Source organism: Chiloscyllium punctatum, chromosome 3 (assembly GCF_047496795.1).
Source record: "Chiloscyllium punctatum isolate Juve2018m chromosome 3, sChiPun1.3, whole genome shotgun sequence".
Lineage (NCBI taxonomy): Eukaryota > Metazoa > Chordata > Chondrichthyes > Orectolobiformes > Hemiscylliidae > Chiloscyllium > Chiloscyllium punctatum.
Genome location: NC_092741.1, coordinates 1079961 through 1151405, shown reverse-complemented (window position 1 = coordinate 1151405; position 71445 = coordinate 1079961).

The window sequence follows — 71445 nt, the reverse complement described above, 5'->3', positions numbered from 1 at the left end:
TAAGGGTCACTCACAGTGTAACCATGCAGAGTCAGTGTTTAGTCTGCAGGGTAAGGGTCACTCACTGTGAATCCCTGCAGAATCAGTGTTTATTCAGCAGGGTAAGGGTCACTCACTGTGTAACTGTGCAGAGTCAGTGTTTATTCAGCAGGGTAAGGGTCTCTCACTGTGTAACTGTACAGAGTCAGTGTTTATTCAGTAGGGTAAAGTTCACTCGCTGTGTAAGTGTACAGAGTCAGTGTGTATTCAGCAGGGTAAGGGTCACTCACTGTGTAACTGCACAGAGTCAATGTGTATTCAGCAGGGTAAGGGTCACTCACGGTGTATCCGTACAGAGTCAGTGTTTATTCAGCAGGGTAAGGGTCACTCACTGTGAAACCCTACTGTGTTAGTGTTTATTTAGCAGTGTAAGGGTCACTCACTGTGTAACCGTACAGAGTTAGCGTTTATACAGCAGGGTAAGGGTCACTCACTGTGTAACCGTACAGAGTTAGTGTTTATTCAGCAGGGTAAGGGTCACTCACCGTGTAACCGTACAGAGTCAGTGTTTATTCAGCAGGGTAAGGGTCACTTCCTGTGTAACCGTACAGAGTCAGTTTTTATTTAGCAGGTTAAGAATCACTCACTGTGTAACCGTACAGAGTCAGTGTTTAGTCTGCAGGGTAAGGGTCACTCAATGTGAATTCCAACAGAGTCAGTGTTTAGTCTGCAGGGTAAGGGTCACTCACTGTGTAACCGTACAGAGTCAGTGTTTATTCAGCAGGGTAAGGGTCACTTCCTGTGTAACCGTACAGAGTCAGTTTTTATTTAGCAGGGTAAGGGTCACTCGCTGTGTAACCGTACAGATTCAGTGTTTAATCAGCAGTGTAAAGGTCACTCGCTGTGTAACCGTACAGAGTCAGTGTTTATTCAGCAGGGTAAGGGTCACTCACTGTGTAACTGTACAGAGTCAGTGTTTATTCAGCAGGGTAAGGGTCACTCACTGTGTAACCGTACAGAGTCAGTGTTTATTCAGCAGGGTAAGGGTCACTCACTGTGTAACTGTACAGAGTCAGTGTTTATTCAGCAGGGTAAGGGTCACTCAATGTGAAACCGTACAGAGTCAGTGTTTATTCAGCAGGGTAAGGGTCACTCACTGTGTAACCGTACAGAATCAGTGTTTATTCAGCAGGGTAAGGGTCACTCACTGTGTAACTGTGCAGAGTCAGGGTTTATTGAGCAGGGTAACGGTCACTCACTGTGTAACCGTACAGAGTCAGGGTTTATTCAGCAGGGTAAGGGTCACTCACTGTGTAACTGTACAGAGTCAGGGTTTATTCAGCAGGGTAAGGGTCACTCACTGTGAAACCGTATAGAGTCAGTGTTTACTCAGCAGGGTAAGGGTCACTCGCTGTGTAACCGTACAGAGTCAGTGTTTATTCAGCAGGGTAAGGGTCACTCACTGTGAAACCGTACAGAGTCAGTGTTTATTCAGCAGGGTAAGGGTCAGTCTCTGTGTAACTGCACAGAGTCAGTGTTTATTCAGCAGGGTAAGCGTCTCTCAATGTGCAACCGTACAGAGTCAGTGTTTATTCAACAGGGTAAGGGTCACGCACTGTGCAACCGTACAGAGTCAGGGTTTATTCAGCAGGGTAAGGGTCACTCACTGTGTAACCGTACAGAGTCAGTGTTTATTCAGTAGGGTAAATTTCACTTGCTGTGTAAGTGTACAGAGTCAGTGTGTATTCAGCAGGGTAAGGGTCACTCACTGTGTAACTGCACAGAGTCAGTGTTTATTCAGCAGGGTAAGGGTCACTCACGTTGTATCCGTACAGAGTCAGTGTTTATTCAGCAGGGTAAGGGTCACTCACTGTGTAACCGTACAGAGTCAGGGTTTATTCAGCAGGGTAAGGGTCACTCACTGTGTAACTGTACAGAGTCAGTGTTTATTCAGCAGGGTAAGGGTCACTCGCTGTGTTACTGTACAAAGTCAGTGTTTATTCAGCAGGGTAAGGGTCACTCTCTGTGTCACTGTACAGAGTCAGTGTTTATTCAGCAGCGTAAGCGTCTCTCAATGTGCAACCGTACAGAGTCAGTGTTTATTCGACAGGGTAAGGGTCACTCACTGTGTTACTGTACAGAGTCAGTGTATATTCAGCAGGGTAAGGGTCACTAACTCTGTAACCGTACCAAGTCAGGCTTTACTCAGCAGGGTAAGGGTCACTCGCTGTGTAACCGTACAGAGTCAGTGTTTATTCAGCAGGGTAAGGGTCACTCACTGTGAAACCGTACAGAGTCAGTGTTTATTCAGCAGGGTAAGGGTCAGTCTCTGTGTAACTGCACAGAGTCAGTGTTTATTCAGCAGGGTAAGCGTCTCTCAATGTGCAACCGTACAGAGTCAGTGTTTATTCAACAGGGTAAGGGTCACGCACTGTGCAACCGTACAGAGTCAGTGTTTATTCAGCAGGGTAAGGGTCACTCACTGTGTAACCGTACAGAGTCAGTGTTTATTCAGTAGGTTAAGGGTCACTCGCTGTGTAACCGTACAGAGTCAGTGTTTATTCAGCAGGGTAAGGGTCACTCACTGTGTAACCGTACAGAGTCAGGGTTTATTCAGCAGGGTAAGGGTCACTCACTGTGTAACTGTACAGCGTCAGGGTTTATTCAGCAGGGTAAGGGTCACTCGCTGTGTAACCGTACAGAGTCAGTGTTTATTCAGCAGGGTAAGGGTCACTCACTGTGTAACTGTACAGAGTCAGTGTTTATTCAGCAGGGTAAGGGTCACTCGCTGTGAAACCGTACAGAGTCAGTGTTTATTCAGCAGGGTAAGGGTCACTCCCTGCGTAACCGTACAGAGTCAGTGTTTATTCAGCAGGGTAAGGGTCACTCGCTGTGTAACCGTACAGAGTCAGTGTTTATTCAGCAGGGTAAGGGTCACTCACTGTGAAACCGTACAGAGTAGGTGTTTATTCAGTAGGGTAAGGGTCACTCACTGTGTAACCGTACAGAGTCAGTGTTTATTCAGCAGGGTAAGGGTCAGTCGCTGTTTAACCGTACAGAGTCAGGGTTTATTCAGCAGGGTAAGGGTTACTCACTGTGAAACGGTATAGAGTCAGTGTTTATTCAGCAGGGTATGGGTCACTCTCTGTGTAACTGTACAGAGTCAGTGTTTATTCAGCAGGGTAACCGTCTCTCAATGTGCAACCGTATACAGTCAGTGTTTAGTCTGCAGGGTAAGGGTCACTAACTGTGAATCCCTGCAGAATCAGTGTTTATTCAGCAGGGTAAGGGTCACTCACTGTGTAACTGTGCAGAGTCAGTGTTTATTCAGCAGGGTAAGGGTCTCTCACTGTGTAACTGTACAGAGTCAGTGTTTATTCAGTAGGGTAAGGGTCACTCACTGTGTAACTGCATAGAGTCAGTGTTTATTCAGCAGGGTAAGGGTCACTCACTGTGAAACCCTACTGAGTTAGTGTTTATTTAGCAGTGTAAGGGTCACTCACTGTGTAACCGGACAGTGTTAGCGTTTATTCAGCAGGGTAAGGGTCACTCACTGTGTAACCGTACAGAGTTAGCGTTTATTCAGCAGGGTAAGGGTCACTTCCTGTGTAACCGTACAGAGTCAGTTTTTATTTCGCAGGTTAAGAGTCACTCACTGTGTAACCGTACAGATTCAGTGTTTAGTCTGCAGGGTAAGGGTCACTCAATGTGAATTCCAATAGAGTCAGTGGTTAGTCTGCAGGGTAAGGGTCACTCACTGTGTAACCGTACAGAGTCAGTGTTTATTCAGCAGGGTAAGGGTCACTCACTGTGTAACCGTACAGAGTCAGTTTTTATTTAGCAGGGTAAGGGTCACTCGCTGTGTAACCGTTCAGATTCAGTGTTTAATCAGCAGTGTAAAGGTCACTCGCTGTGTAACCGTACAGAGTCAGTGTTTATTCAGCAGGGTAAGGGTCACTCACTGTGTAACTGCACAGAGTCAGTGTTTATTCAGCAGGGTAAGGGTCACTCACGTTGTATCCGTACAGAGTCAGTATTTATTCAGCAGGGTAAGGGTCACTCACTGTGAAACCCTACAGAGTTAGTGTTTATTCAGCAGGGTAAGGGTCACTCGCTGTGTAACCGTACAGAGTCAGTGTTTAGTCTGCAGGGTAAGGGTCACTCACTGTGTAAATGTACAGACTCAGTGTTTATTCAGCAGGGTAAGGGTCACTGACTGTGTAACCGTACAGAGTCAGGGTTTATTCAGCAGGGTAAGGGTCACTCACTGTGCAAGTGTAAAGAGTTAGTGTTTATTCAGAAGGGTAAGGGCCACTCACTATGCAACCGTACAGAGTCAGTGTTTATTCAGCAGGGTAAGGGTCACTGACTGTGTAACCGTACAGAGTCAGGGTGTATTCAGGAGAGTAAGGGTCACTCACTGTGTAACTGTTCAGAGTCAGTGTTTATTCAGCAGGGTAAGGGTCACTCACAGTGTAACTCTGCAGAGTCAGGGTTTATTCAGCAGGGTCAGGGTCACTCACTGTGTAAACGTACAGAGTCAGTGTTTATTCAGCAAGGTAAGGGTCACTCACTGTGTAACCGTACAGAGTCAGTGTTTATTCAGCAGGGTAAGGGTCACTCACTGTGTAACCGTACAAAGTCAGTGTTTAATCAGCAGGGTAAGGGTCAATCACTGTGTAACCGTACAGAGTCAGTGTTTATTCAGCAGGCTAAGGGTCACTCACTGTGTAAACGTACAGAGTCAGTGTTTATTCAGCAGGGTAAGGGTCACTCACTGTGTAACCGTACAGAGTCAGTGTTTATTCCGCAGGGTAAGGGTCACTCACTGTGTAACCGTACAGAGTCAGTGTTTATTCAGCAGGGTAAGGGTCACTCACTGTGTAACCGTACAGAGTCAGTGTTTATTCAGCAGGGTAAGGGTCACTCACTCTGTAACCGTACAGAGTCAGTGTTTATTCAGCAGGCTAAGGGTCACTCACTGTTTAACTGTACAGAGTCAGTTTTTATTCAGCAGGGCAAGGGTCACTCGCTGTTTAACTGTATCGAGTCAGTGTTTATTCAGCAGGGTAAGGGTCACTCACAGTGTAAACGTACAGAGTCAGTGTTTATTCAGCAGGGTAAGGGTCACTCACTGTGTAACCGTACAGAGTCAGTGTTTATTCAGCAGGGTAAGGGTCACTCACTGTGTAACCGTACAGAGTCAGTGTTTATTCAGCAGGGTAAGGGTCACTCACTGTGTAACTGTACAGAGTCAGTGTTTATTAAGCAGGGTAAGGGTCACTCACTGTGTAACTGTACAAAGTCAGTGTGTATTCAGCAGGGTAAGGGTCACACACTGTGTAACCGTACAGAGTCAGGGTTTATTAAGCAGGGTCAGGGTCACCCGCTGTGTAACCGTACAAAGTCAGTGTTTATTCAGCAGGGTAAGGGTCACACACTGTGTAACCGTACAGAGTCAGTGTTTATTCAGCAGGGTAAGGGTCACTCACTGTGTAACCGTACAGAGTCAGTGTTTATTCAGCAGGGTAAGGGTCACTTACGGTGTAACTGTACAGAGTCAGTGTTTATTCAGCAGGGTAAGGGTCACTCACTGTGTAATCGTACAGAGTTAGTGTTTATTCAGCAGGGTAAGGGTCACTCACTGTGAAACCGTACAGAGTCAGGGTTTATTCAGCAGGGTAAGGGTCACTCACTGTGTAACCGTACAGAGTCAGGGTTTATTCAGTAGGGTAAGGGTCACTCACTGTGTAACCGTACAGAGTCAGTGTTTATTCAGCAGGGTAAGGGTCACTCACTGTGTAACCGTACAGAGTCAGTGTTTATTCAGCAGGGTAAGGGTCACTCACTGTGTAACCGTACAGAGTCAGTGTTTATTCAGTAGGGTAAAGGTCACTCGCTGTGTAACCGTACAGAGTCAGGGTTTATTCAGCAGGGTAAGGGCCACTCACTGTGCAACTGTACAGAGTCAGTGTTTATCCAGCAGGGAAAGGGTCACAGTGTAACTGTACAGAGTCAGTGTTTATTCAGCAGGGTAAGGGTCACTCACTGTGTAACTGTACAGAGTCAGTGTTTATTCAGTAGGATAAGGGTCACTCACTGTGCATCTGTACAGATTCAGTGTGTATTCAGCAGGGTAAGGGTCACTCACTGTGTAACTGTACAGAGTCAGTGTTTATTCAGCAGGGTAAGGGTCACTCACTCGGTAACTGTACAGAGTCAGTGTCTATTCAGCAGGGTAAGGGTCACTCACATTGTATCCGTACAGAGTCAGTGTTTATTCGGCAGTGTAAGGGTCACTCACTGTGTAACCGTACAGAGTCAGTGTTTATTCAGCAGGGTAAGGGTCACTCACTGTGTAACCGTACAGAGTCAGTGTTTATTCAGCAGGGTAAGGGTCACTCACTGTGTAACCGTACAGAGTCAGTGTTTATTCAGCAGGGTAAGGGTCACTCACTGTGTAACCGTACAGAGTCAGTGTTTATTCAGCAGTGTAAGGGTCACTCACCGTGTAACCGTACAGAGTCAGTGTTTATTCAGCAGGGTAAGGGTCACTCACTGTGTAACCGTACAGAGTCAGTGTTTATTCAGCAGGGTAAGGGTCACTCACTGTGTAACCGTACAGAGTCAGTGTTTATTCAGCAGGGTAAGGGTCACTCACTGTGTAACCGTACAGAGTCATTGTTTATTCAGCAGGGTAAGGGTCACTCACTGTGTAACTGTGCAGAGTCAGGGTTTATTCAGCAGGGTAAGGGGCACTCACTGTGTAACCGTGCAGAGTCAGTGTTTATTCAGCAGGGTAAAGGTCACTCACTGTGTAACCGTACAGAGTCAGTGTTTATTCAGCAGGTTAAGGGTCACTCGCTGTGTAACCGTACAGAGTCAGTGTTTATTCAGCAGGGTAACGGTCACTCAATGTATAACCGTACAGAGTCAGTGTTTATTCAGCAGGGTAAGGGTCACTCACTGTGTAACCGTACAGAGTCAGGGTTTATTCAGCAGGGTAAGGGTCACTCGCTGTGTAACCGTACAGAGTCAGTGTTTATTCAGCAGGGTAAGGGTCACTCACTGTGTAACCGTACAGAGTCAGTGTTTATTCAGCAGGGTTAGGGTCACTCACTGTGAAACGGTACAGAGTCAGTGTTTATTCAGCAGGGTAAGGGTCACTCACTGTGAAACCGTACAGAGTCAGTGTTTATTCAGCAGGGTAAGGGTCACTCACTGTGAAACCGTACAGAGTCAGTGTTTATTCAGCAGGGTAAGGGTCACTCACTGTGTAACTGTACAGTTAGTGTTTATTCAGCAGGGTAAGGGTCACTCACTGTGTAACTGTACATAGTCAGTGTTTATTCAGCAGGGTAAGGGTCACTTACGTTGTATCCGTACAGAGTCAGTGTTTATTCAGCAGGGTAAGGGTCACTCACTGTGAAACCCTACAGAGTTAGTGTTTATTTAGCAGTGTAAGGGTCACTCACTGTGTAACCGTACAGAGTTAGCGTTTATTCAGCAGGGTAAGGGTCACTCACTGTGTAACCGTACAGAGTCAGTGTTTATTCAGCAGGTTAAGAGTCACTCACTGTGTAACCGTACAGAGTCAGTGTTTAGTCTGCAGGGTAAGGGTCACTCAATGTGAATTCCAACAGATTCAGTGTTTAGTCTGCAGGGTAAAGGTCACTCACTGTGTAACCGTACAGAGTCAGTGTTTATTCAGCAGGGTAAGGGTCACTTCCTGTGTAACCGTACAGAGTCAGTTTTTATTTAGCAGGGTAAGGGTCACTCGCTGTGTAACCGTACAGAGTCAGTGTTTATTCAGCAGTGTAAAGGTCACTCGCTGTGTAACCGTACAGAGTCAGTGTTTATTCAGCAGGGTAAGGGTCACTCGCTGTGTAACCGTACAGAGTCAGTGTTTATTCAACAGGGTAAGGGTCACTCACTGTGAAACCCTACAGAGTTAGTGTTTATTCAGCAGGGTAAGGGTCACTCACTGTGAAACCCTACAGAGTTAGTGTTTATTCAGCAGGGTAAGGGTCACTCGCTGTGTAACCGTACAGAGTCAGTGTTTAGTCTGCAGGGTAAGGGTCACTCACTGTGTAAATGTAAAGAGTTAGTGTTTATTCAGAAGGGTAAGGGTCACTCACTGTGTAAACGTACAGAGTCAGTGTTTATTCAGCAGGCTAAGGGTCACTCACTGTGCAACCGTACAGAGTCAGTGTTTTTTCAGCAAGGTAAGGGTCACTAACTGTGTAACCGTACAGAGTCAGGGTTTATTCTGCAGGGTAAGGGTTACTCACTGTGTATCTGTACAGAGTCAGTGTATATTCAGCAGCGTAAGGGTCACTCACAGTGTAAACCTACAGAGTCAGTGTTTATTCAGCAGGGTAAGGGTCACTCACTTTGTAACCGTACAGTTACTGTGTATTCAGCAGGGTAAGGGTCACTCACTGTGTATCTGTACAGAGTCAGTGTTTATTCATCAGGGTAAGGGTCACTCACAGTGTAAAAGTACAGAGTCAGTGTTTATTCAGCAGGGTAAGGGTCACTCACTGTGTAACCGTACAGAGTCAGTGTGTATTCAGCAGGGTAAGGGTCACTCACTGTGTAACTGTACAGAGTCAGTGTTTATTAAGCAGGGTAAGGGTCACTCACTGTGTAACTGTACAAAGTCAGTGTGTATTCAGCAGGGTAAGGGTCACACACTGTGTAACCGTACAGAGTCAGGGTTTATTAAGCAGGGTAAGGGTCACCCGCTGTGTAACCGTACAAAGTCAGTGTTTATTCAGCAGGGTAAGGGTCACACACTGTGTAACCGTACAGAGTTAGTGTTTATTCAGCAGGGTAAGGGTCACTCACTGTGTAGCCGTACAGAGTCAGTGTGTATTCAGCAGGGTAAGGGTCACACACTGTGTAACCGTACAGAGTCAGGGTTTATTAAGCAGGATAAGGGTCACCCGCTGTGTAACCGTACAAAGTCAGTGTTTATTCAGCAGGGTAAGGGTCACACACTGTGTAACCGTACAGAGTTAGTGTTTATTCAGCAGGGTAAAGGTCACTCGCTGTGTAACCGTACAGAGTCAGGGTTTATTCAGCAGGGTAAGGGCCACTCACTGTGCAACCGTACAGAGTCAGTGTTTATTCAGCAGGGTAAGGGTCACTCACTGTGCAACTGTACAGATTCAGTGTTTATTCAGCAGGGTAAGGGTCACTCACTGTGCAACTGTACAGAGTCAGTGTTTATTCAGTAGGGTAAGGGTCACTCATTGTGTAACCGTACAGAGTCAGTGTTTATCCAGCAGGGAAAGGGTCACAGTGTAACTGTACAGAGTCAGTGTTTATTCAGCAGGGTAAGGGTCACTCACTGTGTAACTGTACAGAGTCAGTGTTTACTCAGTAGGATAAGGGTCACTCACTGTGCATCTGTACAGATTCAGTGTGTATTCAGCAGGGTAAGGGTCACTCACTGTGTAACTGTACAGAGTCAGTGTTTATTCAGCAGGGTAAGGGTCACTCACTCGGTAACTGTACAGAGTCAGTGTTTATTCAGCAGGGTAAGGGTCACTCACATTGTATCCGTACAGAGTCAGTGTTTATTCGGCAGTGTAAGGGTCACTCATTGTGTAACCGTACAGAGTCAGTGTTTATTCAGCAGTGTAAGGGTCACTCACCGTGTAACCGTACAGAGTCAGTGTTTATTCAGCAGGGTAAGGGTCACTCACTGTGTAACCGTACAGAGTCAGTGTTTATTCAGCAGGGTAAGGGTCACTCACTGTGTAACCGTACAGAGTCAGTGTTTATTCAGCAGGGTAAGGGTCACTCACTGTGTAACCGTACAGAGTCAGTGTTTATTCAGCAGGGTAAGGGTCACTCACTGTGTAACCGTACAGAGTCAGTGTTTATTCAGCAGGGTAAGGGTCACTCACTGTGTAACTGTGCAGAGTCAGGGTTTATTCAGTAGGGTAAGGGTCACTCACTGTGTAACCGTACAGAGTCAGTGTTTATTCAGCAGGGTAAGGGTCACTCACTGTGTAACCGTACAGAGTCAGTGTTTATTCAGCAGGGTAAGGGTCACTCACTGTGTAACCGTACAGAGTCAGTGTTTATTCAGCAGGGTAAGGGTCACTCACTGTGTAACTGTGCAGAGTCAGGGTTTATTCAGCAGGGTAAGGGGCACTCACTGTGTAACCGTGCAGAGTCAGTGTTTATTCAGCAGGGTAAAGGTCACTCACTGTGTAACCGTACAGAGTCAGTGTTTATTCAGCAGGTTAAGGGTCACTCGCTGTGTAACCGTACAGAGTCAGTGTTTATTCAGCAGGGTAACGGTCACTCACTGTGTAACCGTACAGAGTCAGTGTTTATTCAGCAGGGTAAGGGTCACTCACTGTGTAACCGTACAGAGTCAGGGTTTATTCAGCAGGGTAAGGGTCACTCGCTGTGTAACCGTACAGAGTCAGTGTTTATTCAGCAGGGTAAGGGTCACTCACTGTGTAACCGTACAGAGTCAGTGTTTATTCAGCAGGGTTAGGGTCACTCACTGTGAAACGGTACAGAGTCAGTGTTTATTCAGCAGGGTAAGGGTCACTCACTGTGAAACCGTACAGAGTCAGTGTTTATTCAGCAGGGTAAGGGTCACTCACTGTGAAACCGTACAGAGTCAGTGTTTATTCAGCAGGGTAAGGGTCACTCACTGTGTAACTGTACAGTTAGTGTTTATTCAGCAGGGTAAGGGTCACTCACTGTGTAACTGTACAGTTAGTGTTTATTCAGCAGGGTAAGGGTCACTCACTGTGTAACTGTACAGTTAGTGTTTATTCAGCAGGGTAAGGGTCACTCACTGTGTAACTGTACAGTTAGTGTTTATTCAGCAGGGTAAGGGTCACTCACTGCGTAATTCTATAGAGACAGTGTGAATTCAGCAGGGTAAGGGTCACACACTGTGTAACTGGAGAGATTTAGTGTTTATTCAGCAGGGTAAGGGTCACTCACTGCGTAATTCTGTAGAGACAGTGTGAATTCAGCAGGGTAAGGGTCACACACTGTGTCACCGTACAAAGTTAGGTTTTATTCAGCAGGGTAAGGGTCACTCACAGTGTAACCATACAGAGTCAGTGTTTAGTCTGCAGGGTAAGGGTCACTCACTGTGAATCCCTGCAGAGTCAGTGTTTATTCAGCAGTGTAAGGGTCACTCACTGTGTAACTGTGCAGAGTCAGTGTTTATTCAGCAGGGTAAGGGTCTCTCACTGTGTAACTGTACAGAGTCAGTGTTTATTCAGTAGGGTAAAGTTCACTCGCTGTGTAAGTGTACAGAGTCAGTGTGTATTCAGCAGGGTAAGGGTCACTTACGTTGTATCCGTACAGAGTCAGTGTTTATTCAGCAGGGTAAGGGTCACTCACTGTGAAACCCTACAGAGTTAGTGTTTATTTAGCAGTGTAAGGGTCACTCACTGTGTAACCGTACAGAGTTAGCGTTTATTCAGCAGGGTAAGGGTCACTCACTGCGTAATTCTATAGAGACAGTGTGAATTCAGCAGGGTAAGGGTCACACACTGTGTCACCGTACAAAGTTAGGTTTTATTCAGCAGGGTAAGGGTCACTCACAGTGTAACCATACAGAGTCAGTGTTTAGTCTGCAGGGTAAGGGTCACTCACTGTGAATCCCTGCAGTGTCAGTGTTTATTCAGCAGGGTTAGGGTCACTCGCTGTGTAACCGTACAGAGTCAGTGTTTATTCAGCAGGTTAAGAGTCACTCACTGTGTAACCGTACAGAGTCAGTGTTTAGTCTGCAGTGTAAGGGTCACTCAATGTGAATTCCAACAGATTCCGTGTTTAGTCTGCAGGGTAAGGGTCACTCACTGTGTAACCGTACAGAGTCAGTGTTTATTCAGCAGGGTAAGGGTCACTTCCTGTGTAACCGTACAGAGTCAGTTTTTATTTAGCAGGGTAAGGGTCACTCGCTGTGTAACCGTACAGAGTCAGTGTTTATTCAGCAGGGTAAGGGTCACTCACTGTGTAACCGTACAGAGTCAGTGTTTATTCAGCAGGGTAAGGGTCACTCACTGTGTAACTGCACAGAGTCAGTGTTTATTCAGCAGGGTAAGGGTCACTCACTGTGTAACCGTACAGAGTCAGTGTTTATTCAGCAGGGTAAGGGTCACTCACTGTGTAACTGCACAGAGTCAGTATTTATTCAGCAGGGTAAGGGTCACTCACAGTGGAACTGCACAGAGTCAGTATTTATTCAGCAGTGTAAAGGTCACTCGCTGTGTAACCGTACAGAGTCAGTGTGTATTCAGCAGGGTAGGGGTCACTCACTGTGTAACTGCACAGAGTCAGTGTTTATTCAGCAGGGTAAGGGTCACTCACTGTGTAACCGTACAGAGTCAGTGTTTATTCAGCAGGGTAGGGGTCACTCACTGTGTAACTGCACAGAGTCAGTATTTATTCAGCAGGGTAAGGGTCACTCACGTTGTATCCGTACAGAGTCAGTATTTATTCAGCAGGGTAAGGGTCACTCGCTGTGTAACCGTACAGAGTCAGTGTTTATTCAACAGGGTAAGGGTCACTCACTGTGAAACCCTACAGAGTTAGTGTTTATTCAGCAGGGTAAGGGTCACTCGCTGTGTAACCGTACAGAGTCAGTGTTTAGTCTGCAGGGTAAGGGTCACTCACTGTGTAAATGTAAAGAGTTAGTGTTTATTCAGAAAGGTAAGGGTCACTCACTGTGTAAACGTACAGAGTCAGGGTTTATTCAGCAGGCTAAGGGTCACTCACTGTGCAACCGTACAGAGTCAGTGTTTTTTCAGCAAGGTAAGGGTCACTCACTGTGTAACCGTACAGAGTCAGGGTTTATACAGCAGGGTAAGGGTCACTCGCTGTGTATCTGTACAGAGTCAGTGTTTATACAGCAGGGTAAGGGTCACTAACAGTGTAACTGTACAGAGTCAGGGTTTATTCTGCAGGGTAAGGGTTACTCACTGTGTATCTGTACAGAGTCAGTGTATATTCAGCAGCGTAAGGGTCACTCACAGTGTAAACGTACAGAGTCAGTGTTTATTCAGCAGGGTAAGGGTCACTCACTTTGTAACTGTACAGAGTCAGTGTTTATTAAGCAGGGTAAGGGTCACTCACTGTGTAACTGTACAAAGTCAGTGTGTATTCAGCAGGGTAAGGGTCACACACTGTGTAACCGTACAGAGTCAGGGTTTATTAAGCAGGGTAAGGGTCACCCGCTGTGTAACCGTACAAAGTCAGTGTTTATTCAGCAGGGTAAGGGTCACACACTGTGTAACCGTACAGAGTTCGTGTTTATTCAGCAGGGTAAGGGTCACTCACTGTGTAACCGTACAGAGTCATGGTTTATTCAGCAGGGTAAGGGTCACTTACGGTGTAACTGTACAGAGTCAGTGTTTATTCAGCAGGGTAAGGGTCACTCACTGTGTAACCGTACAGAGTTAGTGTTTATTCAGCAGGGTAAGGGTCACTCACTGTGTAACCGTACAGAGTCAGTGTTTATTCAGTAGGGTAAAGGTCACTCGCTGTGTAACCATACAGAGTCAGGGTTTATTCAGCAGGGTAAGGGCCACTCACTGTGCAACTGTACAGAGTCAGTGTTTATTCAGCAGGGTAAGGGTCACTCACTGTGCAACTGTACAGAGTCAGTGTTTATTCAGCAGGGTAAGGGTCACTCACTGTGCAACTGTACAGAGTCAGTGTTTATTCAGCAGGGTAAGGGTCACTCACTGTGTAACCCTGCAGAGTCAGTGTTTATTCAGCAGGGTAAGGATCACTCACTGTGTAACTGTACAGAGTCAGTGTTTATTCAGCAGGGTAAGGGTCACTCATTGTGTAACCGCACAGAGTCAGTGTTTATCCAGCAGGGAAAGGGTCACAGTGTAACCGTACGGAGTCAGTGTTTATCCAGCAGGGTAAGGGTCACAGTGTAACTGTACAGAGTCAGTGTTTATTCAGCAGGGTAAGGGTCACTCACTGTGTAACTGTACAGAGTCAGTGTTTATTCAGCAGTGTAAGGGTCACTCACCGTGTAACTGTACAGAGTCAGTGTTTATTCAGCAGGGTAAGGGTCACTCACATTGTATCCGTACAGAGTCAGTGTTTATTCGGCAGTGTAAGGGTCACTCACTGTGTAACCGTACAGAGTCAGTGTTTATTCAGCAGGGTAAGGGTCACTCACTGTGTAACCGTACAGAGTCAGTGTTTATTCAGCAGGGTAAGGGTCACTCACTGTGTAACTGTACAGAGTCAGTGTTTATTCAGCAGGGTAAGGGTCACTCACTGTGAAACCCTACAGAGTTAGTGTTTATTTAGCAGTGTAAGGGTCACTCACTGTGTAACCGTACAGAGTTAGCGTTTATTCAGCAGGGTAAGGGTCACTCGCTGTGTAACCGTACAGAGTCAGTGTTTAGTCTGCAGGGTAAGGGTCACTCACTGTGTAACCGTACAGAGTCAGTGTTTATTCAGCAGGTTAAGAGTCACTCTCTGTGTAACCGTACAGAGTCAGTGTTTAGTCTGCAGGGTAAGGGTCACTCAATGTGAATTCCAACAGATTCAGTGTTTAGTCTGCAGGGTAAGGGTCACTCACTGTGTAACCGTACAGAGTCAGTGTTTATTCAGCAGGGTAAGGGTCACTTCCTGTGTAACCGTACAGAGTCAGTTTTTATTTAGCAGGGTAAGGGTCACTCGCTGTGTAACCGTACAGAGTCAGTGTTTATTCAGCAGTGTAAAGGTCACTCGCTGTGTAACCGTACAGAGTCAGTGTTTATTCAGCAGGGTAAGGGTCACTCACTGTGTAACTGCACAGAGTCAGTATTTATTCAGCAGGGTAAGGGTCACTCACGTTGTATCCGTACAGAGTCATTATTTATTCAGCAGGGTAAGGGTCACTCGCTGTGTAACCGTACAGAGTCACTGTTTATTCAACAGGGTAAGGGTCACTCACTGTGAAACCCTACAGAGTTAGTGTTTATTCAGCAGGGTAAGGGTCACTCACTGTGAAACCCTACAGAGTTAGTGTTTATTCAGCAGGGTAAGGGTCACTCGCTGTGTAACCGTACAGAGTCAGTGTTTAGTCTGCAGGGTAAGGGTCACTCACTGTGTAAATGTAAAGAGTTAGTGTTTATTCAGAAGGGTAAGGGTCACTCACTGTGTAAACGTACAGAGTCAGTGTTTATTCAGCAGGCTAAGGGTCACTCACTGTGCAACCGTACAGAGTCAGTGTTTTTTCAGCAAGGTAAGGGTCACTAACTGTGTAACCGTACAGAGTCAGGGTTTATTCTGCAGGGTAAGGGTTACTCACTGTGTATCTGTACAGAGTCAGTGTATATTCAGCAGCGTAAGGGTCACTCACAGTGTAAACGTACAGAGTCAGTGTTTATTCAGCAGGGTAAGGGTCACTCACTTTGTAACCGTACAGTTACTGTGTATTCAGCAGGGTAAGGGTCACTCACTGTGTATCTGTACAGAGTCAGTGTTTATTCATCAGGGTAAGGGTCACTCACAGTGTAAAAGTACAGAGTCAGTGTTTATTCAGCAGGGTAAGGGTCACTCACTGTGTAACCGTACAGAGTCAGTGTGTATTCAGCAGGGTAAGGGTCACTCACTGTGTAACTGTACAGAGTCAGTGTTTATTAAGCAGGGTAAGGGTCACTCACTGTGTAACTGTACAGAGTCAGTGTTTATTCAGTAGGGTAAAGTTCACTCGCTGTGTAAGTGTACAGAGTCAGTGTGTATTCAGCAGGGTAAGGGTCACTTACGTTGTATCCGTACAGAGTCAGTGTTTATTCAGCAGGGTAAGGGTCACTCACTGTGAAACCCTACAGAGTTAGTGTTTATTTAGCAGTGTAAGGGTCACTCACTGTGTAACCGTACAGAGTTAGCGTTTATTCAGCAGGGTAAGGGTCACTCACCGTGTAACTATACACAGTCAATTTTTATTTAGCAGGGTTAGGGTCACTCGCTGTGTAACCGTACAGAGTCAGTGTTTATTCAGCAGGTTAAGAGTCACTCTCTGTGTAACCGTACAGAGTCAGTGTTTAGTCTGCAGGGTAAGGGTCACTCAATGTGAATTCCAACAGATTCAGTGTTTAGTCTGCAGGGTAAGGGTCACTCACTGTGTAACCGTACAGAGTCAGTGTTTATTCAGCAGGGTAAGGGTCACTTCCTGTGTAACCGTACAGAGTCAGTTTTTATTTAGCAGGGTAAGGGTCACTCGCTGTGTAACCGTACAGAGTCAGTGTTTATTCAGCAGTGTAAAGTTCACTCGCTGTGTAACCGTACAGAGTCAGTGTTTATTCAGCAGGGTAAGGGTCACTCACTGTGTAACTGCACAGAGTCAGTATTTATTCAGCAGGGTAAGGGTCACTCACGTTGTATCCGTACAGAGTCATTATTTATTCAGCAGGGTAAGGGTCACTCGCTGTGTAACCGTACAGAGTCACTGTTTATTCAACAGGGTAAGGGTCACTCACTGTGAAACCCTACAGAGTTAGTGTTTATTCAGCAGGGTAAGGGTCACTCACTGTGAAACCCTACAGAGTTAGTGTTTATTCAGCAGGGTAAGGGTCACTCGCTGTGTAACCGTACAGAGTCAGTGTTTAGTCTGCAGGGTAAGGGTCACTCACTGTGTAAATGTAAAGAGTTAGTGTTTATTCAGAAGGGTAAGGGTCACTCACTGTGTAAACGAACAGAGTCAGTGTTTATTCAGCAGGCTAAGGGTCACTCACTGTGCAACCGTACAGAGTCAGTGTTTTTTCAGCAAGGTAAGGGTCACTAACTGTGTAACCGTACAGAGTCAGGGTTTATTCTGCAGGGTAAGGGTTACTCACTGTGTATCTGTACAGAGTCAGTGTATATTCAGCAGCGTAAGGGTCACTCACAGTGTAAACGTACAGAGTCAGTGTTTATTCAGCAGGGTAAGGGTCACTCACTTTGTAACCGTACAGTTACTGTGTATTCAGCAGGGTAAGGGTCACTCACTGTGTATCTGTACAGAGTCAGTGTTTATTCATCAGGGTAAGGGTCACTCACAGTGTAAAAGTACAGAGTCAGTGTTTATTCAGCAGGGTAAGGGTCACTCACTGTGTAACCGTACAGAGTCAGTGTGTATTCAGCAGGGTAAGGGTCACTCACTGTGTAACTGTACAGAGTCAGTGTTTATTAAGCAGGGTAAGGGTCACTCACTGTGTAACTGTACAGAGTCAGTGTTTATTCAGTAGGGTAAAGTTCACTCGCTGTGTAAGTGTACAGAGTCAGTGTGTATTCAGCAGGGTAAGGGTCACTTACGTTGTATCCGTACAGAGTCAGTGTTTATTCAGCAGGGTAAGGGTCACTCACTGTGAAACCCTACAGAGTTAGTGTTTATTTAGCAGTGTAAGGGTCACTCACTGTGTAACCGTACAGAGTTAGCGTTTATTCAGCAGGGTAAGGGTCACTCACCGTGTAACTATACACAGTCAATTTTTATTTAGCAGGGTTAGGGTCACTCGCTGTGTAACCGTACAGAGTCAGTGTTTATTCAGCAGGTTAAGAGTCACTCTCTGTGTAACCGTACAGAGTCAGTGTTTAGTCTGCAGGGTAAGGGTCACTCAATGTGAATTCCAACAGATTCAGTGTTTAGTCTGCAGGGTAAGGGTCACTCACTGTGTAACCGTACAGAGTCAGTGTTTATTCAGCAGGGTAAGGGTCACTTCCTGTGTAACCGTACAGAGTCAGTTTTTATTTAGCAGGGTAAGGGTCACTCGCTGTGTAACCGTACAGAGTCAGTGTTTATTCAGCAGTGTAAAGGTCACTCGCTGTGTAACCGTACAGAGTCAGTGTTTATTCAGCAGGGTAAGGGTCACTCACTGTGTAACTGCACAGAGTCAGTATTTATTCAGCAGGGTAAGGGTCACTCACGTTGTATCCGTACAGAGTCATTATTTATTCAGCAGGGTAAGGGTCACTCGCTGTGTAACCGTACAGAGTCACTGTTTATTCAACAGGGGAAGGGTCACTCACTGTGAAACCCTACAGAGTTAGTGTTTATTCAGCAGGGTAAGGGTCACTCACTGTGAAACCCTACAGAGTTAGTGTTTATTCAGCAGGGTAAGGGTCACTCGCTGTGTAACCGTACAGAGTCAGTGTTTAGTCTGCAGGGTAAGGGTCACTCACTGTGTAAATGTAAAGAGTTAGTGTTTATTCAGAAGGGTAAGGGTCACTCACTGTGTAAACGTACAGAGTCAGTGTTTATTCAGCAGGCTAAGGGTCACTCACTGTGCAACCGTACAGAGTCAGTGTTTTTTCAGCAAGGTAAGGGTCACTAACTGTGTAACCGTACAGAGTCAGGGTTTATTCTGCAGGGTAAGGGTTACTCACTGTGTATCTGTACAGAGTCAGTGTATATTCAGCAGCGTAAGGGTCACTCACAGTGTAAACGTACAGAGTAAGTGTTTATTCAGCAGGGTAAGGGTCACTCACTTTGTAACCGTACAGTTACTGTGTATTCAGCAGGGTAAGGGTCACTCACTGTGTATCTGTACAGAGTCAGTGTTTATTCATCAGGGTAAGGGTCACTCACAGTGTAAAAGTACAGAGTCAGTGTTTATTCAGCAGGGTAAGGGTCACTCACTGTGTAACCGTACAGAGTCAGTGTGTATTCAGCAGGGTAAGGGTCACTCACTGTGTAACTGTACAGAGTCAGTGTTTATTAAGCAGGGTAAGGGTCACTCACTGTGTAACTGTACAAAGTCAGTGTGTATTCAGCAGGGTAAGGGTCACACACTGTGTAACCGTACAGAGTTAGTGTGTATTCAGCAGGGTAAGGGTCACTCACTGTGTAACTGTACAGAGTCAGGGTTTATTAAGCAGGGTAAGGGTCACCCGCTGTGTAACCGTACAAAGTCAGAGTTTATTCAGCAGGGTAAGGGTCACACACTGTGTAACCGTACAGAGTCAGTGTTTATTCAGCAGGGTAAGGGTCACTTACGGTGTAACTGTACAGAGTCAGTGTTTATTCAGCAGGGTAAGGGTCACTCACTGTGTAATCGTACAGAGTTAGTGTTTATTCAGCAGGGTAAGGGTCACTCACTGTGTAACCGTACAGAGTCAGAGTTTATTCAGTAGGGTAAAGGTCACTCGCTGTGTAACCGTACAGAGTCAGGGTTTATTCAGCAGGGTAAGGGCCACTCATTGTGTAACCGTACAGAGTCAGTGTTTATTCAGTAGGGTAAGGGTCACTCATTGTGTAACCGTACAGAGTCAGTGTTTATCCAGCAGGGTAAGGGTCACTCACTCGGTAACTGTACAGAGTCAGTGTTTATTCAGCAGGGTAAGGGTCACTCATTGTGTAACCGTACAGAGTCAGTGTTTATCCAGCAGGGAAAGGGTCACAGTGTAACTGTACAGAGTCAGTGTTTATTCAGCAGGGTAAGGGTCACTCACTGTGTAACTGAACAGAGTCAGTGTTTATTCAGTAGGATAAGGGTCACTCACTGTGCATCTGTACAGATTCAGTGTGTATTCAGCAGGGTAAGGGTCACTCACTGTGTAACTGTACAGAGTCAGTGTTTATTCAGCAGGGTAAGGGTCACTCACTCGGTAACTGTACAGAGTCAGTGTTTATTCAGCAGGGTAAGGGTCACTCACTGTGTAACCGTACAGAGTCAGTGTTTATTCAGCAGGGTAAGGGTCACTCACTGTGTAACCGTACAGAGTCAGGGTTTATTCAGCAGGGTAAGGGTCACTCACTGTGTAAATGTGCAGAGTCAGGGTTTATTCAGCAGGGTAAGGGGCACTCACTGTGTAACCGTGCAGAGTCAGTGTTTATTCAGCAGGGTAAAGGTCACTCACTGTGTAACCGTACAGAGTCAGTGTTTATTCAGCAGGTTAAGGGTCACTCGCTGTGTAACCGTACAGAGTCAGTGTTTATTCAGCAGGGTAACGGTCACTCACTGTGTAACCGTACAGAGTCAGTGTTTATTCAGCAGGGTAAGGGTCACTCGCTGTGTAACCGTACAGAGTCAGGGTTTATTCAGCAGGGTAAGGGTCACTCGCTGTGTAACCGTACAGAGTCAGTGTTTATTCAGCAGGGTAAGGGTCACTCACTGTGTAACCGTACAGAGTCAGTGTTTATTCAGCAGGGTTAGGGTCACTCACTGTGAAACGGTACAGAGTCAGTGTTTATTCAGCAGGGTAAGGGTCACTCACTGTGAAACCGTACAGAGTCAGTGTTTATTCAGCAGGGTAAGGGTCACTCACTGTGTAACTGTACAGTTAGTGTTTATTCAGCAGGGTAAGGGTCACTCACTGCGTAATTCTATAGAGATAGTGTGAATTCAGCAGGGTAAGGGTCACACACTGTGTAACTGTAGAGAGTTAGTGTTTATTCAGCAGGGTAAGGGTCACTCACTGCGTAATTCTATAGAGACAGTGTGAATTCAGCAGGGTAAGGGTCACACACTGTGTCACCGTACAAAGTTAGGTTTTATTCAGCAGGGTAAGGGTCACTCACAGTGTAACCATACAGAGTCAGTGTTTAGTCTGCAGGGTAAGGGTCACTCACTGTGAATCCCTGCAGAGTCAGTGTTTATTCAGCAGGGTAAGGGTCACTCACTGTGTAACTGTGCAGATTCAGTGTGTATTCAGCAGGGTAAGGGTCTCTCACTGTGTAACTGTACAGAGTCAGTGTTTATTCAGTAGGGTAAAGTTCACTCGCTGTGTAAGTGTACAGAGTCAGTGTGTATTCAGCAGGGTAAGGGTCACTTACGTTGTATCCGTACAGAGTCAGTGTTTATTCAGCAGGGTAAGGGTCACTCACTGTGAAACCCTACAGAGTTAATGTTTATTTAGCAGTGTAAGGGTCACTCACTGTGTAACCGTACAGAGTTAGCGTTTATTCAGCAGGGTAAGGGTCACTCACGGCGTAATTCTATAGAGACAGTGTGAATTCAGCAGGGTAAGGGTCACACACTGTGTCACCGTACAAAGTTAGGTTTTATTCAGCAGGGTAAGGGTCACTCACAGTGTAACCATACAGAGTCAGTGTTTAGTCTGCAGGGTAAGGGTCACTCACTGTGAATCCCTGCAGAGTCAGTGTTTATTCAGCAGGGTTAGGGTCACTCGCTGTGTAACCGTACAGAGTCAGTGTTTATTCAGCAGGTTAAGAGTCACTCACTGTGTAACTGTACAGAGTCAGTGTTTAGTCTGCAGTGTAAGGGTCACTTCCTGTGTAACCGTACAGAGTCAGTTTTTATTTAGCAGGGTAAGGGTCACTCGCTGTGTAACCGTACAGAGTCAGTGTTTATTCAGCAGGGTAAGGGTCACTCACTGTGTAACTGCACAGAGTCAGTATTTATTCAGCAGGGTAAGGGTCACTCACAGTGTAACTGCACAGAGTCAGTATTTATTCAGCAGTGTAAAGGTCACTCGCTGTGTAACCGTACAGAGTCAGTGTGTATTCAGCAGGGTAGGGGTCACTCACTGTGTAACTGCACAGAGTCAGTGTTTATTCAGCAGGGTAAGGGTCACTCACTGTGTAACCGTACAGAGTCAGTGTTTATTCAGCAGGGTAGGGGTCACTCACTGTGTAACTGCACAGAGTCAGTATTTATTCAGCAGGGTAAGGGTCACTCGCTGTGTAACCGTACAGAGTCAGTGTTTATTCAACAGGGTAAGGGTCACTCACTGTGAAACCCTACAGAGTTAGTGTTTATTCAGCAGGGTAAGGGTCACTCGCTGTGTAACCGTACAGAGTCAGTGTTTAGTCTGCAGGGTAAGGGTCACTCACTGTGTAAATGTAAAGAGTTAGTGTTTATTCAGAAGGGTAAGGGTCACTCACTGTGTAAACGTACAGAGTCAGGGTTTATTCAGCAGGCTAAGGGTCACTCACTGTGCAACCGTACAGAGTCAGTGTTTTTTTAGCAAGGTAAGGGTCACTCACTGTGTAACCGTACAGAGTCAGGGTTTATACAGCAGGGTAAGGGTCACTCGCTGTGTATCTGTACAGAGTCAGTGTTTATACAGCAGGGTAAGGGTCACTAACAGTGTAACTGTACAGAGTCAGGGTTTATTCTGCAGGGTAAGGGTTACTCACTGTGTATCTGTACAGAGTCAGTGTATATTCAGCAGCGTAAGGGTCACTCACAGTATAAACGTACAGAGTCAGTGTTTATTCAGCAGGGTAAGGGTCACTCACTTTGTAACCGTACAGTTACTGTGTATTCAGCAGGGTAAGGGTCACTCACTTTGTAACCGTACAGTTACTGTGTATTCAGCAGGGTAAGGGTCACTCACTTTGTAACCGTACAGTTACTGTGTATTCAGCAGGGTAAGGGTCACTCACTGTGTAACTGTACAGAGTCAGTGTTTATTAAGCAGGGTAAGGGTCACTCACTGTGTAACTGTACAAAGTCAGTGTGTATTCAGCAGGGTAAGGGTCACACACTGTGTAACCGTACAGAGTCAGGGTTTATTAAGCAGGGTAAGGGTCACCCGCTGTGTAACCGTACAAAGTCAGTGTTTATTCAGCAGGGTAAGGGTCACTCACTGTGTAACTGTACAGAGTTAGTGTTTATTCAGCAGGGTAAGGGTCACTCACTGTGTAACCGTACAGAGTCAGGGTTTATTCAGCAGGGTAAGGGTCACTTACGGTGTAACTGTACAGAGTCAGTGTTTATTCAGCAGGGTAAGGGTCACTCACTGTGTAACCGTACAGAGTCAGTGTTTATTCAGCAGGATAAGGGTCACTCACTGTGTAACCGTACAGAGTCAGTGTTTATTCAGTAGGGTAAAGGTCACTCGCTGTGTAACTGCACAGAGTCAGTATTTATTCAGCAGGGTAAGGATCACTCACGTTGTATCCGTACAGAGTCAGTATTTATTCAGCAGGGTAAGGGTCACTCGCTGTGTAACCGTACAGAGTCAGTGTTTATTCAACAGGGTAAGGGTCACTCACTGTGAAACCCTACAGAGTTAGTGTTTATTCAGCAGGGTAAGGGTCACTCGCTGTGTAACCGTACAGAGTCAGTGTTTAGACTGCAGGGTAAGGGTCACTCACTGTGTAAATGTAAAGAGTTAGTGTTTATTCAGAAGGGTAAGGGTCACTCACTGTGTAAACGTACAGAGTCAGTGTTTATTCAGCAAGGTAAGGGTCACTCACTGTGTAACCGTACAGAGTCAGGGTTTATACAGCAGGGTAAGGGTCACTCGCTGTGTATCTGTACAGAGTCAGTGTTTATTCAGCAGGGTAAGGGTCACTAACAGTGTAACTGTACAGAGTCAGGGTTTATTCTGCAGTGTAAGGGTTACTCACTGTGTATCTGTACAGATTTAGTGTTTATTCAGCAGGGTAAGGGTCACTCACTGTGTAACCGTACAGAGTCAGTGTTTATTTAGCAGGGTAAGAGTCACTCACAGTGTAACCGTACAGAGTCAGTGTTTATTCAGTAGGGTAAGGGTCACTCGCTGTGTAACCGTACAGAGTCAGTGTTTATTCAGCATGGTAAGGGTCACTCACTGTGTAACTGTACAGAGTCAGTGTTTATTCAGTAGGGTTAGAGTCACTCGCTGTGTAACTGTACAGAGTCAGTGTTTATTCAGCAGGGTAAGGGTCACTCACTGTGTAACCGTACAGAGTCAGTGTTTATACAGCAGGGTAAGGGTCACTCACTGTGTAACCGTACAGAGTCAGTGTTTAGTCTGCAGGGTAAGGGTCACTCACTGTGTAACCGTACAGAGTCAGTGTGTATTCAGCAGGGTAAGGGTCACTCACTGTGTAACCGTACAGAGTCAGTGTTTAGTCAGCAGGGTAAGGGTCACTCACTGTGTAACCGTACAGAGTCAGTGTTTATTCAGCAGGGTAAGGGTCACTCACTGTGTAACCGTACAGAGTCAGTGTTTATTCAGCAGGGTAAGGGTCACTCACTGTGTAACTGTACAGAGTCAGTGTTTATTCAGCAGGGTAAGGGTCACTCACATTGTATCCGTACAGAGTCAGTGTTTATTCAGCAGGGTAAGGGTCACTAACTGTGTAACTGTGCAGAGTCAGGGTTTATTCAGCAGGGTAAGGGTCACTCACTGTGTAACCGTGCAGAGTCAGTGTTTATTCAGCAGGGTAAAGGTCACTCACTGTGTAACCGTACAGAGTCAGTGTTTATTCAGCAGGTTAAGGGTCACTCGCTGTGTAACCGTACAGAGTCAGTGTTTATTCAGCAGGGTAACGGTCACTCACTGTGTAACCGTACAGAGTCAGTGTTTATTCAGCGGGGTAAGGGTCACTCACTGTGTAACCGTACAGAGTCAGTGTTTATTCAGCAGGGTAAGGGTCACTCGCTGTGTAACCGTACAGAGTCAGGGTTTATTCAGCAGGGTAAGGGTCACTCACTGTGTAACCGTACAGAGTCAGGGTTTATTCAGCAGGGTAAGGGTCACTCACTGTGTAACCGTACAGAGTCAGGGTTTATTCAGCAGGGTAAGGGTCACTCACTGTGTAACCGTACAGAGTCAGTGTTTATTCAGCAGGGTAAGGGGCACTCGCTGTGTAACCGTACAGAGTCAGTGTTTATTCAGCAGGGTAAGGGTCACTCACTGTGTAACCGTACAGAGTCAGTGTTTATTCAGCAGGGTTAGGGTCACTCACTGTGAAACGGTACAGAGTCAGTGTTTATTCAGCAGGGTAAGGGTCACTCACTGTGAAACTGTACAGAGTCAGTGTTTATTCAGCAGGGTAAGGGCCACTCACTGTCAAACCGTACAGAGTCAGTGTTTATTCAGCAGGGTAAGGGTCACTCACTGCGTAATTCTATAGAGACAGTGTGAATTCAGCAGGGTAAGGGTCACACACTGTGTAAATGTACAGAGTTAGTGTTTATTCAGCAGGGTAAGGGTCACTCACTGCGTAATTCTATAGAGACAGTGTGAATTCAGCAGGGTAAGGGTCACACACTGTGTCACCGTACAAAGTTAGGTTTTATTCAGCAGGGTAAGGGTCACTCACAGTGTAACCATACAGAGTCAGTGTTTAGTCTGCAGGGTAAGGGTCACTCACTGTGAATCCCTGCAGAGTCAGTGTTTATTCAGCAGGGTAAGGGTCACTCACTGTGTAACTGTGCAGAGTCAGTGTTTATTCAGCAGGGTAAGGGTCTCTCACTGTGTAACTGTACAGAGTCAGTGTTTATTCAGTAGGGTAAAGTTCACTCGCTGTGTAAGTGTACAGAGTCAGTGTGTATTCAGCAGGGTAAGGGTCACTTACGTTGTATCCGTACAGAGTCAGTGTTTATTCAGCAGGGTAAGGGTCACTCACTGTGAAACCCTACAGAGTTAGTGTTTATTTAGCAGTGTAAGGGTCACTCACTGTGTAACCGTACAGAGTTAGCATTTATTCAGCAGGGTAAGGGTCACTCACCGTGTAACTATACACAGTCAATTTTTATTTAGCAGGGTTAGGGTCACTCGCTGTGTAACCGTACAGAGTCAGTGTTTATTCAGCAGGTTAAGAGTCACTCACTGTGTAACCGTACAGAGTCAGTGTTTAGTCTGCAGGGTAAGGGTCACTCAATGTGAATTCCAACAGATTCAGTGTTTAGTCTGCAGGGTAAGGGTCACTCACTGTGTAACCGTACAGAGTCAGTGTTTATTCAGCAGGGTAAGGGTCACTTCCTGTGTAACCGTACAGAGTCAGTTTTTATTTAGCAGAGTAAGGGTCACTAGCTGTGTAACCGTACAGAGTCAGTGTTTATTCAGCAGTGTAAAGGTCACTCGCTGTGTAACCGTACAGAGTCAGTGTTTATTCAGCAGGGTAGGGGTCACTCACTGTGTAACTGCAGAGAGTCAGTATTTATTCAGCAGGGTAAGGGTCACTCACGTTGTATCCGTACAGAGTCAGTATTTATTCAGCAGGGTAAGGGTCACTCGCTGTGTAACCGTACAGAGTCAGTGTTTATTCAACAGGGTAAGGGTCACTCACTGTGAAACCCGACAGAGTTAGTGTTTATTCAGCAGGGTAAGGGTCACTCGCTGTGTAACCGTACACAGTCAGGGTTTATTCTGCAGGGTAAGGGTTACTCACTGTGTATCTGTACAGATTTAGTGTTTATTCAGCAGGGTAAGGGTCACTCACTGTGTAACCGTACAGAGTCAGTGTTTATTTAGCAGGGTAAGAGTCACTCACAGTGTAACCGTACAGAGTCAGTGTTTATTCAGTAGGGTAAGGGTCACTCGCTGTGTAACCGTACAGAGTCAGTGTTTATTCAGCATGGTAAGGGTCACTCACTGTGTAACTGTATAGAGTCAGTGTTTATTCAGTAGGGTTAGATTTACTCGCTGTGTAACTGTACAGAGTCAGTGTTTATTTAGCAGGGTAAGGGTCACTCACTGTGTAACCGTACAGAGTCAGTGTTTATACAGCAGGGTAAGGGTCACTCACTGTGTAACCGTACAGAGTCAGTGTTTATACAGCAGGGTAAGGGTCACTCACTGTGTAACCGTACAGAGTCAGTGTGTATTCAGCAGGGTAAGGGTCACTCACTGTGTAACCGTACAGAGTCAGTGTTTATTCAGCAGGGTAAGGGTCACTCACTGTGTAACCGTACAGAGTCAGTGTTTATTCAGCAGGGTAAGGGTCACTCACTGTGTAACCGTACAGAGTCAGTGTTTATTCAGCAGGGTAAGGGTCACTCACTGTGTAACTGTACAGAGTCAGTGTTTATTCAGCAGGGTAAGGGTCACTCACATTGTATCCGTACAGAGTCAGTGTTTATTCAGCAGGGTAAGGGTCACTCACTGTGTAACTGTGCAGAGTCAGGGTTTATTCAGCAGGGTAAGGGTCACTCACTGTGTAACCGTGCAGAGTCAGTGTTTATTCAGCAGGGTAAAGGTCACTCACTGTGTAACCGTACATAGTCAGTGTTTATTCAGCAGGTTAAGGGTCACTCGCTGTGTAACCGTACAGAGTCAGTGTTTATTCAGCAGGGTAACGGTCACTCACTGTGTAACCGTACAGAGTCAGTGTTTATTCAGCGGGGTAAGGGTCACTCACTGTGTAACCGTACAGAGTCAGTGTTTATTCAGCAGGGTAAGGGTCACTCGCTGTGTAACCGTACAGAGTCAGGGTTTATTCAGCAGGGTAAGGGTCACTCACTGTGTAACCGTACAGAGTCAGGGTTTATTCAGCAGGGTAAGGGTCACTCACTGTGTAACCGTACAGAGTCAGGGTTTATTCAGCAGGGTAAGGGTCACTCACTGTGTAACCGTACAGAGTCAGTGTTTATTCAGCAGGGTAAGGGTCACTCGCTGTGTAACCGTACAGAGTCAGTGCTTATTCAGCAGGGTAAGGGTCACTCACTGTGTAACCGTACAGAGTCAGTGTTTATTCAGCAGGGTTAGGGTCACTCACTGTGAAACGGTACAGAGTCAGTGTGTATTCAGCAGGGTAAGGGTCACTCACTGTGAAATCGTACAGAGTCAGTGTTTATTCAGCAGGGTAAGGGCCACTCACTGTGAAACCGTACAGAGTCAGTGTTTATTCAGCAGGGTAAGGGTCACTCACTGTGTAACTGTACAGTTAGTGTTTATTCAGCAGGGTAAGGGTCACTCACTGCGTAATTCTATAGAGACAGTGTGAATTCAGCAGGGTAAGGGTCACACACTGTGTAAATGTACAGAGTTAGTGTTTATTCAGCAGGGTAAGGGTCACTCACTGCGTAATTCTATAGAGACAGTGTGAATTCAGCAGGGTAAGGGTCACACACTGTGTCACCGTACAAAGTAAGGTTTTATTCAGCAGGGTAAAGGTCACTCACTGTGTAACTGTGCAGAGTCAGTGTTTATTCAGCAGGGTAAGGGTCTCTCACTCTGTAACTGTACAGAGTCAGTGTTTATTCAGTAGGGTAAAGTTCACTCGCTGTGTAAGTGTACAGAGTCAGTGTGTATTCAGCAGGGTAAGGGTCACTTACGTTGTATCCGTACAGAGTCAGTGTTTATTCAGCAGGGTAAGGGTCACTCACTGTGAAACCCTACAGAGTTAGTGTTTATTTAGCAGTGTAAGGGTCACTCACTGTGTAACCGTACAGAGTTAGCATTTATTCAGCAGGGTAAGGGTCACTCACCGTGTAACTATACACAGTCAATTTTTATTTAGCAGGGTTAGGGTCACTCGCTGTGTAACCGTACAGAGTCAGTGTTTATTCAGCAGGTTAAGAGTCACTCTCTGTGTAACCGTACAGAGTCAGTGTTTAGTCTGCAGGGTAAGGGTCACTCAATGTGAATTCCAACAGATTCAGTGTTTAGTCTGCAGGGTAAGGGTCACTCACTGTGTAACCGTACAGAGTCAGTGTTTATTCAGCAGGGTAAGGGTCACTTCCTGTGTAACCGTACAGAGTCAGTTTTTATTTAGCAGAGTAAGGGTCACTAGCTGTGTAACCGTACAGAGTCAGTGTTTATTCAGCAGTGTAAAGGTCACTCGCTGTGTAACCGTACAGAGTCAGTGTTTATTCAGCAGGGTAGGGGTCACTCACTGTGTAACTGCACAGAGTCAGTATTTATTCAGCAGGGTAAGGGTCACTCACGTTGTATCCGTACAGAGTCAGTATTTATTCAGCAGGGTAAGGGTCACTCGCTGTGTAACCGTACAGAGTCAGTGTTTATTCAACAGGGTAAGGGTCACTCACTGTGAAACCCGACAGAGTTAGTGTTTATTCAGCAGGGTAAGGGTCACTCGCTGTGTAACCGTACACAGTCAGGGTTTATTCTGCAGTGTAAGGGTTACTCACTGTGTATCTGTACAGATTTAGTGTTTATTCAGCAGGGTAAGGGTCACTCACTGTGTAACCGTACAGAGTCAGTGTTTATTTAGCAGGGTAAGAGTCACTCACAGTGTAACCGTACAGAGTCAGTGTTTATTCAGTAGGGTAAGGGTCACTCGCTGTGTAACCGTACAGAGTCAGTGTTTATTCAGCATGGTAAGGGTCACTCACTGTGTAACTGTACAGAGTCAGTGTTTATTCAGCAGGGTAAGGGTCACTCACTGTGTAACCGTACAGAGTCAGTGTTTATACAGCAGGGTAAGGGTCACTCACTGTGTAACCGTACAGAGTCAGTGTTTATACAGCAGGGTAAGGGTCACTCACTGTGTAACCGTACAGAGTCAGTGTGTATTCAGCAGGGTAAGGGTCACTCACTGTGTAACCGTACAGAGTCAGTGTTTATTCAGTAGGGTAAAGGTCACTCGCTGTGTAACCGTACAGAGTCAGGGTTTATTCAGCAGGGTCAGGGCCACTCACTGTGTAACCGTACAGAGTCAGTGTTTATTCAGCAGGGTAAGGGTCACTCACTGTGCAACTGTACAGAGTCAGTGTTTATTCAGCAGGGTAAGGGTCACTCACTGTGCAACTGTACAGAGTCAGTGTTTATCCAGCAGGGAAAGGGTCACAGTGTAACTGTACAGAGTCAGTGTTTATTCAGCAGGGTAAGGGTCACTCATTGTGTAACCGTACAGAGTCAGTGTTTATCCAGCAGGGTAAGGGTCACTCACCGTGTAACTGTACAGAGTCAGTGTTTATTCAGCAGGGTAAGGGTCACTCACTGTGTAACCGTACAGAGTTAGTATTTATTCAGCAGGGTAAGGGTCACTCACCGTGTAACTGTACAGAGTCAGTGTTTATTCAGCAGGGTAAGGGTCACTCGCTGTGTATCTGTACAGAGTCAGTGTTTATTCAGCAGGGTAAGGGTCACTAACAGTGTAACTGTACAGAGTCAGGGTTTATTCTGCAGGGTAAGGGTTACTCACTGTGTATCTGTACAGAGTCAGTGTATATTCAGCAGCGTAAGGGTCACAGTGTAACTGTACAGAGTCAGTGTTTATTCAGCAGGGTAAGGGTCACTCACTGTGTAACTGTACAGAGTCAGTGTTTATTCAGTAGGGTAAGGGTCACTCACTGTGTAACTGTACAGAGTCAGGGTTTATTCAGCAGGGTAAGGGTCACTCACTGTGTAACTGTACAGAGTCAGGGTTTATTCAGCAGGGTAAGGGTCACTCACTGTGTAACCGTACAGAGTCAGTGTTTATTCAGCAGGGTATGGGTCACTCACTGTGTAACCGTACAGAGTCAGTGTTTATTCAGCAGGGTAAGGGTCACTCACTGTGTAACTGTACAGAGTCAGTGTTTATTCAGTAGGGTAAGGGTCACTCACTGTGTAACTGTACAGAGTCAGGGTTTATTCAGCAGGGTAAGGGTCACTCACTGTGCATCTGTACAGATTCAGTGTGTATTCAGCAGGGTAAGGGTCACTCACTGTGTAACTGTACAGAGTCAGTGTTTATTCAGCAGGGTAAGGGTCACTCACTCGGTAACTGTACAGAGTCAGTGTTTATTCAGCAGGGTAAGGGTCACTCACCTTGTATCCGTACAGAGTCAGTGTTTATTCGGCAGTGTAAGGGTCACTCACTGTGTAACCGTACAGAGTCAGTGTTTATTCAGCAGTGTAAGGGTCACTCACCGTGTAACCGTACAGAGTCAGTGTTTATTCAGCAGGGTAAGGGTCACTCACTGTGTAACTGTACAGAGTCAGTGTTTATTCAGCAGGGTAAGGGTCACTCACTGTGTAACTGTACAGAGTCAGGGTTTATTCAGCAGGGTAAGGGTCACTCACCGTGTAACCGGACAGAATCAGTGTTTATTCAGCAGGGTAAGGGTCTCTCACTGTGTAACTGTACAGAGTCAGTGTTTATTCAGTAGGGTAAAGTTCACTCGCTGTGTAAGTGTACAGAGTCAGTGTGTATTCAGCAGGGTAAGGGTCACTTACGTTGTATCCGTACAGAGTCAGTGTTTATTCAGCAGTGTAAGGGTCACTCACTGTGTAACCGTATAGAGGTAGCATTTATTCAGCAGGGTAAGGGTCACTCACCGTGTAACTATACACAGTCAATTCTTATTTAGCAGGGTTAGGGTCACTCGCTGTGTAACCGTACAGAGTCAGTGTTTATTCAGCAGGTTAAGAGTCACTCACTGTGTAACCGTACAGAGTCAGTGTTTATTCAGCAGGGTAAGGGTCACTCACTGTGTAACCGTACAGAGTCAGTGTTTATTCAGCAGGGTAAGGGTCACTTCCTGTGTAACCGTACAGAGTCAGTTTTTATTTAGCAGAGTAAGGGTCACTCACTGTGCAACTGTACAGAGTCAGTGTTCATTCAGCAGGGTAAGGGTCACTCACTGTGTAACCGTACAGAGTCAGTGTTTATTCAGCAGGGTCAGGGCCACTCACTGTGTAACCGTACAGAGTCAGTGTTTATTCAGCAGGGTAAGGGTCACTCACTGTGCAACTGTACAGAGTCAGTGTTTATTCAGCAGGGTAAGGGTCACTCACTGTGCAACTGTACAGAGTCAGTGTTTATCCAGCAGGGAAAGGGTCACAGTGTAACTGTACAGAGTCAGTGTTTATTCAGCAGGGTAAGGGTCACTCATTGTGTAACCGTACAGAGTCAGTGTTTATCCAGCAGGGTAAGGGTCACTCACCGTGTAACTGTACAGAGTCAGTGTTTATTCAGCAGGGTAAGGGTCACTCACTGTGTAACCGTACAGAGTTAGTATTTATTCAGCAGGGTAAGGGTCACTCACCGTGTAACTGTACAGAGTCAGTGTTTATTCAGCAGGGTAAGGGTCACTCGCTGTGTATCTGTACAGAGTCAGTGTTTATTCAGCAGGGTAAGGGTCACTAACAGTGTAACTGTACAGAGTCAGGGTTTATTCTGCAGGGTAAGGGTTACTCACTGTGTATCTGTACAGAGTCAGTGTATATTCAGCAGCGTAAGGGTCACAGTGTAACTGTACAGAGTCAGTGTTTATTCAGCAGGGTAAGGGTCACTCACTGTGTAACTGTACAGAGTCAGTGTTTATTCAGTAGGGTAAGGGTCACTCACTGTGTAACTGTACAGAGTCAGGGTTTATTCAGCAGGGTAAGGGTCACTCACTGTGTAACTGTACAGAGTCAGGGTTTATTCAGCAGGGTAAGGGTCACTCACTGTGTAACCGTACAGAGTCAGTGTTTATTCAGCAGGGTATGGGTCACTCACTGTGTAACCGTACAGAGTCAGTGTTTATTCAGCAGGGTAAGGGTCACTCACTGTGTAACTGTACAGAGTCAGTGTTTATTCAGTAGGGTAAGGGTCACTCACTGTGTAACTGTACAGAGTCAGGGTTTATTCAGCAGGGTAAGGGTCACTCACTGTGCATCTGTACAGATTCAGTGTGTATTCAGCAGGGTAAGGGTCACTCACTGTGTAACTGTACAGAGTCAGTGTTTATTCAGCAGGGTAAGGGTCACTCACTCGGTAACTGTACAGAGTCAGTGTTTATTCAGCAGGGTAAGGGTCACTCACCTTGTATCCGTACAGAGTCAGTGTTTATTCGGCAGTGTAAGGGTCACTCACTGTGTAACCGTACAGAGTCAGTGTTTATTCAGCAGTGTAAGGGTCACTCACCGTGTAACCGTACAGAGTCAGTGTTTATTCAGCAGGGTAAGGGTCACTCACTGTGTAACTGTACAGAGTCAGTGTTTATTCAGCAGGGTAAGGGTCACTCACTGTGTAACTGTACAGAGTCAGGGTTTATTCAGCAGGGTAAGGGTCACTCACCGTGTAACCGGACAGAATCAGTGTTTATTCAGCAGGGTAAGGGTCTCTCACTGTGTAACTGTACAGAGTCAGTGTTTATTCAGTAGGGTAAAGTTCACTCGCTGTGTAAGTGTACAGAGTCAGTGTGTATTCAGCAGGGTAAGGGTCACTTACGTTGTATCCGTACAGAGTCAGTGTTTATTCAGCAGTGTAAGGGTCACTCACTGTGTAACCGTATAGAGGTAGCATTTATTCAGCAGGGTAAGGGTCACTCACCGTGTAACTATACACAGTCAATTCTTATTTAGCAGGGTTAGGGTCACTCGCTGTGTAACCGTACAGAGTCAGTGTTTATTCAGCAGGTTAAGAGTCACTCACTGTGTAACCGTACAGAGTCAGTGTTTATTCAGCAGGGTAAGGGTCACTCACTGTGTAACCGTACAGAGTCAGTGTTTATTCAGCAGGGTAAGGGTCACTTCCTGTGTAACCGTACAGAGTCAGTTTTTATTTAGCAGAGTAAGGGTCACTAGCTGTGTAACCGTACAGAGTCAGTGTTTATTCAGCAGGGTAAAGGTCACTCGCTGTGTAACCGTACAGAGTCAGTGTTTATTCAGCAGGGTAGGGGTCACTCACTGTGTAACTGCACAGAGTCAGTATTTATTCAGCAGGGTAAGGGTCACTCACTGTGTAACCGTACAGAGTCAGTGTTTATTCAGCAGGGTAAGGGTCACTCACTGTGTAACTGTACAGAGTCAGTGTTTATTCAGCAGGGTAAGGGTCACTCACATTGTATCCGTACAGAGTCAGTGTTTATTCAGCAGGGTAAGGGTCACTCACTGTGTAACTGTGCAGAGTCAGGGTTTATTCAGCAGGGTAAGGGTCACTCACTGTGTAACCGTGCAGAGTCAGTGTTTATTCAGCAGGGTAAAGGTCACTCACTGTGTAACCGTACAGAGTCAGTGTTTATTCAGCAGGTTAAGGGTCACTCACTGTGTAACCGTACAGAGTCAGTGTTTATTCAGCAGGGTAACGGTCACTCACTGTGTAACCGTACAGAGTCAGTGTTTATTCAGCGGGGTAAGGGTCACTCACTGTGTAACCGTACAGAGTCAGTGTTTATTCAGCAGGGTAAGGGTCACTCGCTGTGTAACCGTACAGAGTCAGGGTTTATTCAGCAGGGTAAGGGTCACTCACTGTGTAACCGTACAGAGTCAGGGTTTATTCAGCAGGGTAAGGGTCACTCACTGTGTAACCGTACAGAGTCAGGGTTTATTCAGCAGGGTAAGGGTCACTCACTGTGAAACGGTACAGAGTCAGTGTTTATTCAGCAGGGTAAGGGCCACTCACTGTGAAACCGTACAGAGTCAGTGTTTATTCAGCAGGGTAAGGGTCACTCACTGTGTAACTGTACAGTTAGTGTTTATTCAGCAGGGTAAGGGTCACTCACTGCGTAATTCTATAGAGACAGTGTGAATTCAGCAGGGTAAGGGTCACACACTGTGTAAATGTACAGAGTTAGTGTTTATTCAGCAGGGTAAGGGTCACTCACTGCGTAATTCTATAGAGACAGTGTGAATTCAGCAGGGCAAGGGTCACACACTGTGTCACCGTACAAAGTTAGGTTTTATTCAGCAGGGTAAGGGTCACTCACAGTGTAACCATACAGAGTCAGTGTTTAGTCTGCAGGGTAAGGGTCACTCACTGTGAATCCCTGCAGAGTCAGTGTTTATTCAGCAGTGTAAGGGTCACTCACTGTGTAACCGTATAGAGGTAGCATTTATTCAGCAGGGTAAGGGTCACTCACCGTGTAACTATACACAGTCAATTCTTATTTAGCAGGGTTAGGGTCACTCGCTGTGTAACCGTACAGAGTCAGTGTTTATTCAGCAGGTTAAGAGTCACTCACTGTGTAACCGTACAGAGTCAGTGTTTATTCAGCAGGGTAAGGGTCACTCACTGTGTAACCGTACAGAGTCAGTGTTTATTCAGCAGGGTAAGGGTCACTTCCTGTGTAACCGTACAGAGTCAGTTTTTATTTAGCAGAGTAAGGGTCACTAGCTGTGTAACCGTACAGAGTCAGTGTTTATTCAGCAGGGTAAAGGTCACTCGCTGTGTAACCGTACAGAGTCAGTGTTTATTCAGCAGGGTAGGGGTCACTCACTGTGTAACTGCACAGAGTCAGTATTTATTCAGCAGGGTAAGGGTCACTCACTGTGTAACCGTACAGAGTCAGTGTTTATTCAGCAGGGTAAGGGTCACTCACTGTGTAACTGTACAGAGTCAGTGTTTATTCAGCAGGGTAAGGGTCACTCACATTGTATCCGTACAGAGTCAGTGTTTATTCAGCAGGGTAAGGGTCACTCACTGTGTAACTGTGCAGAGTCAGGGTTTATTCAGCAGGGTAAGGGTCACTCACTGTGTAACCGTGCAGAGTCAGTGTTTATTCAGCAGGGTAAAGGTCACTCACTGTGTAACCGTACAGAGTCAGTGTTTATTCAGCAGGTTAAGGGTCACTCACTGTGTAACCGTACAGAGTCAGTGTTTATTCAGCAGGGTAACGGTCACTCACTGTGTAACCGTACAGAGTCAGTGTTTATTCAGCGGGGTAAGGGTCACTCACTGTGTAACCGTACAGAGTCAGTGTTTATTCAGCAGGGTAAGGGTCACTCGCTGTGTAACCGTACAGAGTCAGGGTTTATTCAGCAGGGTAAGGGTCACTCACTGTGTAACCGTACAGAGTCAGGGTTTATTCAGCAGGGTAAGGGTCACTCACTGTGTAACCGTACAGAGTCAGGGTTTATTCAGCAGGGTAAGGGTCACTCACTGTGAAACGGTACAGAGTCAGTGTTTATTCAGCAGGGTAAGGGCCACTCACTGTGAAACCGTACAGAGTCAGTGTTTATTCAGCAGGGTAAGGGTCACTCACTGTGTAACTGTACAGTTAGTGTTTATTCAGCAGGGTAAGGGTCACTCACTGCGTAATTCTATAGAGACAGTGTGAATTCAGCAGGGTAAGGGTCACACACTGTGTAAATGTACAGAGTTAGTGTTTATTCAGCAGGGTAAGGGTCACTCACTGCGTAATTCTATAGAGACAGTGTGAATTCAGCAGGGCAAGGGTCACACACTGTGTCACCGTACAAAGTTAGGTTTTATTCAGCAGGGTAAGGGTCACTCACAGTGTAACCATACAGAGTCAGTGTTTAGTCTGCAGGGTAAGGGTCACTCACTGTGAATCCCTGCAGAGTCAGTGTTTATTCAGCAGGGTAAGGGTCACTCACTGTGTAACTGTGCAGAGTCAGTGTTTATTCAGCAGGGTAAGGGTCTCTCACTCTGTAACTGTACAGAGTCAGTGTTTATTCAGTAGGGTAAAGTTCACTCGCTGTGTAAGTGTACAGAGTCAGTGTGTATTCAGCAGGGTAAGGGTCACTTACGTTGTATCCGTACAGAGTCAGTGTTTATTCAGCAGGGTAAGGGTCACTCACTGTGAAACCCTACAGAGTTAGTGTTTATTTAGCAGTGTAAGGGTCACTCACTGTGTAACCGTACAGAGTTAGCATTTATTCAGCAGGGTAAGGGTCACTCACCGTGTAACTATACACAGTCAATTTTTATTTAGCAGGGTTAGGGTCACTCGCTGTGTAACCGTACAGAGTCAGTGTTTATTCAGCAGGTTAAGAGTCACTCACTGTGTAACCGTACAGAGTCAGTGTTTAGTCTGCAGGGTAAGGGTCACTCACTGTGTAACCGTACAGAGTCAGTGTTTATTCAGCAGGGTAAGGGTCACTCACTGTGTAACCGTACAGAGTCAGTGTTTATTCAGCAGGTTAAGAGTCACTCACTGTGTAACCGTACAGAGTCAGTGTTTAGTCTGCAGGGTAAGGGTCACTCAATGTGAATTCCAACAGATTCAGTGTTTAGTCTGCAGGGTAAGGGTCACTCACTGTGTAACCGTACAGAGTCAGTGTTTAATCAGCAGGGTAAGGGTCACTTCCTGTGTAACCGTACAGAGTCAGTTTTTATTTAGCAGAGTAAGGGTCACTAGCTGTGTAACCGTACAGAGTCAGTGTTTATTCAGCAGTGTAAAGGTCACTCGCTGTGTAACCGTACAGAGTCAGTGTTTATTCAGCAGGGTAAGGGTCACTCACGTTGTATCCGTACAGAGTCAGTATTTATTCAGCAGGGTAAGGGTCACTCGCTGTGTAACCGTACAGAGTCAGTGTTTATTCAACAGGGTAAGGGTCACTCACTGTGAAACCCGACAGAGTTAGTGTTTATTCAGCAGGGTAAGGGTCACTCGCTGTGTAACCGTACACAGTCAGGGTTTATTCTGCAGTGTAAGGGTTACTCACTGTGTATCTGTACAGATTTAGTGTTTATTCAGCAGGGTAAGGGTCACTCACTGTGTAACCGTACAGAGTCAGTGTTTATTTAGCAGGGTAAGAGTCACTCACAGTGTAACCGTACAGAGTCAGTGTTTATTCAGTAGGGTAAAGGTCACTCGCTGTGTAACCGTACAGAGTCAGGGTTTATTCAGCAGGGTCAGGGCCACTCACTGTGTAACCGTACAGAGTCAGTGTTTATTCAGCAGGGTAAGGGTCACTCACTGTGCAACTGTACAGAGTCAGTGTTTATTCAGCAGGGTAAGGGTCACTCACTGTGCAACTGTACAGAGTCAGTGTTTATCCAGCAGGGAAAGGGTCACAGTGTAACTGTACAGAGTCAGTGTTTATTCAGCAGGGTAAGGGTCACTCATTGTGTAACCGTACACAGTCAGTGTTTATCCAGCAGGGTAAGGGTCACTCACCGTGTAACTGTACAGAGTCAGTGTTTATTCAGCAGGGTAAGGGTCACTCACTGTGTAACCGTACAGAGTTAGTATTTATTCAGCAGGGTAAGGGTCACTCACCGTGTAACTGTACAGAGTCAGTGTTTATTCAGCAGGGTAAGGGTCACTCGCTGTGTATCTGTACAGAGTCAGTGTTTATTCAGCAGGGTAAGGGTCACTAACAGTGTAACTGTACAGAGTCAGGGTTTATTCTGCAGGGTAAGGGTTACTCACTGTGTATCTGTACAGAGTCAGTGTATATTCAGCAGCGTAAGGGTCACAGTGTAACTGTACAGAGTCAGTGTTTATTCAGCAGGGTAAGGGTCACTCACTGTGTAACTGTACAGAGTCAGTGTTTATTCAGTAGGGTAAGGGTCACTCACTGTGTAACTGTACAGAGTCAGGGTTTATTCAGCAGGGTAAGGGTCACTCACTGTGTAACTGTACAGAGTCAGGGTTTATTCAGCAGGGTAAGGGTCACTCACTGTGTAACCGTACAGAGTCAGTGTTTATTCAGCAGGGTATGGGTCACTCACTGTGTAACCGTACAGAGTCAGTGTTTATTCAGCAGGGTAAGGGTCACTCACTGTGTAACTGTACAGAGTCAGTGTTTATTCAGTAGGGTAAGGGTCACTCACTGTGTAACTGTACAGAGTCAGGGTTTATTCAGCAGGGTAAGGGTCACTCACTGTGCATCTGTACAGATTCAGTGTGTATTCAGCAGGGTAAGGGTCACTCACTGTGTAACTGTACAGAGTCAGTGTTTATTCAGCAGGGTAAGGGTCACTCACTCGGTAACTGTACAGAGTCAGTGTTTATTCAGCAGGGTAAGGGTCACTCACCTTGTATCCGTACAGAGTCAGTGTTTATTCGGCAGTGTAAGGGTCACTCACTGTGTAACCGTACAGAGTCAGTGTTTGTTCAGCAGTGTAAGGGTCACTCACCGTGTAACCGTACAGAGTCAGTGTTTATTCAGCAGGGTAAGGGTCACTCACTGTGTAACTGTACAGAGTCAGGGTTTATTCAGCAGGGTAAGGGTCACTCACCGTGTAACCGGACAGAATCAGTGTTTATTCAGCAGGGTAAGGGTCTCTCACTGTGTAACTGTACAGAGTCAGTGTTTATTCAGTAGGGTAAAGTTCACTCGCTGTGTAAGTGTACAGAGTCAGTGTGTATTCAGCAGGGTAAGGGTCACTTACGTTGTATCCGTACAGAGTCAGTGTTTATTCAGCAGTGTAAGGGTCACTCACTGTGTAACCGTATAGAGGTAGCATTTATTCAGCAGGGTAAGGGTCACTCACCGTGTAACTATACACAGTCAATTCTTATTTAGCAGGGTTAGGGTCACTCGCTGTGTAACCGTACAGAGTCAGTGTTTATTCAGCAGGTTAAGAGTCACTCACTGTGTAACCGTACAGAGTCAGTGTTTATTCAGCAGGGTAAGGGTCACTCACTGTGTAACCGTACAGAGTCAGTGTTTATTCAGCAGGGTAAGGGTCACTTCCTGTGTAACCGTACAGAGTCAGTTTTTATTTAGCAGAGTAAGGGTCACTAGCTGTGTAACCGTACAGAGTCAGTGTTTATTCAGCAGGGTAAAGGTCACTCGCTGTGTAACCGTACAGAGTCAGTGTTTATTCAGCAGGGTAGGGGTCACTCACTGTGTAACTGCACAGAGTCAGTATTTATTCAGCAGGGTAAGGGTCACTCACTGTGTAACCGTACAGAGTCAGTGTTTATTCAGCAGGGTAAGGGTCACTCACTGTGTAACTGTACAGAGTCAGTGTTTATTCAGCAGGGTAAGGGTCACTCACATTGTATCCGTACAGAGTCAGTGTTTATTCAGCAGGGTAAGGGTCACTCACTGTGTAACTGTGCAGAGTCAGGGTTTATTCAGCAGGGTAAGGGTCACTCACTGTGTAACCGTGCAGAGTCAGTGTTTATTCAGCAGGGTAAAGGTCACTCACTGTGTAACCGTACAGAGTCAGTGTTTATTCAGCAGGTTAAGGGTCACTCACTGTGTAACCGTACAGAGTCAGTGTTTATTCAGCAGGGTAACGGTCACTCACTGTGTAACCGTACAGAGTCAGTGTTTATTCAGCGGGGTAAGGGTCACTCACTGTGTAACCGTACAGAGTCAGTGTTTATTCAGCAGGGTAAGGGTCACTCGCTGTGTAACCGTACAGAGTCAGGGTTTATTCAGCAGGGTAAGGGTCACTCACTGTGTAACCGTACAGAGTCAGGGTTTATTCAGCAGGGTAAGGGTCACTCACTGTGTAACCGTACAGAGTCAGGGTTTATTCAGCAGGGTAAGGGTCACTCACTGTGAAACGGTACAGAGTCAGTGTTTATTCAGCAGGGTAAGGGCCACTCACTGTGAAACCGTACAGAGTCAGTGTTTATTCAGCAGGGTAAGGGTCACTCACTGTGTACCTGTACAGTTAGTGTTTATTCAGCAGGGTAAGGGTCACTCACTGCGTAATTCTATAGAGACAGTGTGAATTCAGCAGGGTAAGGGTCACACACTGTGTAAATGTACAGAGTTAGTGTTTATTCAGCAGGGTAAGGGTCACTCACTGCGTAATTCTATAGAGACAGTGTGAATTCAGCAGGGCAAGGGTCACACACTGTGTCACCGTACAAAGTTAGGTTTTATTCAGCAGGGTAAGGGTCACTCACAGTGTAACCGTACAGAGTCAGTGTTTAGTCTGCAGGGTAAGGGTCACTCACTGTGAATCCCTGCAGAGTCAGTGTTTATTCAGCAGGGTAAGGGTCACTCACTGTGTAACTGTGCAGAGTCAGTGTTTATTCAGCAGGGTAAGGGTCTCTCACTGTGTAACTGTACAGAGTCAGTGTTTATTCAGTAGGGTAAAGTTCACTCGCTGTGTAAGTGTACAGAGTCAGTGTGTATTCAGCAGGGTAAGGGTCACTTACGTTGTATCCGTACAGAGTCAGTGTTTATTCAGCAGGGTAAGGGTCACTCACTGTGAAACCCTACAGAGTTAGTGTTTATTTAGCAGTGTAAGGGTCACTCACTGTGTAACCGTACAGAGTTAGCATTTATTCAGCAGGGTAAGGGTCACTCACCGTGTAACTATACACAGTCAATTTTTATTTAGCAGGGTTAGGGTCACTCGCTGTGTAACCGTACAGAGTCAGTGTTTATTCAGCAGGTTAAGAGTCACTCACTGTGTAACCGTACAGAGTCAGTGTTTAGTCTGCAGGGTAAGGGTCACTCAATGTGAATTCCAACAGATTCAGTGTTTATTCTGCAGGGTAAGGGTCACTCACTGTGTAACCGTACAGAGTCAGTGTTTATTCAGCAGGGTAAGGGTCACTTCCTGTGTAACCGTACAGAGTCAGGGTTTATTTAGCAGAGTAAGGGTCACTAGCTGTGTAACCGTACAGAGTCAGTGTTTATTCAGCAGTGTAAAGGTCACTCGCTGTGTAACCGTACAGAGTCAGTGTTTATTCAGCAGGGTAAGGGTCACTCACGTTGTATCCGTACAGAGTCAGTATTTATTCAGCAGGGTAAGGGTCACAGTGTAACTGTACAGAGTCAGTGTTTATTCAGCAGGGTAAGGGTCACTCATTGTGTAACCGTACAGAGTCAGTGTTTATCCAGCAGGGTAAGGGTCACTCACCGTGTAACTGTACAGAGTCAGTGTTTATTCAGCAGGGTAAGGGTCACTCGCTGTGTATCTGTACAGAGTCAGTGTTTATTCAGCAGGGTAAGGGTCACTAACAGTGTAACTGTACAGAGTCAGGGTTTATTCTGCAGGGTAAGGGTTACTCACTGTGTATCTGTACAGAGTCAGTGTATATTCAGCAGCGTAAGGGTCACAGTGTAACTGTACAGAGTCAGTGTTTATTCAGCAGGGTAAGGGTCAATCACTGTGTAACTGTACAGAGTCAGTGTTTATTCAGTAGGGTAAGGGTCACTCACTGTGTAACTGTACAGAGTCAGGGTTTATTCAGCAGGGTAAGGGTCACTCACTGTGCATCTGTACAGATTCAGTGTGTATTCAGCAGGGTAAGGGTCACTCACTGTGTAACTGTACAGAGTCAGTGTTTATTCAGCAGGGTAAGGGTCACTCACTCGGTAACTGTACAGAGTCAGTGTTTATTCAGCAGGGTAAGGGTCACTCACATTGTATCCGTACAGAGTCAGTGTTTATTCGGCAGTGTAAGGGTCACTCACTGTGTAACCGTACAGAGTCAGTGTTTATTCAGCAGTGTAAGGGTCACTCACCGTGTAACCGTACAGAGTCAGTGTTTATTCAGCAGGGTAAGGGTCACTCACTGTGTAACTGTACAGAGTCAGTGTTTATTCAGCAGGGTAAGGGTCACTCACTGTGTAACTGTACAGAGTCAGGGTTTATTCAGCAGGGTAAGGGTCACTCACCGTGTAACCGTACAGAATCAGTGTTTATTCAGCAGGGTAAGGGTCTCTCACTGTGTAACTGTACAGAGTCAGTGTTTATTCAGTAGGGTAAAGTTCACTCGCTGTGTAAGTGTACAGAGTCAGTGTGTATTCAGCAGGGTAAGGGTCACTTACGTTGTATCCGTACAGAGTCAGTGTTTATTCAGCAGGGTAAGGGTCACTCACTGTGAAACCCTACAGAGTTAGTGTTTATTTAGCAGTGTAAGGGTCACTCACTGTGTAAGCGTACAGAGTTAGCATTTATTCAGCAGGGTAAGGGTCACTCACCGTGTAACTATACACAGTCAATTTTTATTTAGCAGGGTTAGGGTCACTCGCTGTGTAACCGTACAGAGTCAGTGTTTATTCAGCAGGTTAAGAGTCACTCACTGTGTAACCGTACAGAGTCAGTGTTTAGTCTGCAGGGTAAGGGTCACTCAATGTGAATTCCAACAGATTCAGTGTTTAGTCTGCAGGGTAAGGGTCACTCACTGTGTAACCGTACAGAGTCAGTGTTTATTCAGCAGGGTAAGGGTCACTTCCTGTGTAACCGTACAGAGTCAGTTTTTATTTAGCAGAGTAAGGGTCACTAGCTGTGTAACCGTACAGAGTCAGTGTTTATTCAGCAGGGTAAAGGTCACTCGCTGTGTAACCGTACAGAGTCAGTGTTTATTCAGCAGGGTAGGGGTCACTCACTGTGTAACTGCACAGAGTCAGTATTTATTCAGCAGGGTAAGGGTCACTCACTGTGTAACCGTACAGAGTCAGTGTTTATTCAGCAGGGTAAGGGTCACTCACTGTGTAACTGTACAGAGTCAGTGTTTATTCAGCAGGGTAAGGGTCACTCACATTGTATCCGTACAGACTCAGTGTTTATTCAGCAGGGTAAGGGTCACTCACTGTGTAACTGTGCAGAGTCAGGGTTTATTCAGCAGGGTAAGGGTCACTCACTGTGTAACCGTGCAGAGTCAGTGTTTATTCAGCAGGGTAAAGGTCACTCACTGTGTAACCGTACAGAGTCAGTGTTTATTCAGCAGGTTAAGGGTCACTCGCTGTGTAACCGTACAGAGTCAGGGTTTATTCAGCAGGGTAAGGGTCACTCACTGTGTAACCGTACAGTGTCAGTGTTTATTCAGCAGGGTAAGGGTCACTCACTGTGTAACCGTACAGAGTCAGTGTTTATTCAGCAGGGTAAGGGTCACTCACTGTGTAACCGTACAGTGTCAGTGTTTATTCAGCAGGGTAAGGGTCACTCACTGTGTAACCGTACAGAGTCAGTGTTTATTCAGCAGGGTAACGGTCACTCACTGTGTAACCGTACAGAGTCAGTGTTTATTCAGCGGGGTAAGGGTCACTCACTGTGTAACCGTACAGAGTCAGTGTTTATTCAGCAGGGTAAGGGTCACTCGCTGTGTAACCGTACAGAGTCAGGGTTTATTCAGCAGGGTAAGGGTCACTCACTGTGTAACCGTACAGAGTCAGGGTTTATTCAGCAGGGTAAGGGTCACTCACTGTGTAACCGTACAGAGTCAGGGTTTATTCAGCAGGGTAAGGGTCACTCACTGTGAAACGGTACAGAGTCAGTGTTTATTCAGCAGGGTAAGGGCCACTCACTGTGAAACCGTACAGAGTCAGTGTTTATTCAGCAGGGTAAGGGTCACTCACTGTGTAACTGTACAGTTAGTGTTTATTCAGCAGGGTAAGGGTCACTCACTGCGTAATTCTATAGAGACAGCGTGAATTCAGCAGGGTAAGGGTCACACACTGTGTAAATGTACAGAGTTAGTGTTTATTCAGCAGGGTAAGGGTCACTCACTGCGTAATTCTATAGAGACAGTGTGAATTCAGCAGGGCAAGGGTCACACACTGTGTTACCGTACAAAGTTAGGTTTTATTCAGCAGGGTAAGGGTCACTCACAGTGTAACCATACAGAGTCAGTGTTTAGTCTGCAGGGTAAGGGTCACTCACTGTGAATCCCTGCAGAGTCAGTGTTTATTCAGCAGGGTAAGGGTCACTCACTGTGTAACTGTGCAGAGTCAGGGTTTATTCAGCAGGGTAAGGGTCACTCACTGTGTAACTGTGCAGAGTCAGTGTTTATTCAGCAGGGTAAGGGTCTCTCACTGTGTAACTGTACAGAGTCAGTGTTTATTCAGTAGGGTAAAGTTCACTCGCTGTGTAAGTGTACAGAGTCAGTGTGTATTCAGCAGGGTAAGGGTCACTTACGTTGTATCCGTACAGAGTCAGTGTTTATTCAGCAGGGTAAGGGTCACTCACTGTGAAACCCTACAGAGTTAGTGTTTATTTAGCAGTGTAAGGGTCACTCACTGTGTAACCGTACAGAGTTAGCATTTATTCAGCAGGGTAAGGGTCACTCACCGTGTAACTATACACAGTCAATTTTTATTTAGCAGGGTTAGGGTCACTCGCTGTGTAACCGTACAGAGTCAGTGTTTATTCAGCAGGTTAAGAGTCACTCACTGTGTAACCGTACAGAGTCAGTGTTTAGTCTGCAGGGTAAGGGTCACTCAATGTGAATTCCAACAGATTCAGTGTTTAGTCTGCAGGGTAAGGGTCACTTCCTGTGTAACCGTACAGAGTCAGTTTTTATTTAGCAGAGTAAGGGTCACTAGCTGTGTAACCGTACAGAGTCAGTGTTTATTCAGCAGTGTAAAGGTCACTCGCTGTGTAACCGTACAGAGTCAGTGTTTATTCAGCAGGGTAAGGGTCACTCACGTTGTATCCGTACAGAGTCAGTATTTATTCAGCAGGGTAAGGGTCACTCGCTGTGTAACCGTACAGAGTCAGTGTTTATTCAACAGGGTAAGGGTCACTCACTGTGAAACCCGACAGAGTTAGTGTTTATTCAGCAGGGTAAGGGTCACTCGCTGTGTAACCGTACACAGTCAGGGTTTATTCTGCAGTGTAAGGGTTACTCACTGTGTATCTGTACAGATTTAGTGTTTATTCAGCAGGGTAAGGGTCACTCACTGTGAAACCGTACAGAGTCAGTGTTTATTTAGCAGGGTAAGGGTCACTCGCTGTGTAACCGTACAGAGTCAGTGTTTATTCAGCATGGTAAGGGTCACTCACTGTGTAACTGTACAGAGTCAGTGTTTATTCAGCAGGGTAAGGGTCACTCACTGTGTAACCGTACAGAGTCAGTGTTTATACAGCAGGGTAAGGGTCACTCACTGTGTAACCGTACAGAGTCAGTGTTTATACAGCAGGGTAAGGGTCACTCACTGTGTAACCGTACAGAGTCAGTGTGTATTCAGCAGGGTAAGGGTCACTCACTGTGTAACCGTACAGAGTCAGTGTTTATTCAGTAGGGTAAAGGTCACTCGCTGTGTAACCGTACAGAGTCAGGGTTTATTCAGCAGGGTCAGGGCCACTCACTGTGTAACCGTACAGAGTCAGTGTTTATTCAGCAGGGTAAGGGTCACTCACTGTGCAACTGTACAGAGTCAGTGTTTATTCAGCAGGGAAAGGGTCACAGTGTAACTGTACAGAGTCAGTGTTTATTCAGCAGGGTAAGGGTCACTCATTGTGTAACCGTACAGAGTCAGTGTTTATCCAGCAGGGTAAGGGTCACTCACCGTGTAACTGTACAGAGTCAGTGTTTATTCAGCAGGGTAAGGGTCACTCACTGTGTAACCGTACAGAGTTAGTATTTATTCAGCAGGGTAAGGGTCACTCACCGTGTAACTGTACAGAGTCAGTGTTTATTCAGCAGGGTAAGGGTCACTCGCTGTGTATCTGTACAGAGTCAGTGTTTATTCAGCAGGGTAAGGGTCACTAACAGTGTAACTGTACAGAGTCAGTGTTTATTCAGCAGGGTAAGGGTCACTCACTGTGTAACCGTACAGAGTCAGGGTTTATGCAGCAGGGTAAGGGTCACTCACTGTGTAACCGTACAGAGTCAGGGTTTATTCAGCAGGGTCAGGGCCACTCACTGTGTAACCGTACAGAGTCAGTGTTTATTCAGCAGGGTAAGGGTCACTCACTGTGCAACTGTACAGAGTCAGTGTTTATCCAGCAGGGAAAGGGTCACAGTGTAACTGTACAGAGTCAGTGTTTATTCAGCAGGGTAAGGGTCACTCATTGTGTAACCGTACAGAGTCAGTGTTTATCCAGCAGGGTAAGGGTCACTCACCGTGTAACTGTACAGAGTCAGTGTTTATTCAGCAGGGTAAGGGTCACTCACTGTGTAACCGTACAGAGTTAGTATTTATTCAGCAGGGTAAGGGTCACTCACCGTGTAACTGTACAGAGTCAGTGTTTATTCAGCAGGGTAAGGGTCACTCGCTGTGTATCTGTACAGAGTCAGTGTTTATTCAGCAGGGTAAGGGTCACTAACAGTGTAACTGTACAGAGTCAGGGTTTATTCTGCAGGGTAAGGGTTACTCACTGTGTATCTGTACAGAGTCAGTGTATATTCAGCAGCGTAAGGGTCACAGTGTAACTGTACAGAGTCATTGTTTATTCAGCAGGGTAAGGGTCACTCACTGCGTAACTGTACAGAGTCAGTGTTTATTCAGTAGGGTAAGGGTCACTCACTGTGCATCTGTACAGATTCAGTGTGTATTCAGCAGGGTAAGGGTCACTCACTGTGTAACTGTACAGAGTCAGTGTTTATTCAGCAGGTTAAGAGTCACTCACTGTGTAACCGTACAGAGTCAGTGTTTAGTCTGCAGGGTAAGGGTCACTCAATGTGAATTCCAACAGATTCAGTGTTTAGTCTGCAGGGTAAGGGTCACTCACTGTGTAACCGTACAGAGTCAGTGTTTATTCAGCAGGGTAAGGGTCACTTCCTGTGTAACCGTACAGAGTCAGTTTTTATTTAGCAGAGTAAGGGTCACTAGCTGTGTAACCGTACAGAGTCAGTGTTTATTCAGCAGTGTAAAGGTCACTCGCTGTGTAACCGTACAGAGTCAGTGTTTATTCAGCAGGGTAGGGGTCACTCACTGTGTAACTGCACAGAGTCAGTATTTATTCAGCAGGGTAAGGGTCACTCACGTTGTATCCGTACAGAGTCAGTATTTATTCAGCAGGGTAAGGGTCACTCGCTGTGTAACCGTACAGAGTCAGTGTTTATTCAACAGGGTAAGGGTCACTCACTGTGAAACCCGACAGAGTTAGTGTTTATTCAGCAGGGTAAGGGTCACTCGCTGTGTAACCGTACACAGTCAGGGTTTATTCTGCAGTGTAAGGGTTACTCACTGTGTATCTGTACAGATTTAGTGTTTATTCAGCAGGGTAAGGGTCACTCACTGTGTAACCGTACAGAGTCAGTGTTTATTTAGCAGGGTAAGAGTCACTCACAGTGTAACCGTACAGAGTCAGTGTTTATTCAGTAGGGTAAGGGTCACTCGCTGTGTAACCGTACAGAGTCAGTGTTTATTCAGCATGGTAAGGGTCACTCACTGTGTAACTGTACAGAGTCAGTGTTTATTCAGTAGGGTTAGATTTACTCGCTGTGTAACTGGACAGAGTCAGTGTTTATTCAGCAGGGTAAGGGTCACTCACTGTGTAACCGTACAGAGTCAGTGTTTATACAGCAGGGTAAGGGTCACTCACTGTGTAACCGTACAGAGTCAGTGTTTATACAGCAGGGTAAGGGTCACTCACTGTGTAACCGTACAGAGTCAGTGTGTATTCAGCAGGGTAAGGGTCACTCACTGTGTAACCGTACAGAGTCAGTGTTTATTCAGCAGGGTAAGGGTCACTCACTGTGTAACCGTACAGAGTCAGTGTTTATTCAGCAGGGTAAGGGTCACTCACTGTGTAACCGTACAGAGTCAGTGTTTATTCAGCAGGGTAAGGGTCACTCACTGTGTAACTGTACAGAGTCAGTGTTTATTCAGCAGGGTAAGGGTCACTCACATTGTATCCGTACAGAGTCAGTGTTTATTCAGCAGGGTAAGGGTCACTCACTGTGTAACTGTGCAGAGTCAGGGTTTATTCAGCAGGGTAAGGGTCACTCACTGTGTAACCGTGCAGAGTCAGTGTTTATTCAGCAGGGTAAAGGTCACTCACTGTGTAACCGTACATAGTCAGTGTTTATTCAGCAGGTTAAGGGTCACTCGCTGTGTAACCGTACAGAGTCAGTGTTTATTCAGCAGGGTAACGGTCACTCACTGTGTAACCGTACAGAGTCAGTGTTTATTCAGCGGGGTAAGGGTCACTCACTGTGTAACCGTACAGAGTCAGTGTTTATTCAGCAGGGTAAGGGTCACTCGCTGTGTAACCGTACAGAGTCAGGGTTTATTCAGCAGGGTAAGGGTCACTCACTGTGTAACCGTACAGAGTCAGGGTTTATTCAGCAGGGTAAGGGTCACTCACTGTGTAACCGTACAGAGTCAGGGTTTATTCAGCAGGGTAAGGGTCACTCACTGTGTAACCGTACAGAGTCAGTGTTTATTCAGCAAGGTAAGGGTCACTCGCTGTGTAACCGTACAGAGTCAGTGCTTATTCAGCAGGGTAAGGGTCACTCACTGTGTAACCGTACAGAGTCAGTGTTTATTCAGCAGGGTTAGGGTCACTCACTGTGAAACGGTACAGAGTCAGTGTTTATTCAGCAGGGTAAGGGTCACTCACTGTGAAATCGTACAGAGTCAGTGTTTATTCAGCAGGGTAAGGGCCACTCACTGTGGAACCGTACAGAGTCAGTGTTTATTCAGCAGGGTAAGGGTCACTCACTGTGTAACTGTACAGTTAGTGTTTATTCAGCAGGGTAAGGGTCACTCACTGTGTAACTGTACAGTTAGTGTTTATTCAGCAGGGTAAGGGTCACTCACTGCGTAATTCTATAGAGACAGTGTGAATTCAGCAGGGTAAGGGTCACACACTGTGTAAATGTACAGAGTTAGTGTTTATTCAGCAGGGTAAGGGTCACTCACTGCGTAATTCTATAGAGACAGTGTGAATTCAGCAGGGTAAGGGTCACACACTGTGTCACCGTACAAAGTTAGGTTTTATTCAGCAGGGTAAAGGTCACTCACTGTGTAACTGTGCAGAGTCAGTGTTTATTCAGCAGGGTAAAGTTCACTCGCTGTGTAAGTGTACAGAGTCAGGGTTTATTCAGTAGGGTAAAGTTCACTCGCTGTGTAAGTGTACAGAGTCAGTGTGTATTCAGCAGGGTAAGGGTCACTTACGTTGTATCCGTACAGAGTCAGTGTTTATTCAGCAGGGTAAGGGTCACTCACTGTGACACCCTACAGAGTTAGTGTTTATTTAGCAGTGTAAGGGTCACTCACTGTGTAACCGTACAGAGTTAGCGTTTATTCAGCAGGGTAAGGGTCACTCACCGTGTAACTATACACAGTCAATTTTTATTTAGCAGGGTTAGGGTCACTCGCTGTGTAACCGGACAGAGTCAGTGTTTATTCAGCAGGTTAAGAGTCACTCACTGTGTAACCGTACAGAGTCAGTGTTTAGTCTGCAGGGTAAGGGTCACTCAATGTGAATTCCAACAGATTCAGTGTTTAGTCTGCAGGGTAAGGGTCACTCACTGTGTAACCGTACAGAGTCAGTGTTTATTCAGCAGGGTAAGGGTCACTTCCTGTATAACCGTACAGAGTCAGTTTTTATTGAGCAGAGTAAGGGTCACTAGCTGTGTAACCGTACAGAGTCAGTGTTTATTCAGCAGTGTAAAGGTCACTCGCTGTGTAACCGTACAGAGTCAGTGTTTATTCAGCAGTGTAAGGGTCACTCACTGTGTAACCGTACAGAGTCAGTGTTTATTCAGCAGTGTAAAGGTCACTCGCTGTGTAACCGTACAGAGTCAGTGTTTATTCAGCAGGGTAGGGGTCACTCACTGTGTAACTGCACAGAGTCAGTATTTATTCAGCAGGGTAAGGGTCACTCACGTTGTATCCGTACAGAGTCAGTATTTATTCAGCAGGGTAAGGGTCACTCGCTGTGTAACCGTACAGAATCAGTGTTTATTCAACAGGGTAAGGGTCACTCACTGTGAAACCCGACAGAGTTAGTGTTTATTCAGCAGGGTAAGGGTCACTCACTGTGAAACAGTACAGAGTCAGTGTTTATTCAGCAGGGTAAGGGTCACTCGCTGTGTAACCGTACACAGTCAGTGTTTAGTCTGCAGGGTAAGGGTCACTCACTGTGTAAATGTAAAGAGTTAGTGTTTATTCAGAAGGGTAAGGGTCACTCACTGTGTAAACGTACAGAGTCAGTGTTTAATCAGCAGGGTAAGGGTCACTCACTGTGTAACTGTACAGAGTCAGGGTTTATTCAGCAGGGTAAGGGTCACTCACTGTGCAACCGTACAGAGTCAGTGTTTTTTCAGCAAGGTAAGGGTCACTCACTGTGTAACCGTACAGAGTCAGGGTTTATACAGCAGGGTAAGGGTCACTAACAGTGTAACTGTACAGAGTCAGGGTTTATTCTGCAGGGTAAGGGTTACTCACTGTGTATCTGTACAGAGTCAGTGTATATTCAGCAGCGTAAGGGTCACTCACAGTGTAAACGTACAGAGTCAGTGTTTATTCAGCAGGGTAAGGGTCACTCACTTTGTCACCGTACAGTTACTGTGTAGTCAGCAGGGTAAGGGTCACTCACTGTGTATCTGTACAGAGTCAGTGTTTATTCATCAGGGTAAGGGTCACTCACAGTGTAAAAGTACAGAGTCAGTGTTTATTCAGCAAGGTAAGGGTCACTCACTGTGTAACCGTACAGAGTCAGTGTGTATTCAGCAGGGTAAGGGTCACTCACTGTGTAACCGTACAGAGTCAGTGTGTATTCAGCAGGGTAAGGGTCACCCGCTGTGTAACCGTACAAAGTCAGTGTTTATTCAGCAGGGTAAGGGTCACACACTGTGTAACCGTACAGAGTTAGTGTTTATTCAGCAGGGTAAGGGTCACTCACTGTGTAACCGTACAGAGTCAGTGTGTATTCAGCAGGGTAAGGGTCACTCACTGTGTAACCGTACAGAGTCAGTGTGTATTCAGCAGGGTAAGGGTCACTCACTGTGTAACTGTACAGAGTCAGGGTTTATTCAGCAGGGTAAGGGTCACTCACTGTGTAACCGTACAGAGTCAGTCTTTATTCAGCAGGGTAAGGGTCACTCACAGTGTAAACGTACAGAGTCAGTGTTTATTCAGCAGGGTAAGGGTCACTCACTGTGTAACCGTACAGAGTCAGTGTGTATTCAGCTGGGTAAGGGTCACTCACTGTGTAACCGTACAGAGTCAGTGTGTATTCAGCTGGGTAAGGGTCACTCGCTGTGTAACCGTACAGAGTCAGTGTGTATTCAGCAGGGTAAGGGTCACTCACTGTGTAACCATACAAAGTCAGTGTTTATTCAGCAGGGTAAGGGTCACTCACTGTGTAACCGTACAGAGTCAGGGTTTATTTAGCAGGGTAAGGGTCACTCACTGTGTCACCGTACAGAGTCAGTGTTTACTCGGCAGTGTAAGGGTCACTCACTGTGTCACCGTACAGAGTCAGTGTTTATTCTGCAGGGTAAGGGTCACACACTGTGTAAACGTACAGAGTCAGTGTTTATTCAGCAGGGTAAGGGTCACTCACAGTGTAAACGTACAGAGTCAGTGTTTATTCAGCAGGGTAAGGGTCACTCACTGTGTAACTGTACAGAGTCAGTGTGTACTCAGCAGGGTAAGGGTCACTCACTGTGTATCTGTACAGAGTCAGTGTTTATTCAGCAGGGTAAGGGTCACTCACATTGTATCCGTACAGACTCAGTGTTTATTCAGCAGGGTAAGGGTCACTCACTGTGTAACTGTACAGAGTCAGTGTTTATTCAGCAGGGTAAGGGTCACTCACTGTGTAACCGTACAGAGTCAGTGTGTATTCAGCAGGGTAAGGGTCACTCGCTGTGTAACCGTGCAGAGTCAGGGTTTATTCAGCAGGGTAAGGGTCACTCACTGTGTAACCGTGCAGAGTCAGTGTTTATTCAGCAGGGTAAAGGTCACTCACTGTGTAACCGTACAGAGTCAGTGTTTATTCAGCAGGTTAAGGGTCACTCGCTGTGTAACCGTACAGAGTCAGGGTTTATTCAGCAGGGTAAGGGTCACTCACTGTGTAACCGTACAGTGTCAGTGTTTATTCAGCAGGGTAAGGGTCACTCACTGTGTAACCGTACAGAGTCAGTGTTTATTCAGCAGGGTAAGGGTCACTCACTGTGTAACCGTACAGTGTCAGTGTTTATTCAGCAGGGTAAGGGTCACTCACTGTGTAACCGTACAGAGTCAGTGTTTATTCAGCAGGGTAACGGTCACTCACTGTGTAACCGTACAGAGTCAGTGTTTATTCAGCGGGGTAAGGGTCACTCACTGTGTAACCGTACAGAGTCAGTGTTTATTCAGCAGGGTAAGGGTCACTCGCTGTGTAACCGTACAGAGTCAGGGTTTATTCAGCAGGGTAAGGGTCACTCACTGTGTAACCGTACAGAGTCAGGGTTTATTCAGCAGGGTAAGGGTCACTCACTGTGTAACCGTACAGAGTCAGGGTTTATTCAGCAGGGTAAGGGTCACTCACTGTGAAACGGTACAGAGTCAGTGTTTATTCAGCAGGGTAAGGGCCACTCACTGTGAAACCGTACAGAGTCAGTGTTTATTCAGCAGGGTAAGGGTCACTCACTGTGTAACTGTACAGTTAGTGTTTATTCAGCAGGGTAAGGGTCACTCACTGCGTAATTCTATAGAGACAGCGTGAATTCAGCAGGGTAAGGGTCACACACTGTGTAAATGTACAGAGTTAGTGTTTATTCAGCAGGGTAAGGGTCACTCACTGCGTAATTCTATAGAGACAGTGTGAATTCAGCAGGGCAAGGGTCACACACTGTGTTACCGTACAAAGTTAGGTTTTATTCAGCAGGGTAAGGGTCACTCACAGTGTAACCATACAGAGTCAGTGTTTAGTCTGCAGGGTAAGGGTCACTCACTGTGAATCCCTGCAGAGTCAGTGTTTATTCAGCAGGGTAAGGGTCACTCACTGTGTAACTGTGCAGAGTCAGGGTTTATTCAGCAGGGTAAGGGTCACTCACTGTGTAACTGTGCAGAGTCAGTGTTTATTCAGCAGGGTAAGGGTCTCTCACTGTGTAACTGTACAGAGTCAGTGTTTATTCAGTAGGGTAAAGTTCACTCGCTGTGTAAGTGTACAGAGTCAGTGTGTATTCAGCAGGGTAAGGGTCACTTACGTTGTATCCGTACAGAGTCAGTGTTTATTCAGCAGGGTAAGGGTCACTCACTGTGAAACCCTACAGAGTTAGTGTTTATTTAGCAGTGTAAGGGTCACTCACTGTGTAACCGTACAGAGTTAGCATTTATTCAGCAGGGTAAGGGTCACTCACCGTGTAACTATACACAGTCAATTTTTATTTAGCAGGGTTAGGGTCACTCGCTGTGTAACCGTACAGAGTCAGTGTTTATTCAGCAGGTTAAGAGTCACTCACTGTGTAACCGTACAGAGTCAGTGTTTAGTCTGCAGGGTAAGGGTCACTCAATGTGAATTCCAACAGATTCAGTGTTTAGTCTGCAGGGTAAGGGTCACTTCCTGTGTAACCGTACAGAGTCAGTTTTTATTTAGCAGAGTAAGGGTCACTAGCTGTGTAACCGTACAGAGTCAGTGTTTATTCAGCAGGGTAAGGGTCACTCACGTTGTATCCGTACAGAGTCAGTATTTATTCAGCAGGGTAAGGGTCACTCGCTGTGTAACCGTACAGAGTCAGTGTTTATTCAACAGGGTAAGGGTCACTCACTGTGAAACCCGACAGAGTTAGTGTTTATTCAGCAGGGTAAGGGTCACTCGCTGTGTAACCGTACACAGTCAGGGTTTATTCTGCAGTGTAAGGGTTACTCACTGTGTATCTGTACAGATTTAGTGTTTATTCAGCAGGGTAAGGGTCACTCACTGTGTAACCGTACAGAGTCAGTGTTTATTTAGCAGGGTAAGGGTCACTCGCTGTGTAACCGTACAGAGTCAGTGTTTATTCAGCATGGTAAGGGTCACTCACTGTGTAACTGTACAGAGTCAGTGTTTATTCAGCAGGGTAAGGGTCACTCACTGTGTAACCGTACAGAGTCAGTGTTTATACAGCAGGGTAAGGGTCACTCACTGTGTAACCGTACAGAGTCAGTGTTTATACAGCAGGGTAAGGGTCACTCACTGTGTAACCGTACAGAGTCAGTGTGTATTCAGCAGGGTAAGGGTCACTCACTGTGTAACCGTACAGAGTCAGTGTTTATTCAGTAGGGTAAAGGTCACTCGCTGTGTAACCGTACAGAGTCAGGGTTTATTCAGCAGGGTCAGGGCCACTCACTGTGTAACCGTACAGAGTCAGTGTTTATTCAGCAGGGTAAGGGTCACTCACTGTGCAACTGTACAGAGTCAGTGTTTATTCAGCAGGGTAAGGGTCACTCACTGTGCAACTGTACAGAGTCAGTGTTTATCCAGCAGGGAAAGGGTCACAGTGTAACTGTACAGAGTCAGTGTTTATTCAGCAGGGTAAGGGTCACTCATTGTGTAACCGTACAGAGTCAGTGTTTATCCAGCAGGGTAAGGGTCACTCACCGTGTAACTGTACAGAGTCGTGTTTATTCAGCAGGGTAAGGGTCACTCACTGTGTAACCGTACAGAGTTAGTATTTATTCAGCAGGGTAAGGGTCACTCACCGTGTAACTGTACAGAGTCAGTGTTTATTCAGCAGGGTAAGGGTCACTCGCTGTGTATCTGTACAGAGTCAGTGTTTATTCAGCAGGGTAAGGGTCACTAACAGTGTAACTGTACAGAGTCAGGGTTTATTCTGCAGGGTAAGGGTTACTCACTGTGTATCTGTACAGAGTCAGTGTATATTCAGCAGCGTAAGGGTCACAGTGTAACTGGACAGAGTCATTGTTTATTCAGCAGGGTAAGGGTCACTCACTGCGTAACTGTACAGAGTCAGTGTTTATTCAGTAGGGTAAGGGTCACTCACTGTGCATCTGTACAGATTCAGTGTGTATTCAGCAGGGTAAGGGTCACTCACTGTGTAACTGTACAGAGTCAGTGTTTATTCAGCAGGTTAAGAGTCACTCACTGTGTAACCGTACAGAGTCAGTGTTTAGTCTGCAGGGTAAGGGTCACTCAATGTGAATTCCAACAGATTCAGTGTTTAGTCTGCAGGGTAAGGGTCACTCACTGTGTAACCGTACAGAGTCAGTGTTTATTCAGCAGGGTAAGGGTCACTTCCTGTGTAACCGTACAGAGTCAGTGTTTATTCAGCAGGGTAGGGGTCACTCACTGTGTAACTGCACAGAGTCAGTATTTATTCAGCAGGGTAAGGGTCACTCACGTTGTATCCGTACAGAGTCAGTATTTATTCAGCAGGGTAAGGGTCACTCGCTGTGTAACCGTACAGAGTCAGTGTTTATTCAGCATGGTAAGGGTCACTCACTGTGAAACCCGACAGAGTCAGTGTTTATTCAGCAGGGTAAGGGTCACTCGCTGTGTAACCGTACACAGTCAGGGTTTATTCTGCAGTGTAAGGGTTACTCACTGTGTATCTGTACAGATTTAGTGTTTATTCAGCAGGGTAAGGGTCACTCACTGTGTAACCGTACAGAGTCAGTGTGTATTCAGCAGGGTAAGGGTCACTCACTGTGTAACCGTACAGAGTCAGTGTTTATTCAGTAGGGTAAAGGTCACTCGCTGTGTAACCGTACAGAGTCAGGGTTTATTCAGCAGGGTAAGAGTCACTCACAGTGTAACCGTACAGAGTCAGTGTTTATTCAGTAGGGTAAGGGTCACTCGCTGTGTAACCGTACAGAGTCAGTGTTTATTCAGCATGGTAAGGGTCACTCACTGTGTAACTGTACAGAGTCAGTGTTTATTCAGTAGGGTTAGATTTACTCGCTGTGTAACTGTACAGAGTCAGTGTTTATTCAGCAGGGTAAGGGTCACTCACTGTGTAACCGTACAGAGTCAGTGTTTATACAGCAGGGTAAGGGTCACTCACTGTGTAACCGTACAGAGTCAGTGTTTATACAGCAGGGTAAGGGTCACTCACTGTGTAACCGTACAGAGTCAGTGTGTATTCAGCAGGGTAAGGGTCACTCACTGTGTAACCGTACAGAGTCAGTGTTTATTCAGCAGGGTAAGGGTCACTCACTGTGTAACCGTACAGAGTCAGTGTTTATTCAGCAGGGTAAGGGTCACTCACTGTGTAACCGTACAGAGTCAGTGTTTATTCAGCAGGGTAAGGGTCACTCACTGTGTAACTGTACAGAGTCAGTGTTTATTCAGCAGGGTAAGGGTCACTCACATTGTATCCGTACAGAGTCAGTGTTTATTCAGCAGGGTAAGGGTCACTCACTGTGTAACTGTGCTGAGTCAGGGTTTATTCAGCAGGGTAAGGGTCACTCACTGTGTAACCGTGCAGAGTCAGTGTTTATTCAGCAGGGTAAAGGTCACTCACTGTGTAACCGTACATAGTCAGTGTTTATTCAGCAGGTTAAGGGTCACTCGCTGTGTAACCGTACAGAGTCAGTGTTTATTCAGCAGGGTAACGGTCACTCACTGTGTAACCGTACAGAGTCAGTGTTTATTCAGCGGGGTAAGGGTCACTCACTGTGTAACCGTACAGAGTCAGTGTTTATTCAGCAGGGTAAGGGTCACTCGCTGTGTAACCGTACAGAGTCAGGGTTTATTCAGCAGGGTAAGGGTCACTCACTGTGTAACCGTACAGAGTCAGGGTTTATTCAGCAGGGTAAGGGTCACTCACTGTGTAACCGTACAGAGTCAGGGTTTATTCAGCAGGGTAAGGGTCACTCACTGTGTAACCGTACAGAGTCAGTGTTTATTCAGCAAGGTAAGGGTCACTCGCTGTGTAACCGTACAGAGTCAATGCTTATTCAGCAGGGTAAGGGTCACTCACTGTGTAACCGTACAGAGTCAGTGTTTATTCAGCAGGGTTAGGGTCACTCACTGTGAAACGGTACAGAGTCAGTGTTTATTCAGCAGGGTAAGGGTCACTCACTGTGAAATCGTACAGAGTCAGTGTTTATTCAGCAGGGTAAGGGCCACTCACTGTGGAACCGTACAGAGTCAGTGTTTATTCAGCAGGGTAAGGGTCACTCACTGTGTAACTGTACAGTTAGTGTTTATTCAGCAGGGTAAGGGTCACTCACTGCGTAATTCTATAGAGACAGTGTGAATTCAGCAGGGTAAGGGTCACACACTGTGTAAATGTACAGAGTTAGTGTTTATTCAGCAGGGTAAGGGTCACTCACTGCGTAATTCTATAGAGACAGTGTGAATTCAGCAGGGTAAGGGTCACACACTGTGTCACCGTACAAAGTTAGGTTTTATTCAGCAGGGTAAAGGTCACTCACTGTGTAACTGTGCAGAGTCAGTGTTTATTCAGCAGGGTAAAGTTCACTCGCTGTGTAAGTGTACAGAGTCAGGGTTTATTCAGTAGGGTAAAGTTCACTCGCTGTGTAAGTGTACAGAGTCAGTGTGTATTCAGCAGGGTAAGGGTCACTTACGTTGTATCCGTACAGAGTCAGTGTTTATTCAGCAGGGTAAGGGTCACTCACTGTGACACCCTACAGAGTTAGTGTTTATTTAGCAGTGTAAGGGTCACTCACTGTGTAACCGTACAGAGTTAGCGTTTATTCAGCAGGGTAAGGGTCACTCACCGTGTAACTATACACAGTCAATTTTTATTTAGCAGGGTTAGGGTCACTCGCTGTGTAACCGGACAGAGTCAGTGTTTATTCAGCAGGTTAAGAGTCACTCACTGTGTAACCGTACAGAGTCAGTGTTTAGTCTGCAGGGTAAGGGTCACTCAATGTGAATTCCAACAGATTCAGTGTTTAGTCTGCAGGGTAAGGGTCACTCACTGTGTAACCGTACAGAGTCAGTGTTTATTCAGCAGGGTAAGGGTCACTTCCTGTATAACCGTACAGAGTCAGTTTTTATTGAGCAGAGTAAGGGTCACTAGCTGTGTAACCGTACAGAGTCAGTGTTTATTCAGCAGTGTAAAGGTCACTCGCTGTGTAACCGTACAGAGTCAGTGTTTATTCAGCAGGGTAGGGGTCACTCACTGTGTAACTGCACAGAGTCAGTATTTATTCAGCAGGGTAAGGGTCACTCACGTTGTATCCGTACAGAGTCAGTATTTATTCAGCAGGGTAAGGGTCACTCGCTGTGTAACCGTACAGAGTCAGTGTTTATTCAACAGGGTAAGGGTCACTCACTGTGAAACCCGACAGAGTTAGTGTTTATTCAGCAGGGTAAGGGTCACTCACTGTGAAACAGTACAGAGTCAGTGTTTATTCAGCAGGGTAAGGGTCACTCGCTGTGTAACCGTACACAGTCAGTGTTTAGTCTGCAGGGTAAGGGTCACTCACTGTGTAAATGTAAAGAGTTAGTGTTTATTCAGAAGGGTAAGGGTCACTCACTGTGTAAACGTACAGAGTCAGTGTTTAATCAGCAGGGTAAGGGTCACTCACTGTGTAACTGTACAGAGTCAGGGTTTATTCAGCAGGGTAAGGGTCACTCACTGTGCAACCGTACAGAGTCAGTGTTTTTTCAGCAAGGTAAGGGTCACTCACTGTGTAACCGTACAGAGTCAGGGTTTATACAGCAGGGTAAGGGTCACTCGCTGTGTATCTGTACAGAGTCAGTGTTTATTCAGCAGGGTAAGGGTCACTAACAGTGTAACTGTACAGAGTCAGGGTTTATTCTGCAGGGTAAGGGTTACTCACTGTGTATCTGTACAGAGTCAGTGTATATTCAGCAGCGTAAGGGTCACTCACAGTGTAAACGTACAGAGTCAGTGTTTATTCAGCAGGGTAAGGGTCACTCACTTTGTCACCGTACAGTTACTGTGTAGTCAGCAGGGTAAGGGTCACTCACTGTGTATCTGTACAGAGTCAGTGTTTATTCATCAGGGTAAGGGTCACTCACAGTGTAAAAGTACAGAGTCAGTGTTTATTCAGCAGGGTAAGGGTCACTCACTGTGTAACCGTACAGAGTCAGTGTGTATTCAGCAGGGTAAGGGTCACTCACTGTGTAACCGTACAGAGTCAGTGTGTATTCAGCAGGGTAAGGGTCACCCGCTGTGTAACCGTACAAAGTCAGTGTTTATTCAGCAGGGTAAGGGTCACACACTGTGTAACCGTACAGAGTTAGTGTTTATTCAGCAGGGTAAGGGTCACTCACTGTGTAACCGTACAGAGTCAGTGTGTATTCAGCAGGGTAAGGGTCACTCACTGTGTAACCGTACAGAGTCAGTGTGTATTCAGCAGGGTAAGGGTCACTCACTGTGTAACTGTACAGAGTCAGGGTTTATTCAGCAGGGTAAGGGTCACTCACTGTGTAACCGTACAGAGTCAGTCTTTATTCAGCAGGGTAAGGGTCACTCACAGTGTAAACGTACAGAGTCAGTGTTTATTCAGCAGGGTAAGGGTCACTCACTGTGTAACCGTACAGAGTCAGTGTGTATTCAGCTGGGTAAGGGTCACTCACTGTGTAACCGTACAGAGTCAGTGTGTATTCAGCTGGGTAAGGGTCACTCGCTGTGTAACCGTACAGAGTCAGTGTGTATTCAGCAGGGTAAGGGTCACTCACTGTGTAACCATACAAAGTCAGTGTTTATTCAGCAGGGTAAGGGTCACTCACTGTGTAACCGTACAGAGTCAGGGTTTATTTAGCAGGGTAAGGGTCACTCACTGTGTCACCGTACAGAGTCAGTGTTTACTCGGCAGTGTAAGGGTCACTCACTGTGTCACCGTACAGAGTCAGTGTTTATTCTGCAGGGTAAGGGTCACACACTGTGTAAACGTACAGAGTCAGTGTTTATTCAGCAGGGTAAGGGTCACTCACAGTGTAAACGTACAGAGTCAGTGTTTATTCAGCAGGGTAAGGGTCACTCACTGTGTAACTGTACAGAGTCAGTGTGTACTCAGCAGGGTAAGGGTCACTCACTGTGTATCTGTACAGAGTCAGTGTTTACTCAGCAGGGTAAGGGTCACTCACTGTGTAACTCCGCAGAGTCAGTGTTTATTCAGCAGGAGAAGGGTCACACACAGTGTAAAAGTACAGAGTCAGTTTTTATTCAGCAGGGTAAGGGTCACTCACTGTGTATCTGTACACAGTCAGTGTTTATTCAGCAGGGTAAGGGTCACTCACTGTGTAACCGTACAGAGTCAGTGTTTATTCAACAGGCTAAGGGTCACTCACCGTGTAACTGTACAGAATCAGTTTTTATTCAGCAGGGTAAGAGTCATTCGCTGTGTAACCGTACAGAGTCAGTGTTTATTCTGCAGGGTAAGGGTCACTCACTGTGTATCTGTACAGAGTCAGTGTTTATTCAGCAGGGTAAGGGTCATTCACTGTGTAACCGTACAGAGTCAGGGTTTATTCAGCAGGGTAAGGGTCACTCACTGTGTAACTGTCCAGAGTCAGGGTTTATTCAGCAGGGCAAAGGTCACTCACTGTGTCACCGGATAGAGTCAGTGTTTATTCAGCAGGGTAAGGGTCACTCGCTGTGTAACTGTACAGAGTCAGTGTTTATTCAGCAGGGTAAGGGTCACTCACTGTGTAACCGTACAGAGTCAGTGTTTATTCAACAGGGTAAGGGTCACTCGCTGTGTAACCGTACAGAGTCAGTGTTTATTCAGCAGGGTAAGGGTCACTCGCTGTGTTACTGTACAGAGTCAGTGTTTATTCAGCAGGGCAAGGGTCACTCACTGTGTAACCGTACAGAGTCAGTGTTTATTTAGCAGGGGAAGGGTCACTCACTGTGTAACCGTACAGAGTCAGTGTTTATTCAGCAGGGTAAGAGTCACCCGCTGTGTAAGTGTACAGAGTCAGTGTCTATTCAGCAGGGTAAGGGTCACTCACTGTGTAACTGTACAGAGTTAGTGTTTATTCAGCAGGGTAAGGGTCACTGACTGTGTAACTGTCCAGAGTTAGTGTTTATTCAGCAGGGTAAGGGTCACTCACTGTGTAACTGTACAGAGTCAGTGTTTATTCAGTAGGGTAAGGGTCACTCGATGTGTAACTGTACAGAGTCAGTGTTTATTCAGCAGGGTAAGGGTCACTCACAGTGTAACCGTACAGAGTCAGTGTTTATTCAGCAGGGTAGGGGTCACTCACTGTGTAACTGTACAGAGTCAGTGTTTATTCAGCAGGGTAAGGGTGACTCGATGTGTAACTGTACAGAGTCAGTGTTTATTCAGCAGGGTAAGGGTCACTCACAATGTAACTGTACAGAGTCAGTGTTTATTCAGCAGGGTAGGGGTCACTCACTGTGTAACTGTACAGAGTTAGTGTTTATTCAGCAGGGTAAGGGTCACTCACTGTGTAACTGTCCAGAGTCAGTGTGTACTCAACAGGGTAAGGGTCACTCACTTTGTCACCGTACAGAGTTAGTGTTTATTCAGCAGCGTAAGGGTCACTCACAGTGTAAACGTACAGAGTCAGGGTTTATTCAGCAGGGTAACGGTCACTCGCTGTGTAACCGTACAGAGTCAGTGTGTATTCAGCAGGGTAAGGGTCACTCACTGTGTAACTGTACAGAGTCAGGGTTTATTCAGCAGGGTAAGGGTCACTGGCTGTGTAACTGTACAGAGTCAGTGTGTACTCAGCAGGGTAAGGGTCACTCACTGAGGAACTGTACAGAGTTCGTGTTTATTTAGCAGTGTAAGGGTCACTCACTGTGTAACTGTACTGAGTTAGTGTTTATTTAGCAGTGTAAGGGTCACTCGCTGTGTAACCGTACAGAGTCAGTGTTTATTCAACAGGGTAAGGGTCACTCACTGTGAAACCCTACAGAGTTAGTGTTTATTCAGCAGGGTAAGGGTCACTCGCTGTGTAACCGTACAGAGTCAGTGTTTAGTCTGCAGGGTAAGGGTCACTCACTGTGTAAATGTAAAGAGTTAGTGTTTATTCAGAAGGGTAAGGGTCACTCACTGTGTAAACGTACAGAGTCAGTGTTTATTCAGCAGGCTAAGGGTCACTCACTGTGCAACCGTACAGAGTCAGCGTTTTTTCAGCAAGGTAAGGGTCACTCACTGTGTAACCGTACAGAGTTAGTATTTATTCAGCAGGGTAAGGGTCACTCACCGTGTAACTGTACAGAGTCAGTGTTTATTCAGCAGGGTAAGGGTCACTCGCTGTGTATCTGTACAGAGTCAGTGTTTATTCAGCAGGGTAAGGGTCACTAACAGTGTAACTGTACAGAGTCAGGGTTTATTCTGCAGGGTAAGGGTTACTCACTGTGTATCTGTACAGAGTCAGTGTATATTCAGCAGCGTAAGGGTCACTCACAGTGTAAACGTACAGAGTCAGTGTTTATTCAGCAGGGTAAGGATCACTCATTGTGTAACCGTACAGAGTCAGTCTTTATTCAGCAGGGTAAGGGTCAATCACAGTGTAAACGTACAGAGTCAGTCTTTATTCAGCAGGGTAAGGGTCACTCACTGTGTAACCGTACAGAGTCAGTGTGTATTCAGCTGGGTAAGGGTCACTCACTGTGTAACCGTACAGAGTCAGTGTGTATTCAGCTGGGTAAGGGTCACTCACTGTGTAACTGTACAGAGTCAGTGTGTATTCAGCAGGGTAAGGGTCACTCACTGTGTAACTGTACAGAGTCAGTGTTTATTCAGCAGGGTAAGGGTCACCCGCTGTGTAACCATACAAAGTCAGTGTTTATTCAGCAGGGTAAGGGTCACTCACTGTGTAACCGTACAGAGTCAGGGTTTATTTAGCAGGGTAAGGGTCACTCACTGTGTCACCGTACAGAGTCAGTGTTTACTCGGCAGTGTAAGGATCACTCACTGTACAACCGTGCAGAGTCAGAGTGCATTCTGCAGGGTAAGGGTCACACACTGTGTAAACGTACAGAGTCAGTGTTTATTCAGCAGGGTAAGGGTCACTCACAGTGTAAACGTACAGAGTCAGTGTTTATTCAGCAGGGTAAGGGTCACTCACTGTGTCACCGTACAGAGTCAGTGTTTATTCTGCAGGGTAAGGGTCACACACTGTGTAAACGTACAGAGTCAGTGTTTATTCAGCAGGGTAAGGGTCACTCACAGTGTAAACGTACAGAGTCAGTGTTTATTCAGCAGGGTAAGGGTCACTCACTGTGTAACTGTACAGAGTCAGTGTGTACTCAGCAGGGTAAGGGTCACTCACTGTGTATCTGTACAGAGTCAGTGTTTACTCAGCAGGGTAAGGGTCACTCACTGTGTAACTCCGCAGAGTCAGTGTTTATTCAGCAGGAGAAGGGTCACACACAGTGTAAAAGTACAGAGTCAGTTTTTATTCAGCAGGGTAAGGGTCACTCACTGTGTATCTGTACACAGTCAGTGTTTATTCAGCAGGGTAAGGGTCACTCACTGTGTAACCGTACAGAGTCAGTGTTTATTCAACAGGCTAAGGGTCACTCACCGTGTAACTGTACAGAGTCAGTTTTTATTCAGCAGGGTAAGATTCATTCGCTGTGTAACCGTACAGAGTCAGTGTTTATTCAGCAGGGTAAGGGTCACTCACTGTGTAACCGTACAGAGTCAGTGTTTATTCAACAGGCTAAGGGTCACTCACCGTGTAACTGTACAGAGTCAGTTTTTATTCAGCAGGGTAAGAGTCATTCGCTGTGTAACCGTACAGAGTCAGTGTTTGTTCTGCAGGGTAAGGGTCACTCACTGTGTATCTGTACAGAGTCAGTGTTTATTCAGCAGGGTAAGGGTCATTCACTGTGTAACCGTACAGAGTCAGGGTTTATTCAGCAGGGTAAGGGTCACTCACTGTGTAACTGTCCAGAGTCAGGGTTTATTCAGCAGGGCAAAGGTCACTCACTGTGTCACCGGATAGAGTCAGTGTTTATTCAGCAGGGTAAGGGTCACTCGCTGTGTAACTGTACAGAGTCAGTGTTTATTCAGCAGGGCAAGGGTCACTCACTGTGTAACCGTACAGAGTCAGTGTTTATTCAGCAGGGTAAGGGTCACTCACTGTGTAACTGTACAGAGTCAGGGTTTATTCAGCAGGGTAAGGGTCACTCACTGTGTAACCGTACAGAGTCAGTGTTTATTCAACAGGGTAAGGGTCACTCGCTGTGTAACCGTACAGAGTCAGTGTTTATTCAGCAGGGTAAGGGTCACTCGCTGTGTAACTGTACAGAGTCAGTGTTTATTCAGCAGGGCAAGGGTCACTCACTGTGTAACCGTACAGAGTCAGTGTTTATTTAGCAGGGGAAGGGTCACTCACTGTGTAACCGTACAGAGTCAGTGTTTATTCAGCAGGGTAAGGGTCACCCGCTGTGTAAGTGTACAGAGTCAGTGTCTATTCAGCAGGGTAAGGGTCACTCACTGTGTAACTGTACAGAGTTAGTGTTTATTCAGCAGGGTAAGGGTCACTGACTGTGTAACTGTCCAGAGTTAGTGTTTATTCAGCAGGGTAAGGGTCACTCACTGTGTAACTGTACAGAGTCAGTGTTTATTCAGTAGGGTAAGGGTCACTCGATGTGTAACTGTACAGAGTCAGTGTTTATTCAGCAGGGTAAGGGTCACTCACAGTGTAACCGTACAGAGTCAGTGTTTATTCAGCAGGGTAGGGGTCACTCACTGTGTAACTGTACAGAGTCAGTGTTTATTCAGCAGGGTAAGGGTGACTCGATGTGTAACTGTACAGAGTCAGTGTTTATTCAGCAGGGTAAGGGTCACTCACAATGTAACTGTACAGAGTCAGTGTTTATTCAGCAGGGTAGGGGTCACTCACTGTGTAACTGTACAGAGTTAGTGTTTATTCAGCAGGGTAAGGGTCACTCACTGTGTAACTGTCCAGAGTCAGTGTGTACTCAACAGGGTAAGGGTCACTCACTGTGTCACCGTACAGAGTTAGTGTTTATTCAGCAGCGTAAGGGTCACTCACAGTGTAAACGTACAGAGTCAGGGTTTATTCAGCAGGGTAACGGTCACTCGCTGTGTAACCGTACAGAGTCAGTGTGTATTCAGCAGGGTAAGGGTCACTCACTGTGTAACTGTACAGAGTCAGGGTTTATTCAGCAGGGTAAGGGTCACTGGCTGTGTAACTGTACAGAGTCAGTGTGTACTCAGCAGGGTAAGGGTCACTCACTGTGGAACTGTACAGAGTTAGTGTTTATTTAGCAGTGTAAGGGTCACTCACTGTGTAACTGTACTGAGTTAGTGTTTATTTAGCAGTGTAAGGGTCACTCGCTGTGTAACCGTACAGAGTCAGTGTTTATTCAACAGGGTAAGGGTCACTCACTGTGAAACCCTACAGAGTTGGTGTTTATTCAGCAGGGTAAGGGTCACTCGCTGTGTAACCGTACAGAGTCAGTGTTTAGTCTGCAGGGTAAGGGTCACTCACTGTGTAAATGTAAAGAGTTAGTGTTTATTCAGAAGGGTAAGGGTCACTCACTGTGTAAACGTACAGAGTCAGTGTTTATTCAGCAGGCTAAGGGTCACTCACTGTGCAACCGTACAGAGTCAGTGTTTTTTCAGCAAGGTAAGGGTCACTCACTGTGTAACCGTACAGAGTTAGTATTTATTCAGCAGGGTAAGGGTCACTCACCGTGTAACTGTACAGAGTCAGTGTTTATTCAGCAGGGTAAGGGTCACTCGCTGTGTATCTGTACAGAGTCAGTGTTTATTCAGCAGGGTAAGGGTCACTAACAGTGTAACTGTACAGAGTCAGTGTTTATTCAGCAGGGTAAGGGTCACTCACTGTGTAACTGTACAGAGTCAGTGTTTATTCAGTAGGGTAAGGGTCACTCGATGTGGAACTGTACAGAGTCAGTGTTTATTCAGCAGGGTAAGGGTCACTCACTGTGCATCTGTACAGATTCAGTGTGTATTCAGCAGGGTAAGGGTCACTCACTGTGTAACTGTACAGAGTCAGTGTTTATTCAGCAGGGTAAGGGTCACTCACTCGGTAACTGTACAGAGTCAGTGTTTATTCAGCAGGGTAAGGGTCACTCACATTGTATCCGTACAGAGTCAGTGTTTATTCGGCAGTGTAAGGGTCACTCACTGTGTAACCGTACAGAGTCAGTGTTTATTCAGCAGTGTAAGGGTCACTCACCGTGTAACCGTACAGAGTCAGGGTTTATTCAGCAGGGTAAGGGTCACTCACTGTGTAACCGTACAGAGTCAGTGTTTATTCAGCAGGGTAAGGGTCACTCACTGTGTAACTGTACAGAGTCAGTGTTTATTCAGCAGGGTAAGGGTCACTCACTGTGTAACTGTACAGAGTCAGGGTTTATTCAGCAGGGTAAGGGTCACTCACTGTGTAACCGTACAGAGTCAGTGTTTATTCAGCAGTGTAACGGTCACTCACTGTGTAAGTGTGCAGAGTGGGTGTTTATTCAGCAGGGTAAGGGTCACTCGCTGTGTAACCGTACAGAGTCAGTTTTTATTCAGCAGGGTAAGGGTCACTCACTGTGTAACCGTACAGAGTCAGTTTTTATTCAGCAGGGTAAGGGTCACTCACTGTGTAACCGTACAGAGTCAGTGTTTATTCAGCAGGGTAAGGGTCACTCACTGTGTAACCGTACAGAGTTAGTATTTATTCAGCAGGGTAAGGGTCACTCACCGTGTAACTGTACAGACTTAGTATTTATTCAGCAGGGTAAGGGTCACTCACAGTGTAACTGGACAGAGTCAGTGTTTATTCAGCAGGGTAAGGGTCACTCACTGTGTAACCGTACAGAGTCAGTGTTTATTCAGCAGGGTAAGGGTCACTCACTGTGTAACCGTACAGAGTCAGTCTTTATTCAGCAGGGTAAGGGTCACTCACTGTGTAACCGTACAGAGTCAGTCTTTATTCAGCAGGGTAAGGGTCACTCACTGTGTAACCGTACAGAGTCAGTGTTAATTCAGCAGGGTAAGGGTCACTCACATTGTATCCGTACAGAGCCAGTGTTTATTCAGCAGGGTAAGGGTCACTCACAGTGTAACCGTACAGAGTCAGTGTTTATTCAGCAGGGTAAGGGTCACTCACTGTGTAACCGTACAGAGTCAGTGTTTATTCAGCAGGGTAAGGGTCACTCAGTGTGTAACCGTACAGAGTCAGGGTTTATTCAGCAGGGCAAAGGTCACTCACTGTGTAACTGTACAGAGTCAGGGTTTATTCAGCAGGGTAAGGGTCACTCACTGTGCAACCGTACAGAGTCAGGGTTTATTCTGCAGGGTAAGGGTCACTCACTGTGTAACCGTACCGAGTCAGTGTGTAATCAGCAGGGTAAGGGTCACTCAATGTGAAACCCTACAGCGTCTGGGTTTATTCAGCAGGGTAAGGGTCACTCGCTGAGTAACCGTACAGAGTCAGTGTTTATTCAGCAAGGTAAGGGTCACTCACTGTGTAAACGTACAGAATCAGGGTTTATTCAGCAGGGTAAGGGTCACTCGCTGTGTAACCGTACAGAGTCAGTGTTTATTCAGCAGGGTAAGGGGCACTCACTGTGTAACAGAACAGAGTCAGTGTTTATTCAGCAGGGTAAGGGTCACTCACTGTGTAACCGTACAGAGTCAGGGTTTATTCAGCAGGGTAAGGGGCACTCACTGTGTAACCGTACAGAGTCAGGGTTTATTCAGCTGGGTAAGGGTCACTCACTGTGTAACTGTACAGAGTCAGTGTGTATTCAGCAGGGTAAGGGTCACTCACTGTGTAACTGTACAGAGTCAGTGTTTATTCAGCAGGGTAAGGGTCACCCGCTGTGTAACCATACAAAGTCAGTGTTTATTCAGCAGGGTAAGGGTCACTCACTGTGTAACCGTACAGAGTCAGGGTTTATTTAGCAGGGTAAGGGTCACTCACTGTGTCACCGTACAGAGTCAGTGTTTACTCGGCAGTGTAAGGATCACTCACTGTACAACCGTGCAGAGTCAGAGTGCATTCTGCAGGGTAAGGGTCACACACTGTGTAAACGTACAGAGTCAGTGTTTATTCAGCAGGGTAAGGGTCACTCACAGTGTAAACGTACAGAGTCAGTGTTTATTCAGCAGGGTAAGGGTCACTCACTGTGTCACCGTACAGAGTCAGTGTTTATTCTGCAGGGTAAGGGTCACACACTGTGTAAACGTACAGAGTCAGTGTTTATTCAGCAGGGTAAGGGTCACTCACAGTGTAAACGTACAGAGTCAGTGTTTATTCAGCAGGGTAAGGGTCACTCACTGTGTAACTGTACAGAGTCAGTGTGTACTCAGCAGGGTAAGGGTCACTCACTGTGTATCTGTACAGAGTCAGTGTTTACTCAGCAGGGTAAGGGTCACTCACTGTGTAACTCCGCAGAGTCAGTGTTTATTCAGCAGGAGAAGGGTCACACACAGTGTAAAAGTACAGAGTCAGTTTTTATTCAGCAGGGTAAGGGTCACTCACTGTGTATCTGTACACAGTCAGTGTTTATTCAGCAGGGTAAGGGTCACTCACTGTGTAACCGTACAGAGTCAGTGTTTATTCAACAGGCTAAGGGTCACTCACCGTGTAACTGTACAGAGTCAGTTTTTATTCAGCAGGGTAAGATTCATTCGCTGTGTAACCGTACAGAGTCAGTGTTTATTCAGCAGGGTAAGGGTCACTCACTGTGTAACCGTACAGAGTCAGTGTTTATTCAACAGGCTAAGGGTCACTCACCGTGTAACTGTACAGAGTCAGTTTTTATTCAGCAGGGTAAGAGTCATTCGCTGTGTAACCGTACAGAGTCAGTGTTTATTCTGCAGGGTAAGGGTCACTCACTGTGTATCTGTACAGAGTTAGTGTTTATTCAGCAGGGTAAGGGTCATTCACTGTGTAACCGTACAGAGTCAGGGTTTATTCAGCAGGGTAAGGGTCACTCACTGTGTAACTGTCCAGAGTCAGGGTTTATTCAGCAGGGCAAAGGTCACTCACTGTGTCACCGGATAGAGTCAGTGTTTGTTCAGCAGGGTAAGGGTCACTCGCTGTGTAACTGTACAGAGTCAGTGTTTATTCAGCAGGGCAAGGGTCACTCACTGTGTAACCGTACAGAGTCAGTGTTTATTCAGCAGGGTAAGGGTCACTCACTGTGTAACTGTACAGAGTCAGGGTTTATTCAGCAGGGTAAGGGTCACTCACTGTGTAACCGTACAGAGTCAGTGTTTATTCAACAGGGTAAGGGTCACTCGCTGTGTAACCGTACAGAGTCAGTGTTTATTCAGCAGGGTAAGGGTCACTCGCTGTGTAACTGTACAGAGTCAGTGTTTATTCAGCAGGGCAAGGGTCACTCACTGTGTAACCGTACAGAGTCAGTGTTTATTTAGCAGGGGAAGGGTCACTCACTGTGTAACCGTACAGAGTCAGTGTTTATTCAGCAGGGTAAGGGTCACCCGCTGTGTAAGTGTACAGAGTCAGTGTCTATTCAGCAGGGTAAGGGTCACTCACTGTGTAACTGTACAGAGTTAGTGTTTATTCAGCAGGGTAAGGGTCACTGACTGTGTAACTGTCCAGAGTTAGTGTTTATTCAGCAGGGTAAGGGTCACTCACTGTGTAACTGTACAGAGTCAGTGTTTATTCAGTAGGGTAAGGGTCACTCGATGTGTAACTGTACAGAGTCAGTGTTTATTCAGCAGGGTAAGGGTCACTCACAGTGTAACCGTACAGAGTCAGTGTTTATTCAGCAGGGTAGGGGTCACTCACTGTGTAACTGTACAGAGTCAGTGTTTATTCAGCAGGGTAAGGGTGACTCGATGTGTAACTGTACAGAGTCAGTGTTTATTCAGCAGGGTAAGGGTCACTCACAATGTAACTGTACAGAGTCAGTGTTTATTCAGCAGGGTAGGGGTCACTCACTGTGTAACTGTACAGAGTTAGTGTTTATTCAGCAGGGTAAGGGTCACTCACTGTGTAACTGTCCAGAGTCAGTGTGTACTCAACAGGGTAAGGGTCACTCACTGTGTCACCGTACAGAGTTAGTGTTTATTCAGCAGCGTAAGGGTCACTCACAGTGTAAACGTACAGAGTCAGGGTTTATTCAGCAGGGTAACGGTCACTCGCTGTGTAACCGTACAGAGTCAGTGTGTATTCAGCAGGGTAAGGGTCACTCACTGTGTAACTGTACAGAGTCAGGGTTTATTCAGCAGGGTAAGGGTCACTGGCTGTGTAACTGTACAGAGTCAGTGTGTACTCAGCAGGGTAAGGGTCACTCACTGTGGAACTGTACAGAGTTAGTGTTTATTTAGCAGTGTAAGGGTCACTCACTGTGTAACTGTACTGAGTTAGTGTTTATTTAGCAGTGTAAGGGTCACTCGCTGTGTAACCGTACAGAGTCAGTGTTTATTCAACAGGGTAAGGGTCACTCACTGTGAAACCCTACAGAGTTGGTGTTTATTCAGCAGGGTAAGGGTCACTCGCTGTGTAACCGTACAGAGTCAGTGTTTAGTCTGCAGGGTAAGGGTCACTCACTGTGTAAATGTAAAGAGTTAGTGTTTATTCAGAAGGGTAAGGGTCACTTACTGTGTAAACGTACAGAGTCAGTGTTTATTCAGCAGGCTAAGGGTCACTCACTGTGCAACCGTACAGAGTCAGTGTTTTTTCAGCAAGGTAAGGGTCACTCACTGTGTAACCGTACAGAGTTAGTATTTATTCAGCAGGGTAAGGGTCACTCACCGTGTAACTGTACAGAGTCAGTGTTTATTCAGCAGGGTAAGGGTCACTCGCTGTGTATCTGTACAGAGTCAGTGTTTATTCAGCAGGGTAAGGGTCACTAACAGTGTAACTGTACAGAGTCAGTGTTTATTCAGCAGGGTAAGGGTCACTCACTGTGTAACTGTACAGAGTCAGTGTTTATTCAGTAGGGTAAGGGTCACTCGATGTGGAACTGTACAGAGTCAGTGTTTATTCAGCAGGGTAAGGGTCACTCACTGTGCATCTGTACAGATTCAGTGTGTATTCAGCAGGGTAAGGGTCACTCACTGTGTAACTGTACAGAGTCAGTGTTTATTCAGCAGGGTAAGGGTCACTCACTCGGTAACTGTACAGAGTCAGTGTTTATTCAGCAGGGTAAGGGTCACTCACATTGTATCCGTACAGAGTCAGTGTTTATTCGGCAGTGTAAGGGTCACTCACTGTGTAACCGTACAGAGTCAGTGTTTATTCAGCAGTGTAAGGGTCACTCACCGTGTAACCGTACAGAGTCAGGGTTTATTCAGCAGGGTAAGGGTCACTCACTGTGTAACCGTACAGAGTCAGTGTTTATTCAGCAGGGTAAGGGTCACTCACTGTGTAACTGTACAGAGTCAGTGTTTATTCAGCAGGGTAAGGGTCACTCACTGTGTAACTGTACAGAGTCAGGGTTTATTCAGCAGGGTAAGGGTCACTCACTGTGTAACCGTACAGAGTCAGTGTTTTTTCAGCAGTGTAACGGTCACTCACTGTGTAAGTGTGCAGAGTGGGTGTTTATTCAGCAGGGTAAGGGTCACTCGCTGTGTAACCGTACAGAGTCAGTTTTTATTCAGCAGGGTAAGGGTCACTCACTGTGTAACCGTACAGAGTCAGTTTTTATTCAGCAGGGTAAGGGTCACTCACTGTGTAACCGTACAGAGTCAGTGTTTATTCAGCAGGGTAAGGGTCACTCACTGTGTAACCGTACAGAGTTAGTATTTATTCAGCAGGGTAAGGGTCACTCA